A 72,089-nucleotide genomic window follows, 5' to 3' on the forward strand; every position below is an offset into this window, starting at 1 on the left:
CGCTAACAAAATATTGTGTGTCAGTTTAAGCACAGTCATGTATAATTGTTAAAAGGGGACGTTTCAAGGTAGGAAGTTAAGTATTGTCATTCTTCATTATGGTAATAAAAACTATTAATGCAATTTGTTTGAAATGTGTATAGCATTCCGAGAACGCAGCATCTTTTAGGCACCCTATAAGCAACGAGTAGGCTGGACTCCACACTTTTTTCTATTACGGGCCTCATGCCCTGTGGATACACGTTGTGTGTATTTAATGCAGTAGTTTCCATTGCCTCCTGCACATTCATGCCGTTGATAATTGCCGATTCTTCCGTCCTTAGGGGCAGTTTCCCACCCGAATCGCAAAACAACGCCTTGAAACTCGTCCGTTCCTCCGCCCTCTTTGATAAGGCCGTTAGCAGAATGAAAGTGACTTCTTATGTCGCAAACCTTAGGCCACCATTGCTAATGATTTTATTAAAAATTTTAGCAGTGTTAGTGGTCGCGAGCGGGGTCGAGGCTGTTTCGGTTATTAATCAAATACGCTACGACGATACGAACGATGCATAAATCAATTTTTTAGAGAGTATTGATTTAGAAGCGTACGACTTTGCACCACCAAGGGGCCATTGACCTTATAATAGTATGTGACATAAATTTGTACTTGACACGTCATACTGTCAGGGGGAAAAAGGGTTTTAACCGACAGTCAGTCAGACAGACGGATAAAGAATGAAAAAAATATTTTTACTTGTTGTATGATTACAAATGAACAGTTTTCAGATTTTTTCCTTTACTTTCACTGTGAAACCTTGCTTTTTGTGAAATTTCATGATTCTTACAACGAAAAGAATCCTATGAGTTTTGATGAGTGAGTTTTCGAGTATCAAAATATATGACACAAATGGCCGTATTTTTTGACTGAAATGACTGAGAAGCTTAAAATTTTTGCATCTCCAAGGGATCATAGACCTTAATATGTGACACAAATCTGAAATTGATCCATTTATACGTTCCGGAGCGAAAGGAATCTTAGCTGTCCGACATACAGACAGACAGACGGGCAGACAAAGAAATGGTTCAAATGGCTCTGAGCACTATGCGACTTAACTTCTGAGGTCATCAGTCGCCTAGAACTTAGAACTACTTAAACCTAACTAACCTAAGAATATCACACACATTCACGCCCGAGGCAGGATTCGAACCTGTGACCGTAGCGGTCGCGCGGCTCCAGACTGTAGCGCCTGGAACCGCTCGTCCACAGAGGCTGGCCGGGCAGACAACAAAACAATCTTATAAGGGTTCCGTTTCTATTAAGTGAGGCACGGAACCTTAAAATTCATAAAAAAGAGAAACTCCGCAACAAATAGTTACTTAGTTGGAAATGTGTGGTGACAGGAATTAAGGAAAAAGGGATTTAAATTTTAATTGGTATTGCGAAGTATGTTGCTCTTATTAGAGTCTCATATTGTCACACTGGAAGTGGAATGTCACTTTGGCGTGTCCTTTAGTCCTCGGTATATGTTTAAGGAATCTTTAACCCCAGTACTTTAATGTTCATCTTATGGATGATGCATATCCTTTTCTTGTAGATTTGCCACTGTCGATGAGCAGCTACCGGCTGTTCTCCAACCTACTAAACCAATCAGTACACGTGTTACCTTTGACTGGATGTCTCCTGGTTGTTCGGTGTGTAAATCATAAAATGTGGTAATCTTCCTTTTCTGGTTGTCAAAGTTAATTGAAAAGCAGGTGGCTTCTTGTGTCAACGTTCGCATCGAAAACCAACTCATAGGACCTGTATTTACAAGATACCAGTTGTCATCACTCATCTCAAGGTAACGGTGTACCACGGGCACCCATTCACAGTAGACGTACCATATTAGATCATGAGCGTTTTCGCGAAGAGCTTAAGCGTCTTAACTATGTAGAAGGAGATTTAGAGTGTCATTCGCTCAGCAGGTATTAAACACCGTGGGAAGTCAGTAGATATGGAGCAGTGGTTTCCCTGCGTTTATAACTGAAGCTCGGCAGGATCTTGAAGAAACAACTGAAGGTATTTTTCGTCTTGCGGCGTAAGTGCAAACATTGCTGTGTTCTGTAAAAGACGTCCTCGGCCAGAGGAGACAATGAAATACGATATCCGGTGACAACGCAGTAAGCCATAAACTCGCTAACAATGCCGCAGTCTGAAAGACACATTCTATAAACATCAAATCAAGTACCTCCGGGCACTCGCGCTGTAGCTCAGTCATTAAGGAATAACCATGCAGAGGGTTTGAACTCTAACAGCCCGTTCTGTCTTTAGAAGCAGAGAATGAAAAATATTCATCAAAAACAAAAAAATCTCCCCCTAGTCACACACAGGTCCGCCCCGATAGCTGAGTGGTCAGCGAGGCGGTCTGTCACACCATGGGGCCCGGGTCCGATTCCCAGCGATTTTCTCCGCTCAGGGACTGGGTGTTGTGTTGTCCTGATTCTCATTTCATCATCATCAGTGGAAGGCAACGGGACACCACCACTGGAATCGCTTCCCTAGACGCTAATGCGGTGGACCTCTCTAACGAGGATTCCCCCATGACAAGACCTGCCGTAAGGCAAAACACAACGTTTTTAGTTACACACGAATAAAGCGAACAGCTTCAGCGTCAAAACTCTGTGCATGTCCTACGACAATATCCGAAGTAACGCCCGAGAGCGAGTAGATAATTATCACGTAGGAAAAGCCCCAAGCAGCACAAAGGAAATTATGGTATTCCTAAGTTACGTTACTGAAGTAGGTTAAACTTCCTCACATAATGCTGCTAAGTGTAAATTGCACATCTGAGTGCGTAGTGCTCATTGTGTCATTAAATGCAATCTCTCGTTACTTTAACACAGTTTATCTTAATTGGTGAAATCCTGTTTGAAAGTAGATTACCTCTTGTCAATAACAAAGCAAAGTAACGGAACTGCAAATTTTCATGGAAAGTTGGTATAAGTAAATTTACGGACACCGCGCCATTCTACCGGGTGCTACCATGTTTGCCCTTGAACTTGATTTCAGATATCTGTTTTTGTAGTATTCGGGACAACGTTGTCTGTTCTGATTGGCTTTTATATTGTATGAGGAACGATGGCAATAACAGAAAAACCTCGAGTCCATTTTTAAACGTAATAAATATTCTTTAAAATTTGTTTATGATGATAGAATCGGCATATATGCAAACGAGAGTAGAAACTAGGACTAAGAATTAGCAACTTCTAATAAGAGAGGGAGATGCACAGATTATCAAGTACTTGAGGTGATAGGCAGGGGGGATTAAGATGATTGTTACTTCGAAACAGAAGCATCACCGTTGTGGTCAATAGTGAACTGATGTTTTGTAAGAGGAACAGCAGTTTGTTGACGATAGTTATTGGGAATCAGCGCCAGACACTGGGTGTACAGACCTGTGAATATTAATCAGCGCCAGTCCACTGAAGTAACTGAATATCAAATACGTACCGAAGGAAGCTGAAGCAGGAGAGTCTCACAGATCCGCGTAGATGTGGAACAAGTACGAATCTGAACAAGCTGCGGAGTGCAGCGAAGAAACGAGTCGCTCAACATACATGATGGAGCAAAGAAAATAATTAGTTAATAGCTAATTCGAGAAATGTGAAAGAATATTCCTAAGCATAAGAAGCTATTTCTGTTTCTTGATGAAACATTGTTACAGTTTATACTAGTCCATAAATTAGTAGGATGAATATGATACTACTTTTCCTGCACGTGGTTTTCTTTCTTTTGGTGTGCCTCCTGGTTTTCTTACTAAGTTTCCAATAGGAGCTTAGCATGACAAAATAATAGTAATTATTATGCCTTTCACTAACATTACTGCAGCTTGTGCTGACATCATGAGTTTAATCAGTCTGTCTGATTTCATGTTGTTGTTTTAAAATGCGCTATTTAGAAACAATAAATGTTACTAACATAAATTAGAATTTTACTCACGATAAATTTTCACGGCATCAGTATTTTACCAAAATATGTTTAAGAACCACCTCATCATGTTGTTATGTTCTGCATTAAAATAGATATCTTGAACGTACCTCACAGGACATAATACAGCCTGTCTTCTACAATAGTAGAGTGTTTTTTCTTTTTCTTTGATCGGCGGTCAAAATATGAAGAAGTCTACTAGTATCGAACATAGATCTTAATTTGAGGAAGAAATCTTGAGTACAATATTGTATGGTAGTGATACATGGACTGGGGAAATCGCAACAGAGGGGAATCGAAGCTTCTGAGTTTTGAAATGTGGTGCTGCAGACGAATGTTGAAAATTAGATAGACAAGGTAAGGAATGAGGAGGTTCTCCGCAGAAAATAGTATATGGAAAACACTAACAGCAATACGACGCAGCATGATAGGACACCTGTTAAGACGCCAGAGATTAACTTTCATGGCACTGGAGGGATCTGTAGAGGCTAAAACAGTAGAGGAAGACAGCGATTGAAATAAATCCAACAAATAATTGAGGACCTAAAAAAGAAACTTGCAGGAGTTGGTTCTGAAGGAAATACTCGAACACAGTAACTTCCTTGATTATCCGATTCACATGCATACAAACAGACAGTTATCCACTCTTTCTCAGAGTTAACAAATATTGTTTAAAACTGCTTTCTTATAGTGCATATACATCCCATACAAATTCTGAAATGTAATCTGCTTTCAGCGAATTTACAGTTACCCAGATCCACAACATAGAATTCCATCGAAGTAAAGCCTACAATGTTAATGCCGGCATTGAAGTTTGTATAATAGATTTCTGTATTAAAGAATTAAAACTATGGATGCACAGTGCCTAATTTTGTAACTTATTTTCGGCCATGATTACCTGGAATGGGTGTACTTTCACTCAAGTCAACGATAAACTCGCATGAATTTAATTATCCGATCCCACATCAGTCAGTCTTGGTATTTAATCGGTCACTTTTCTCAACTCTGTTAGTGTTTCCTTTGTACAAAACCTGCACCAACTCTACGTTACTACGGCGTATATGTATTAACATGAGTGGCTTATCCAGGTGGTAGAAATGCTCTAACTTAATGTAATACCATATTTTGCCAAAATGGTGGGAGAGTGTGTCGAGTAACGTGAAAGACTGAAACACATTCTTCAGAAAGCTTATTATTATTTCTAAATTTGATTGTTGTAAGTTATTAGATGTTTTTGAAAAAATGTTGTTTCACTTCGGCAAGAGTAGCCTTGGGTGAACATCTTGTGTCGGGCGATATCGAAACATTGATGTCGAGATGCTCTCAGCAAAATGATGGTAAATATTCCGAGGTAAGGCACTTCAACAGTATAATTTAATGACGTCATTCCATACATTGCAAAAATGTTTATAACTATACACTGAAGATTAATAACCACAAAGCTGATGCAATAGTCCAGAAACACAACACATTAGAACACGTATTACTCTAACAGTTCTGCCATATGTGGCTTCAGCTCGTTCCTGAATTTGTCTCTATATGCAAAATGTTATCTTTATTTTGAACTTTTAACTCCTTTTGCAGTTTATCACCCTCTTTCACGATTTTCTTTGCTAAGAGTATAACTATAGTGTCACCCCATCTCCCCTATCTAGTTTTTATATTAAAGATCCACATTTCCTCTTTACAGCATGTTCCGATTACTCCTGTGCTTAATCATCTGAATTGCAAGTGGGGGTGAGGGGTATTTTGTGCCCACATTCCGAAAATATTGTAATCCAATCACGTATATTATATTTTGAAGCCGGCCGGTGTGGGCAAGCGGTTCTAGGCGCTTCAGTCTTGAACCGCACGACCGCTACGGTCGCAGGTTCGAATACTGCCTCGGGCATGGATATATGTGATGTCCTTAGGTTGGTTAGGTTTAATTAGTTCTAAGTTCTAGGGCACTGATGACCTCAGATGTTAAATCCCATAGTGCTCAGAGCCATTTGAACCATATATTTTGAAATTTTGAAAAAAATGTGTATTGCTTTTAGTGAATGTTTCATAATGCTTTAAACTTTTCAGTCAAGCTTGAAACGTAAATTTACGTCTCAGTAGTAGGTGTACTTTTCAGTGCGAACATAATATTCAATACTTTCAGATTTCCTAGCTTAACTACGACATTCAAACTTCTGACAGTCCATACCCCGTAGGACGCTATCATTTCTTTGTTTACTCTTTCTTTTTCTCATGTTTACCTACCACTTGGCAATCATCTCCCAGAGATCACAATGAGGGATTAATCTGGAATCTTTTGCCATTGGAGAGATCAACACGACACAATTATCAATACGGGCCACTCGTCCTGTGTATACACATTACATATCTAATGCAGTGGTTTTCAATTGCCTTCTCATTCCTCATGCCGTTGATCATTGCTGATTTTTCTACTTTAGGAGCAGTACCCTATCCCAGGAGGAAGAGAGTGCCCTCTGTCTACCTATGACAATACTAAATAATATTTGCCTCAATTGCATTAAGTTTTAATTTTTTAAGTAAAAGCGAAGAAAGTGATGCATTTTGCATTTTACATTTAATTTTTCTATGTACTCCTAGAGCTTAATTAACAAAAAATTGTGAAAATCACTTTATAAAAAATTAGTACAATTCATTCACGGCTTTAACATAAATATCATTTCTTCGTTTTCTCGAAATAGATAGGAAAATTTTATTTTACGAAGAAACATATTCTGTGGCAGTTGCCGTTATTATGCTACTGAATACCTCCTATTTAGTTTGAAATCACTTCAAATAATTTATCAACATAGTACACAGAATATATTCAAGAAGACGTTAAGACAGTTACGCTGCTGAAAAAACTTCTGTTCCTGCGGATACCAAATGTACACTTCCAGTTCCTTCTTTCCTTGTTTATTTTCGTTAATAATTAATTCCTTGTCCTTGAAGTATCTTTTTTTATTGGTTAAACTTTACAGAAACACATGTACAACCTAGAAAGTCATTGTACGATGTGATATCAAAAAATACGGTGAATAATTGTATTAGAAGCAAAATAATTAGCTTACATGGAATTTGATTTAATCTTTTTGAAATTACTGTCCTTGTATAGCAATGCACTTATCGCAACGTTGAATGTATGACTGGAAGCATTTCTGGAAGGCTACCTTTGAAGGGCGTTCAGTTGCTCGCAATGTCAGAAACGGTGGCAAAACGTTTTCCTTTAAGCGCGATATTAATTTTTGGGAAGAGTCAGAAGACGCACGGTGCTAAATATGATGAGATGGATGTCTACAGACAGGAATTCTTTTTCTGGCCAAAATCTAGAGAATCAAAAGCGAGGTCTGGCAGGGCGCTTCGTCGTAAAGAAGAAGAAAGAGATTGGCCGATTTTTCTGGTCTCTTTCTTCGTACATCGTTTCGCAAACGAGGCGGTGCGCTCTTGCAAAACTCGCCTTCTACAGTTGTTCACCTTGGAATGAACTCTGATCGCACTACGCCCTCTGTATCCAAAAAACAGAGTGAGTATGACTTTACTACTCGATTTTTACTGACGTGCTTTTTTAGAGGGAGGAGATTCAACCGTTTTCCATTGCGAACTCTGAACTTTCGTCTCAGGGTCACACCCATAGACCCGATTTTCATCTCAAGTTCCAGTTTTGGACATGAAGTCAGGACCTGACTGAAAACGATCGTTGAAAACTGGCACACAATATTCCATCTTTTCATCACTCAAAAGTTTGGGAACATATTGTGCGCTCACTCGTCTCATTTCCAAATAATCGGTTAAAATGCTTTGCACGAACCCTTATGAGACGCCAAATTTCTCGGTAAGCTCTCGAGTAGATTCGCCAATGTGAACTAACAATTTTTGCCACTTTTTGCTCGTTCTCTCCTGTTTTTGATGTTAATGGACGTCCCGAACGTTGCTCGTCTTCTACCAAATAATTTCTACTTTCAAATCTCTCATGCCATTTGTAAACGGGTTTCAGAGCTATAGCAGTATCGCCACACAAGAATTTCAACATCTCGTGAGTTTCGTTGCAATTTAAAACTCAACTTAATGTTTACGCGTTGTTCGAGAGCCGCGACACGCGTCAGACACGCTAACGCGATTTCACTCTAGTATCTTCGGACGTTGGCAGACAAGCCAGAACGTATTCCAACTTATCGCTGTCTGTCTGAACGGATCAGGATTTCGGACAAATCCACACAAATGGTTGCAGCGTCAGAAGATGCTGCTAAAAAAATTCACTCACAGTATTTTTTGATCACACCTCTCACTTCAGCAGAATGAATGATTTTAAGTTGAAAAAGGTAGCTCATGCGATAGAGCGCTTGCGTGTGAGACCCAGAGGTTATGGGTTTCAGTTCCGTTCCGACACATAGTTATAATCTCTCATGAAGATTTAAATCAGCACCTACTTCAATGCAAAGTGGAAATTTGATGTCCTAACGGAATGTAGCAGCCGTCTCTCGGCAGTGGTGTGGCCAGCCGAGGATTCCTACGCGCGCTCTGTATCTTCTCGGACCCACCGTAAGGTAGCTGGTGTGCTACGTTTTTGAGTGGTGTGGTCTGCTGCCGGAATGCTAATGGCGGGCAACCAGTAGCCGCGCCGCGGGCCACGCGCCGTTTTCTTCCCCACCCACAGCCCACACACACACACACACACACACACACACAGTCACTACGTTTTCATGAAGCACAACTTACGGCAGAGGAAATCGGAATTTCGGAAACCGTTTCTCATTACCGTGTTTAAATCTTAAGACGCAAAGTGGTTTTCCTAGCCAAGTCAAATGTCGGTTTTTCAACTGTTAATGGTTTTACTTAAATGACCTCTGGAAACCATATGTTCCGGTTTATGATTTAGTCAGCACAATGGCTGCTTCTCAGATGTGCTCAGTCTAATATTTCTACGTCCCCTTTACTGCACAACAAGCCACTCTGTCCAGATTCGGAGAATATTTTTAAAAACAGTACGTAACTTGACAATTCATACAAGCATTAGAGAGGGTTGTTCCCTTACTTGCGAATGGAAATAGATTGTGGAAGAGGAATTGTGGCAGCTGCACGGCATTTCCAGAACCGGTATTGAAGTGTTTGCATGACCAAACAGAAGAGGTATTGAGAAACTGGTCAACAAAATCTCTTCTTTGGGAGCCTCTTGTAAACGTAGTTCATATATCCAGATCTAAATATACGAGGTGCGACAATAAAGTAATGAAACTGATTTTCTTTGTAACATGTGGTAACCCTGCACGCTTCTGTAGGCACAATATCTTTGACCTTGGTCTATAAGCTGCTTCTAGTCCAAGCGGTACATCGATGCAGCTGCTCAGTCGTTAGTTGTGCTGTAATAAGTTAACACGTGTTTGTGTCTCTTGTCACGGAAATCGAACAGCATAATACTGTACAAAGATATGCCATTTCTTTTTATGTTAAATTGGGTATTATCACTGGTGACAAAAGTTGGTTTTTTCAGTAGGATCCAGAGACAAAACGCCAAAGTTCGCAATGGTGCTCAAAGGGATCACTCAGACCAAAAAATGTTCGCATGTCAAAGTCAAAAGTGAAATGCATGCTTGTGTGCTTCTTTGATTCCAAGGGAATTGTTCATAAAGAGTGGGTACTTCCTGGACAAACTGATAACCGATATTACTACAAAGAAATTTTAGAAAGACTTCGTAAAAGAGTTTTTCGTGTAGATGCCAGCATTGCAGATAATTGCATTCTCCTTCACGATAATGCGCCATCCCATACTGCTCAGTCAGCACAGCAATTTTTAACCTCAAAACAAATTTCAGTACTACCACAGACGCCTTATTCACCAGACATCGCTCCGTGCGACTTTTTTCAATTTCCTAGAGTTAAAACGGCGGTCAAGGGACACCATTCTCAAACAACACAGGAGGTGAAACTTCCTGGCAGATTACAACTGTGTGCCCGACCGAGACTCGAACTCGGGACCTTTGCCTTTCGCGGGCAAGTGCTCTACCATCTGAGCACGACTCACGCCCGGTACTCACAGCTTTACTTCTGCCAGTATCTCGTCCCCTACCTTCCAAACTTTGCAGAAGCTCTCCTGCGAACCTTGCAGAACTAGCACTCCTAAAAGAAAGGATATTGCGGAGACATGGCTTAGCCACAGCCTGGGGGATGATTCCAGAATGAGATTTTCACTCTGCAGCGGAGTGTGCGCTGATATGAAACTTCCTGGCAGATTAAAACTGTGTGCCCGACCGAGACTCAACTCGGGACCTTTGCCTTACGAGGGCAAGTGCTCTACCATCTGAGCTACCGAAGCACGACTCACGCCCGTTACTCACAGCTTTACTTGTGCCAGTATCTCGTCTCCTACCTTCCAAACTTTAAAGAAGCTCTCCTGCGAACCTTGCAGAACTAGCACTCCTGAAAGAAAGGATATTGCGGAGATATGGCTTAGCCACAGCCTGGGGGATGTTCCCAGAATGAGATTTTCACTCTGCAGCGTAGTATGCGCTGATATGAAACTTCCTGGCAGATTAAAACTGTGTGTCCGACCGAGACTCGAAATCGGGACCTTTGCCTTTCGCGGGCAAGTGCTCTACCATCTGAAGTACCGAATCACGACTCACGCCCGGTACTCACAGCTTTACTTGTGCCAGTATTTCGTCTCCTGCCTTCCAAACTTTACAGAAGCTCTTCTGCGAACCTTGCAGAACTAGCACTCCTGAAAGAAAGGATATTGCGGAGACATGGCTTAGATAAAGCCTGGGGGATGTTCCCAGAATGAGATTTTCACTCTGCAGCGTAGTATGCGCTGATATGAAACTTCCTGGCACTTTAAAACTGTGTGCCCGACCGAGACTCGAACTCGGGACCTTAGCCTTTTGCGGGCAAGTGCTGTACCATCATAGCTACCGAAGCACGACTCACGCCCGGTACTCACAGCTTTACTTGTGCCAGTATCTCGTCTCCTACCAGAGTGAAAATCTCATTCTGGAAACATCCCCCAGGCTGTATCGAAGCCATGTCTCCGCAGTATCCTTTCTTTCAGGAGTGCTAGTTCTGCAAGGTTCGCAGGAGAGCTTCTGTAAAGTTTGGAAGGTAGGAGACGAGATACTGGCAGAAGTAAAGCTGTGAGTACCGGGCGTGAGTCGTGCTTCGGTAGCTCAAATGGTAGAGCACTTGCCCGCGAAAGGCAATGGTCCCGAGTTCGGGTCTCGGTCGGGCACACAGTTTTAATCTGCCAGGAAGTTTCATATCAGCGCACACTCCGCTGCAGAGTGAATATCTCATTCTGGAAACACAGGAGGTCCATAAAGCAGTGAAGAGGGTCTTGGAGATAATTGCAGAAGATGAGTTCCAGAAATGTTACCATCAATGGCAGAAGAGCTGGAAAAAGTGTGTGCAATCAGAAGTGAAGTACTTTGAAGAAGACAACACTAAACTTGACTAAAATGATAAGCAACATTTTTTTTCACATCAGTCTCATTACTTTACTGTCGCACCTCGTATAGCCAGAATGCCAAAGTGGTTGGCCGGGAATACTTCCTACCAAAAACCGTTGAGTACATACTGGTATGTCTCAGGACTGCTTAGGTGCTACTGTAACTTTGAGACACTGATGTGTACGCAGTTTAGAAATGTGCCTTGCTTATTACAATATGTTTAGGTGTTGTAAGGTAATGCAAATTTTATGAAACTAATTTTAAAACTCTATAACGAGCATTAAGCGTAACGATCAAGACTACCGATAGGGAATCATGAAAGAACATTTTCATGGATTTCGAAATTTTGACTCTAAGTTCCACAAAATCCCTGCTTACGGAACCCATCTTTATAAGGTGTAACAGGTATAAACGCAGATATTTCTATTGGTGACTGAGGACATCATTACTTCATTATCTGCGTCATTTGTACACTAACAATTATAGCCATGACAAGTCATTTGTTTTTAGGTTAGTTACTACTTCCAAGTACATATGGGAAACAGCAAGACATTAATGTTTACTTTCCCCTCGGTGTCAGGTGCTGAAGTGTGGGTGCGTGGACACGATATGGTTACAGTGACGGGCGTAGCTCACTTAGTGATATAGTACGATCACGCAGAAAACAGCGTGTTTCCGGAAAGACTGTTTGATCTAGAGAAAAAAACGACAGACACACTGATGTGTCTCATATTAAGGTGCTGCCTATAAAAATATCTGCACTTATATCCGTTACACCATTACTGTCACATATTGCAGTGTGACATCCATTCATTTCACTGTCAGCATTTTGCCATTACATTGGTGGTCTGTTGGACTGTTGCAGAGTGCGCTAAGAAAGAACGCTCCAAATCCTGCTTGCCTTCCCAGGGCTGGCTGGCGTGTCCTTTTATGATGTAAGAAAGCCCTTCTGAAAATTTGTGGTGTAAGTCTGAACGCCCAAAAAAAAAAAAAAAGTGGCTCAAATGGCTCTGAGCACTATGGGACTTAACATATGAATTCATCAGTCCCCTAGAACTTAGAACCACTTAAACCTAACTAACCTAAGGACATCACACATACCCATGCCCGAGGCAGGATTCGAACCTGCGACCGTAGCAGCTGCACGGTTCCAGACTGAAGCGCCTAGAGCCGCTCGGCCACCGCGGCCGGCTGAACGCCCCACACCACTACAATTGTACTATTGCGTGTTGGGGAACGGCGCCAAGATGGGTACCTCGCCTTACCCTGCAAACAATCGAGTGCGACAATTTGGCTCCTCTGTGCTATTTCTTAGTGCCCGAGGCCACAGCACCAGCAGACCGGCGTGGTAATGTCGTCTCTGATTCCGTCCCAAAATTTCTTTCACCCAATGAGAAAACATTGTTTCGCCTAGCGCAGAGCGCGGAAGGACTGACCGATTGAAAATAACAAGGTCTGAGTCCAGTACCAACCTCGTGAGGGTAAAATGTACACTCTTTGTGCAGAGAGGAATAAGTTTTCTATCTTTTCCCCCAATTTTCCGAATTTTTGTGACTTTCCTGTACCATAGCGTTGGCAACGGTATAGAGTCAGCTCCACCTCCAGGTTTTTCTTAGAGGTTGGGCAGAAGGAAGGAAGTTTTCGCGGAGTCGGTGCCGGAATTCCGAGGAACGCGGTTGGTGATCGGGAGTTCAAAGCTCACGGCCATCTGTGGCTGTTTGCTGCACTCTGCTGACTTGGGGGAGTGGTAAGTTTCCGCATTTCGCGGTTGCACTATCCATAATCTGAGAAGTTCGCTTCTCTTCTGTCCTCAGTGTGCAACCTAAATGGTTGACTGAATTCCAGTTTGAATTTCGGTTCTTTAATCTTGCATCAGCGAGCTGACTAGACAAGGATGTCTTGATGCTACAGCCTCCACACATACTTCCATAGAGTTTTTCTCTCAATGTTAGTCTCACCCTTCTTTTATTAACCTAATTCGAAGTTACAATGATTTTATTTCAGTGTGCTCCAGATGCAGTATTCCTATCTGATAGTGACTGCGACTGGAGTTTGTTGAAATCTCCATAATGCTCTCGCGCCGACTCAGTGATCCCGTGACGGAAAGCACCACTATTCGTGGTCGCTTAACAACCTCTTACACTAATTCAACCTGCTGCGCGTCCCACACTGATGGGCAACACACAAGAATCTTCGAACAAGTTCTAAGTTTGTGTAGGCTACTTTAATCACGGATTAATCAAAATTCCTTAAGAATCTTTCTGTGAGTCAGGGTTCTGTTTTACTACAATTTCTTTTATGTAGTCCAGGGCCGGCAATGGTGTGCCATACGTCAGGTGGGGCGAGAGTGCGGGCGGCGGGTGGGCCAAGACTCCTGCTATATCGCCTCTTTTCCGTTCCTTACAATACTCAGTACAGCTCAACATTTCGTTTAGAAGTGTGGTATGGCATTTTTCGGTCGGCATAACTTTATTCAGTTCGGTAGAATCGTGGTATCAGCGCCGTTAACACTTCGTTATTTGTTTATGTTATGAAGGACATTCACAACGCCAATGGCTGTTTGGAGTTCGAGCTATCGTCTCAAGACTTTGAAAATAATGGAAATGACAGAGTAGAAGGATGAGAATTCTCAGTACACATTAAACAGCCCCGTAAGCGACGGGTACTGCAAATTTGCTAGGAAACGATGGTAAGGTACCATTCATAAGGAATTAAAAAAATTAGTTGACAGTGAAAGTGCAAAGAATTACAACGTTCGGCAGATGGGATTTATTGCTCAGTACATCAAGATGCACTTTGTGCTAAATTTGCAGGCCTGCAGCCCGTGAGGTTATGGGCTGTATGAGTAAAATTTCTCGTGTTGCACGCATTATCTATTGTGTGTTGCAACTGTTTTCGATGGAACTGTGACTTTATGTATTATTGCAAAGTTCTCTAGTTAAATCAAGGGGCAATCCTTGAACGATTTTTCTATTTAAAACTCGCTGTTATCGAGTTAAGAAGGAAAAAGGAGTGCAGAACGAAAATTAGAACATCCAGAATGCATTGTTGACCTCCTATTTTCAGTAGACTTGACTGCACACGCCCACAGAAAGACACTGCAAAGTGAGACGCTTGTTTCTGATTTGGTGGAGATGTTTTTAAATAGAAAGACATGTTTTGACAAACAGTCCAGTTCCCTAAGCTCACTGACGTTACAGGAAGCGTGAGGTTTGCAAATTTCATTTTGGGCTTAACTGGTTGCTCTGCTAGGTAATTCCCGTGTTAATGACAGATCCGTCACCTTAAAATTATCCACTGCTTCTACATTGCTTTCTTCAGGTAGAATTTCCACGTCTTCATAATGAGGTTGCAAAAGTGCTACAATATTTCGATCGAAACATTTCTGTGAAAGACCGTTTTTCGATTATGACCACATGGCAACTTGAGTACAAAAATATATGAACTTGCATTGCCTAAGTCTGTCCGTACGCCGACAGTTTGTACCAGACAAAAATTATGTCTTCAGCTCACCAAACTAATGACATACTTTGTGTGTGTGTGTGTGTGTGTGCGCCTGTGTGTGTGTGTGGTGTTGCTGAGAAACGTGAAATAAAAATCTAAGTCGACTACAGTGCGACTGCTCTGCCACCTAATTGGGGTTTCCCCCTCTCTCTCTTCCACTCAATCAGAAAGCGTGGCGTGATGGTGGGGGAAATGTGTAGCAAAGCTGAGTGCTGTGGCTCTCGTGCCAGGACATAACTCGCCGTCCGAAATTTTGGCCGCCCCTAATGTAGTTATTGCACTTTAAGTAGTCCCAGGTGGTTGGTCCTAGGTATTTCACGGTACTTACAGTGATATGTTAGCAACAATGTTATTCCACGTAGTATATTTCCTTGTCTAATTGTGCAATATGTTACATATATGTAAGTCTATGGTCAATTGCAGCGATTATGTATCATCTGCGGGCCTTCCTACCCTACACTGCTGTCTCCGGCCACTGCTACCTTCGTGGAGAGAATAGCACCATCTACAAGCTGCCTCATGAAGCTTGGGCACTATCCACTACATCATTTGTGTACCTTGTAAACAATATTGGTATCATCATACTTCCTAGAGGAATCCCTGAGATTACCTGTACAATTGTCGAATCTGTTCGTTAAAAGTAACGTATTGAGTTATATCTGCAAGGGAGTTGTAAGTCCAGTGAAAATCCAGCCCAACACTGTACGCTCGTGTATTGTTCACTAAACGACAGTGTGGATATATATGAGATGCCCTCCCGAAGTAAACTTGGGCAAGGAAGCCTTCGGCCCTGTGGATGACGTAGGCGAACAGGGAAAAGCAAGTTTCGCAAGATCTCTGTTTGTGGGATTGTTACTGACTCACACAGAGGAAGAATTTCGTTTGCCATAAAAGTCACAATATGCGACCGTAAAACAATTTCCATAGTTCTACAACAAACTGACATCCGCAACATAAGCCTACAGCCACAGTATATGGTCAAGAGTATCCGGACACCTGGCTGAAAATGACGTACTAGTTCGTGGCGCCATCCATCGGTAATGCTGGAATTCAGTATGTTGTTGGCCCACTGTTAGCCTTGATGACAGCTTCCACTCTCGCAGGCATACATTCAATCAGGTGCTGGAAGGTTTCTTTGGGAATGGCAGCCCATTCTTCACGCAGTGCTGCGCTGAAGAGTGGTATCGATATCGATCGGTTAGTCCTGGCACGAAGTCGGCGTTCCGAAACATCCCAAAGGTGTTCTATAGGATTCAGGTCAGGACTGTGCAGGCCAGTCAATTACAAAAAATGGTTCAAATGGCTCTGAGCACTATGCGACTTAACGTCTGAGGTCATCAGTCACCTAGAACTTAGAACTAATTAAACCTAACTAACCTAAGGACATCACACACATCCATGCCCGAGGCAGGATTCGAACATGCGACCGTAGCGGTCGCACGGCTCCGGACTGTAGCGCCTAGAACCGCACGGCCACTCCGGCCCGCAGTCCATTACGGGGATATTATTGTCGTGTAACCACTCCGCCACAGGCCGTGCATTAAGAACAGGTGCTCATCATGTTGAAAGGTGCAATCGATATCCCCGAATTGCTCTTCAACAATGGGAAGCAAAAAGGTGGTTAAAACATCAGTGTAGGCCTGTGCTGTGATCGTACCACTCAAAACAACAAGGGGTGCAAGCCCCTTCCACGAAAAACACGGCCATACCATAACACCACCGCCTCCGAATTTTGCTGTTGGCACTACATACGCTGGTAGATAACATTCGCCTGGCATTCGCCGTACCCGCACCCTGACATCTGATCGCCACATTGTGTACCATGATTCGTCACTCCACAAAACGTTTTTTCCACTGTTCAATCGTTCAATGTTTACGCTCCTTACACCAAGCGAGGTTTAGTTTGGCATATACCGGCGTGATGTGTGGCTTATGAGCAGCCGCTCGACCATGAAATCCAAGTTATCTCACCTCCCGCCAAACTGTCATAGTACTTGCAGTGGGTCCTGATGCAGTTTGGAGTTCCTGTGTGATGGTCTGGATGGATATCTGCCTATTACACAATACAGCCCTCTTCAAGTGTCGGCGGTCTCTGTCAGTCAACAGAAGCGTTCGACCTGTACGTTTTTGTGCTGTACGTGTCCCTTCACATTTCCAGTTCACTATCATATCTGAAGCACTGGACCAAGGGATGTTTAGGAGTGTGGAAATCTCGCTTACAGACGTATGACACAAGTGACACCCAATCACTTGACCACGTTCGAAGTCCGTGAATGGCGCGGGGCGCGTCATACTGCTCTCTCACGATGTCTAATGACTACTGAGGTCACTGATATGGAGTAACCTGACAGTATGTGGCAGCACAATGCACCTAATATGAAAAACGTATGTTTTTGGGAGTGTGCAGATAGTTCTGATCACATAGTGTACGTGCGTCTGTTCTATGAACACTCTTGAAGGTAGGTAATGCGCTTTCTTCCCGTCGCTGAGCACTTGTTTCACCCGTGACCTGCGATAAACTGCTGCTACAAGGAGAGCAAGATATTTCGTAGAATCTCATAGGTGTCTCATCCAGCCCAGATACTGCGAAGAGGCTGTAGTTGCTTTCCTATCCCGCGGTTGCTTAACTTAATATCTGCCACTTCGGTGTTAGTTGGATGATTGAAAGGAGCAACATTATCATCTTCCGCAGTGAAACAGTATCGGAAGACAGAATACAGTTTTTACGCCCTCTCTGTCATCTTCTGTTTCGGTTCCAGTAAGGTCAGTGAGACGTATATCACAATCAAGGAGGCTGTCGAACTACATGCCTTATTGGACAGCAGCGGCAAGACGAGGAAAAGTACACTGCCGCTCAAAAAATTGTTCAAATGTGTGTGAAATGTTATGGGAATTAACTGCTAAGATCATCAGTCCCTAAGCTTACACACTACTTAACCTAAATTATCCTAAGGAGAAACACACACACCAATGCCCGAGGGAGGATTCGAACCTCCGCCGGGACCAGCCGCACAGTCTATGACTGCAGCGCCTTAGACCGTCTATGACTGCAGCGCCTTAGACCGCTCGGCTAATCCCGCGCGGCTACACTGCCACGAAAATACGCTAACTTCCAGGGCAGGTAACTGCGGCGTTAGCGGCCACTAGGAAAAAAAATACCGCTGGTTGAACACCATGAATAAACACAAGGAATTCAATGATTAATAATAAGAAGTGGAGGACGGCTAATTAATTTGACCAACTTCAAACACTCCTCGTTGCTCTTCGTCTCAGCGACCCTGCGGGCAGCAACGCACGAACAAACGGCGTGATCTCAAATTAGTGGAGGTTTCACCGCTGGGTTAATGTTCACTCAACTCAAGCGTCCTGGGTCCGGTGGACAATGAGGTTGTGGCCCTCGCAACTAAAGGCACTTGATCCGGCAATGCCTGCGTGCAGCCAGCGGTCCCGGCTTGTCCTCACGCTGTCGGACCTCCCTACTGCTCCGTCACAACCGAACTCCTGACACAACCGACCCGGAAGACACTTGACGTCCTTCCAAAAATAGTACCATGGTACTAGACATCGATAAAGGCTGCTGCTGCCACTTGCCGACAGACAGTGCTAGCAAACGTAGTGGCGCCAGTAAACACAAGAAGGAAACGAGACGCCACTATCACTATTACACGATGCCAACCTACCAACGGCACCAACTCGAGCCGCACACGGCTCAGTCAGTGAGTGACTGGAAAGACAGTTTTCATCCCCTTACTGACTTTGCCCAAGAACAAAAATTCTTAGAGTTTTTTGTCAGTTCGTTTGCAAAATTTTTAATTGAAAATTAGTGCAGCACATCCTTGATAATCTCTTCATGGCCATTTTCACTTGTCGCAGCTTTTGTTTGTCATCTAGGCTTCGGCACCGGTTAAATTCCTGATGGAGCTCTCTTTGCTTGTGTATCAGCCATCCCTTAAACCATCACTCGGCACACACTTGCCTGTCGAATTCTGAATTTCCTCCCTTTTTACTGCATACATGCGTTTCTTGCTTGTTTCATACACTGAAGCTCCAAAGAAATAGGTATGCGTATTTAAATATACAGATAGGTAAGCCGGCCTCTGTGACCGAACGGTTCTAGGCGCTTCAGTCCAGAACTGCGCTGCTGCTACGGTTGCAGGTTCGAATCCTGTCTCGGGCATCGATGTGTGTGAGGTCCTTCGGTTAGTTAGGTTTAACTAGTTCTAAGTCTAGGGGACTTAAGACCTCAGATATTAATTCCCGTAGTGCTTAGAGCCATTTGAACAGATAGGTAAACAGGCAGAATACGGGGCTGCCGTCGGCAACGCCTATGTACGACAACAAGTGTTTAGCGCAGTCGTTAAATCAGTTACTGCTCCCACAATGGCAGGTTATCAAGATTTAAGAGAATTTGAACGTGGTGTTAAAGTCGGCGCACGAGCGATGGGACGTAGCATCTCCGAGGTAGCGATGAAGTGGGGATTTTCCCGCACGACCATTTCAAGAGTGTACCGTGAACATCAGGATCCGGTAAAACATCAAATCTCCGACATCCCTGCGGCCGGAAAAAGATCCTGCAAGAACGGTACCAACGACGAGTGAAGAGAATCGTTCAACGTGACACAGGTGCAACCCTTCCGCAAATTGCGGAAGATTTCAATTCTGGGCCATCAACAAGTGTCAGCATGGAACCATTCAACGAAACATCATCGAAGTCGACTTTAGGAGCCGAAGGACCACACTGTAACCTTGATGAGTGCACTACACAAAGCCTTACTCCTCGCCTGGACCCACCAACACCTGCGATCGACTCTTGATGACTGGAAACATGTCGTCTGGTCGGACGAGTTTCGTTTCAAATTGTATCGAGCGGATGGGCGTGGAGACAACCTCAAGAGTCCATCGACCCTACATGTCAGTAGGGGATTGTTCAAGCTGGTGGAGGCTCTGTAATGGTGTGAGGTGTGTGGAGTTGGAGCGATATGGGACCCCTGATACGTCTAGATACGACTCTGACAGGTCTCACGTACGTAAGCATCCTGCATGGTCACCTGCAACCATTCATGTCTATTATTCATTCCGACTGACTTTGGCAATTCCAGCCGGACAATGCGACGCCCCACACGTATGTAATTGCTATAGAGTGACTCCAGGGAATCTCTTTTGAGTTTAAACACTTCCGGTGGCCACTAAACTTCCCAGACATCATAATTATTGAGCAGATCTGGGACGCCTTGCAACGTGCTCTTCAGAAGAGATCTCCATCCCTCGTACTCTTACTGATTTGTGGAAAACCCTGCAGGTTTCGTGGTGTCAGTTACCTCCAACACTACTTCAGTCATTAGTCGAGTCCATGGCACGTTGTGTTGCGGCTCTTCTGCGTGCTCACAGGAGCCCTACACGATATTAGGCAGGTGTACCATTTTCTTTGACTCTTCGGTGTGTAAAGGATGTTTCTGCAGCAACTTCTGGATTTTGATAGTTTCAAGCTTAGCGAATAACAACAATAATTCTGTGAGTGTATATTTTAACTCTAGACTTGATGAGAAAAGAACCATATAATGATCATTGTTTTCACAGAGAATGAAGACAAAAATTTGTTACCATATATCTGCTTCTGTGCACTGGATACCTGCTTGAAATGACATGTCCATATCATGGTCTAAAAGGATCAAAGAATTAAAAATAAATGTCGCTATAAGAATTCCTGAATTTTCGGGATGTTTTTCGAATAGCATTATTAATGACGTTAGCGATTTTCTGCATTTATTCTATTTGCATATTGAGTAAGGGAGAAATTACTTTATGTGTATCGGTACTCGTCTAGCCAATTCTCATGATTTCTGCGCGAAGTATGCGATGGTGGCAGCAGAACTATCCGAAATTTTCTGAAACCGGTTCCATAAGTTTATCCAACAGGGCTTCACGAGAAGAAAATATCCTTTCTTCCGATAGTTCCCAGTGACGTACCTAGAGTTGCTACACTGCATTTTCATGTGGTCTAAGCAGACCTGTTGAGATCCTGGCAACGACTCTTTCAAGTCGCCTTTAGCCGTCATGCCCAACGCTTTAGCAGTAGTGTGGAACCAGTTGCTGTAGCGTCTTGAATGCGGTTTCTTTTACAGATGCAGTGGACTTTACCGGAACACTCCCACAAATACAGGTCTTCTATACTTCCCTACGGTTGACTACACAGGTTCGTCCAGTTTCATATCGCTTCTTGGTATTACACCTAAGTACTCATAAGATGTGGTGTGCTCCAGATTTTTACCACTAATCTTGTAATGAGACACTACCGATTTCTTTATCTTTGTTATAGGTATTATTTAGCATTTATCCACATTTAAAAACAACTGCCATTCACTATACCAAGAGGAAATTTAGTCGAAGTATTGCTGCATTTACATATGTAGTGGGAACTTCTGCCACTGAATTTATCAGGGTGATCAAATGTAGCGGGAAGAGGTAGAAGGCACCATATTAAGACTCGTCCGAGCTTTCCAAGTGATTTATTGTTTCCAACTACAGTGCCCCTGTTCCTCTGGATCTGCGTGACTGGGTCTCGCATTGCTGAAGACACCACTTCGCTGTCTGCGAAAAGGCTTGGCATGGAATGGCTGCCTCAGCGACCCATACACGAACTGTGGGTCGGCCTTGTACACCAATGGATTTGCAGCATCGTCAGGATGCCGGCAGTCGACTCAGTGGTCTTTGTCCCTGAAAACTCAGCGCCGCTCTGTGTGAGCTGCAGGCGGCCAGCTGCGTGTTTCTCTCCAGCATGGCTGAGATCGCGGCATCAACAAGTGCCTGCAGTCCGGCGTCCGAATGTGTTGGCCTCGTCTCAGGATGCCTCCGCATGTCTTGGAAGCCAGAACTACTGCCCGCGCTAGCGAGCCGTGGAGTGGTCTGCCGCTGGCTGCTTACGGATCCCGCGTTGATCAGAGAGGGTCGAACCAGCGACCCGCCGTAGACTGTAATGCTGGCGCCCCATCTCCTGCTGCGTGTAGCTGGTGGTGTGACACGCACCGCCATCCAGGAGAGCTACCACACATGAATGAATCCTGTTAGAAACCCGCACCTATTTATAAGTGGCTGTGCACCTCTGTTTTGCCACATGTGGCGCTTCGCGTCACGTACTCATAACACACTAGGTTGGCCAGTGGGCCCCTTCTGCCTTTGATTAGCGATATGCAAAACTGCTACACATAGTCTTTCAGCAATTTGATGGCCCTGTGGCCTTCTACTTCGCAACTGTTAGTACGTGTAACTCACTGCAATCTGGCCTGCACCTGGCTGTAACTTGTGCTCAGAATATTGCACAAAACTAACTTTCCCTACCCTAGACGGTGGTGCCGTTACAAACAGATCATGCAAACTACCAGACTTTCTCGTACACAGCAGCTGCGTCAGGGAACAATCTAATAGGGCTACTGGCTATTTGACAAAACGGAGGGAGATGGCGCAGTGGTATGAAACTGATATTCGACGGTAGATTTCTTTCTCCATTGTTCCCCAGTCAGAGATTCTGCTTCAATTACCTCTAATGAACACATTGTCGATGCGACATTAAATTCCAAACTCCATGCTGAGTGCTGTGAGACGTGTAGGAAGAGAGTCAGTGACGTTCTGGAACGTCCAGACAGGCATGTGGAGTAGTGACGACTCCAGTGTCTTGGCCAACCTGCGCTAAGTTTCTCGGTTGAGGATCCATAGCGTGAGCAGCCCAGTCGTGATGGTCCCACAGATTCTACACTCATGCTCATAAACTAAGGATAATGCCGATACATGGTGAAACAACGCTCTGGTGGGTGGTTTGTGGGTATAAATCACCTCAAGGTATGACCATGCGGTGCATTTGACCTGCAGTTGTTGCACGGTGGTGCTGGCAGCAGTCCACATACGCAGAGGTGTGTTGGTGCACGTCAGAGTACGGTGCAGCGAGTAAGTGTACAGACGTTTTCAGACGTGCTAATGGTGACTGTGTGTTGAAAATGGCTCAAAGAACACATATTGATGTCGTAATGAAGGGTAGAATACTAGGGCGACTGGAAGCTGGTCAAACACAGCAGGTCGTAGCACAGGCCATCCGTGTACCTCAAAGTGTGATCTCAAGATTATGGCAACGATACCAGCAGACAGAAAACGTGTCCAGGCGCTACAGTACGGGACGTCTACAGTGTACAACACCACACGAAGACCGATATCTCACCATCAGTGCCCGCATACGGCCACGGAGTACTGCAGGTAGCTTTGCTCGGGACATTACCGCAGCCACTGGAACAGTTGTCTCCAGACACACAGTCTACACACGACTGAACAGACATGGTTTATTCACCCGGAGACCTGCAAGGTGCATTCCACTGACCCCTAGTCACAGGAGAGCCCGTAAAGCTTGGTGTGAAGAACACAGTACATTGTCACTGGAACAGTGGTCCCAGGTTATGTTCACGAACGACTCCAGGTATAGTCTGAACAGTGATTCTTGCCGGGTTTTCACCTGGCGTGAACCAGGAACCAGATACCAACCCCTTAATGTCCTTGAAAGAGACCTGTATGGAGGTCGTGGTTTGACGGTGTGGGGTGGGATTATGATTGGTGCACATACACCCCTGCATGTCTTTGACTGAGGAACTGTAACCGGCCAGGTGTATCAGGACGTCATTTTGCACCAGTATGTCCGCCTTTTCAGGGGCGCAGTGGGTCCCTCCTTCCTCCTGATGGATGATAACGCACGGCCCCACCGAGCTGCCATCGTGGAGGAGTACCTTGAAACAGAAGATATGTGAATGGAGTGGCCTGCCTCTTCTCTAGACCTAAACCCCATCGAGCACGTCTGGGGTACTCTCGGTCGACGTATCGCTGTACGTCTTCAAACCCCTACGACTCTTCAGAAGCTCCAGCAGCCACTGGTGCAAGAATAGGAGGCTATACCCCAGCAGCTGCTCGTCCACCTGATCCAGAGTATGCCAACCCATTGTCGGGCTTCTGTACGTGTGCACGGTGCATATTGATGTCGCGGTACATGCGCAGGAATCAGTGGCGTTTTGTAGCACATGTGTTTCGGAACGATTTTCTCAACTTATCACCGATACCGTGGACTTACAGATCTGAGTCGTGTGTGTTCCCTACGTGCCAATGCTACTAGCGCCAGTTTTGTGAAGTGCCACGTTGTGTGGCACCACATTGAGCAATTATTCTTAATTTATGAGCATGAGGGTACATTGGGGTTTATATCTATGGAGTTTGATTACCAGGCGAGTACAGTAAATTCGTCCTGGTGCTCTCCGAACCACGCACGTACACTGCGAGCTGTGACATGTTACATTGTTCTGCTGGTAGATGCCATAGACCCTACGAAAAAAACCTGTGTCTAAGGGTAGACTTGGTCCCCTAGGATAAATGCATGCCAGTGTTGTTCCATTGAGCCTCCCAGAATGACGAAATTACCCAGGGAATACTATGAGAACATTCCCGATACTATAACCCTCCCTCCCTCCGGCTTGGACCCTTGCGATGATTGTTGCAGGGTGTTTGCTTTCAGACGTTACACTCCGTACTTGCCAACAGCCATCTGTCCGAAGGAGCATAAAACGTAATTCACCTGTAAACGCCACCAGTCACGACTGAGTGACTCTCCAGCTGCGATACTGGTGTGCCAATTCCATCTCAGTCACCGATGAACAGCAATCAACATGCGTGGATAAACCAGGTGCATGCTGCGCGGGCACATACGCAGCAGCGTTCGCTCAACGGCCTCTGTCTGAGGCACACTGTCGGTTCATCTGGTCGGGCAGTTGCTCAACAGTTCCACGTCTATTTAGCTGTACACATCTTCGCAGGTGTCTTCACCGCTGACATCCATGGCATGTGTTGCACCACAGTTGCCTCGGCACCGGTTTTGGATAGCGCCATTTTGCGATGCGTGGGCTACTTTAACCACGTTCGATGTGGCGCAGTGGTTATCATACTGGACCCGCATTCAGGAGCACGACGGTTCAGACCCATCTCCGGCCATTCTGATTTAGGTTTTCCATGATTTCTGTAAATCGTTTCAGGCAAATGCCGGGATGCTTCCTGAGCCGTGGCGCTCGTTACTGGTGTGCCAGTCTCTTGGATATCCATTATCGATAGTTCGATGTTTCTTATCTTTGCTTGCCTTGTTGTTTTCCGCATTCGCGGGGCGAGTGGCAGTTGACGTTTGCTCGGGCGACCTGCTGAGACGCCGCGAGGTACGAGGTGGGAAGCAACCACGTATATGTGGAGTTGGTTGTACGCGGTCTGCCGGTTCAGGATGGAGGATACGTGTGGGCTGCCTGCCTGTCTGCTCTCCTGATTTTGCTCGCCGTGCCTTGAGACCGCCTAGCTAAGCTTTCTGCCTGGTGTATCCTCTACGAGCCATATCGGACGTCCAGCAGTAGCAGCCTTGTGTTTCTTTTAAAGAAAAGGAGCAAATGTATAAGACTTTCGTAACCAGTTTTGGTGGCCTCTTAAGTGTGGCCTTAGCGTTTACACTGCCTTTGGGGAGAGCTAATTCTTTTACATTTAAATAGTTGGGGTTCTACATCTACATCTACATCTACATTGATACTCCGCAAGCCACCCAACGGTGTGTGGCGGAGGGCACTTTACGTGCCACTGTCATTACCTCCCTATCCTGTTCCAGTCGCGTATGGTTCGCGGGAAGAACGACTGTCTGAAAGCCTCCGTACGCGCTCTAATCTCTCTAATTTTACATTCGTGATCTCCTCGGGAGGTATAAGTAGGGGGAAGCAATATATTCGATACCTCATCCAGAAACGCACCCTCTCGAAACCTGGCGAGCAAGCTACACCGCGATGCAGAGCGCCTCTCTTGCAGAGTCTGCCACTTGAGTTTATTAAACATCTCCGTAACGCTATCACGGTTACCAAATAACCCGGTGACAAAACGCGCCGCTCTTCTTTGGATCTTCTCTATCTCCTCCGTCAACCCGACCTGGTACGGATCCCACACTGATGAGCAATACTCAAGTATAGGTCGAACGAGTGTTTTGTAAGCCACCTCCTTTGTTGATGGACTACATTTTCTAAGCACTCTCCCAATGAATCTCAACCTGGTACCCGCCTTACCAACAATTAATTTTATATGATCATTCCACTTCAAATCGTTCCGTACGCACACTCCCAGATATTTTACAGAAGTAACTGTTACCAGTGTTTGTCCCGCTATCATATAATCATACAATAAAGGATCCTTCTTTCTATGTATTCGCAATACATTACATTTGTCTATGTTAAGGGTCAGTTGCCACTCCCTGCACCAAGTGCCTATCCGCTGCAGATCTTCCTGTATTTCGCTACAATTTTCTAATGCAGCAACTTCTCTGTATACTACAGCATCATCCGCGAAAAGCCGCATGGAACTTCCGACACTATCTACTAGGTCATTTATATATATTGTGAAAAGCAATGGTCCCATAACACTCCCCTGTGGCACGCCAGAGGCCACTTTAACGTCTGTAGACGTCTCTCCATTGATAACAACATGCTGTGTTCTGTTTGCTAAAAACTCTTCAATCCAGCCACACAGCTGGTCTGATATTCCGTAGGCTCTTACTTTGTTTATCAGACGACAGTGCGGAACTGTATCGAACGCCTTCCGGAAGTCAAGAAAAATAGCATCTACCTGGGAGCCTGTATCTAATATTTTCTGGGTCTCATGAACAAATAAGGCGAGTTGGGTCTCACACGATCGCTGTTTCCGGAATCCATGTTGATTCCTACATAGTAGATTCTGGGTTTCCAGAAATGACATGATACGCGAGCAAAAAACATGTTCTAAAATTCTACAAGAGATCGACGTAAGAGATATAGGTCTATAGTTTTGCGCATCTGCTCGACGACCCTTCTTGAAGACTGGTACTATCTGTGCTCTTTTCCAATCATTTGGAACCCTCCGTTCCTCTAGAGACTTGCGGTACACGGCTGTTAGAAGGGGGGCAAGTTCTTTCGCGTACTCAGTGTAGAATCGAATTGGTATCCCGTCAGGTCCAGTGGACTTTCCTCTATTGAGTGATTCCAGTTGCTTTTCTATTCCTTGGACACTTATTTCGATGTCAGCCATTTTTTCGTTTGTGCGAGGATTTAGAGAAGGAACTGCAGTGCGGTCTTCCTCTGTGAAACAGCTTTGGAAAAAGGTGTTTAGTATTTCAGCTTTACGCGTGTCATCCTCTGTTTCAATGCCATCATCATCCCGTAGTGTCTGGATATGCTGTTTCGAGCCACTTACTGATTTAACGTAAGACCAGAACTTCCTAGGATTTTCTGTCAAGTCGGTACATAGAATTTTACTTTCGAATTCAATGAACGCTTCACGCATAGCCCTCCTTACGCTAACTTTGACATCGTTTAGCTTCTGTTTGTCTGAGAGGTTTTGGCTGCGTTTAAACTTGGAGTGGAGCTCTCTTTGCTTTCGCAGTAGTTTCCTAACTTTGTTGTTGTACCACGGTGGATTTTTCCCGTCCCTCACAGTTTTACTCGGCACGTACCTGTCTAAAACGCATTTTACGATTGCCTTGAACTTTTTCCATAAACACTCAACATTATCAGTGTCGGAACAGAAATTTTCGTTTTGATCTGTTAGGTAGTCTGAAATCTGCCTTCTATTACTCTTGCTAAACAGATAAACCTTCCTCCCTTTTTTTATATTCCTATTAACTTCCATATTCAGGGATGCTGCAATGGCCTTATGATCACTGATTCCCTGTTCTGTACATACAGAGTCGAAAAGTTCGGGTCTGTTTGTTATCAGTAGGTCCAAGATGTTATCTCCACGAGTCGGTTCTCTGTTTAATTGCTCGAGGTAATTTTCGGATAGTGCACTCAGTATAATGTCACTCGATGCTCTGTCCCTACCACCCGTCCTAAACATCTGAGTGTCCCAGTCTATATCTGGTAAATTGAAATCTCCACCTAAGACTATAACATGCTGAGAAAATTTATGTGAAATGTATTCCAAATTTTCTCTCAGTTGTTCTGCCACTAATGCTGCTGAGTCGGGAGGTCGGTAAAAGGAGCCAATTATTAACCTAGTTCGGTTGTTTAGTGTAACCTCCACCCATAATAATTCACAGGAACTATCCACTTCTACTTCACTACAGGATAAACTACTACTAACAGCGACGAACACTCCACCACCGGTTGCATGCAATCTATCCTTTCTAAACACCGTCTGTACCTTTGTAAAAATTTCGGCAGAATTTATCTCAGGCTTAAGCCAGCTTTCTGTACCTATAACGATTTCAGCTTCGGTGCTTTCTATCAGCGCTTGAAGTTCCGGTACTTTGCCAACACAGCTTCGACAGTTGACAATTACAATACCGATTGCTGCTTGGTCCCCGCATGTCCTTACTTTGCCCCGCACCCGTTGAGGCTGTTGCCCTTTCTGTACTTGCCCAAGGCCATCTAACCTAAAAAACCGCCCAGCCCACGCCACACAACCCCTGCTACCCGTGTAGCCGCTTGTTGCGTGTAGTGGACTCCTGACCTATCCAGCGGAACCCGAAACCCCACCACCCTATGGCGCAAGTCGAGGAATCTGCAGCCCACACGGTCGCAGAACCGTCTCAGCCTCTGATTCAGACCCTCCACTCGGCTCTGTACCAAAGGTCCGCAGTCAGTCCTGTCGACGATGCTGCAGATGGTGAGCTCTGCTTTCATCCCGCTAGCGAGACTGGCAGTCTTCACCAAATCAGATAGCCGCCGGAAGCCAGAGAGGATTTCCTCCGATCCATAGCGACACACATCATTGGTGCCGACATGAGCGACCACCTGCAGATGGGTGCACCCTGTACCCTTCATGGCATCCGGAAGGACCCTTTCCACATCTGGAATGACTCCCCCCGGTATGCACACGGAGTGCACATTGGTTTTCTTCCCCTCTCTTGCTGCCATTTCCCTAAGGGGCCCCATTACGCGCCTGACGTTGGAGCTCCCAACTACCAGTAAGCCCACCCTCTGCGACTGCCTGGATCTTGCAGACTGAGGGGCAACCTCTGGAACAGGACAAGCAGCCATGTCAGGCCGAAGATCAGTATCAGCCTGAGACAGAGCCTGAAACCGGTTCGTCAGACAAACTGGAGAGGCTTTCCGTTCAGCCCTCCGGAATGTCTTTCGCCCCCTGCCACACCTTGAAACGACCTCCCACTCTACCACAGGTGAGGGATCAGCCTCAATGCGGGCAGTATCCCGGGCAACCACAGCCGTAGTCCGATCAGGGGATGCGTGGGACGAGCTGGCCGTCCCCGACAAACCCCCATCCGGACCCCCACAGTGATGCCCATTGGCAACAGCCTCAAGCTGTGTGACCGAAGCCAACACTGCCTGAAGCTGGGAGCGAAGGGATGCCAACTCAGCCTGCATCCGAACACAGCAGTTGCAGTCCCTATCCATGCTAAAAACTGTTCTGCAAAGAACGTCTGAACTAATCTACAGAGAGCGCAAACAAATCGACAAAATTTAAACGGTTATTAAAATACAAGATTGCCTAGTAAATTCAGTAATGCTGCTACTTGCGCACTGCTGACACTATTCAGGTACTAAAACGCGATGCTACAACTCTCAAATACTATAATACGCCCGAAATTTATGAATTAAACAATGCAAGTACCACAAACACGCAAAGAAATTAAGAATTAAACTATGTAACAAATGAGTCCTTTATAATATTTTGGGGGTTTTATTTGAATTTTCTCTTTGGGGTTCCTTGCTTGTGCTTGGTTAAATGTTTACTTGTATAGCGGGAAGTGACTCCTGGTTAAAACTCGGAGAAGGTGTTTGATATTACTGGCCGGCCGCTGTGGTCGTGCGGTTCTAGGCGCTTCAGTCCGCAACCGCGGGACTGCTATGGTCGCAGGTTCGAATCCTGCCTCGGACATGGGTGTGTGTGATGTCCTTAGGTTAGGTAGGTTTAAGTAGTTCTAAGTTCTAGGGGACTGATGACCTCGGAAGTTAAGTCCCATAGTGCTCAGAGCCATTTGAACCATTTTGATGTTACTGCCGCCTCCGGCATTCGTCTTTTCAATTAAGTGTTGTCATCCCTTCGAGCGACCTGGTGTCACTCCTCGTTAATTAATGCTGGTTTATGTGTAATTAATTTTGAATTGGCCATTTGAATTAATATTTTGGAGCCCAGTACAGCACTAAGGCAACCTCATTGTATAACACCTTGTGGCCCGGTCTAGTACCTTAATTTTCAGTGGTTTTACTAATGTGCTCCCTTCAAAATCTTGTCTTGTATAAGTTTGCCCCGTTTGTGTCTGGAAACACAGAGATGAGCTTTAGTGTGACTTCAGTGTTAGTCAGTTAATGGAATCTTCATTTTGGCTTGGCTTCCACTGAAGAGTTTGAGTGGAGGGTAGTGTGTTTGATTTGTTATTCATTTAATTACTGTAAGTTTGTTTATTTAATGGGGGGCAAGACATTTAAAGACTGTTGGTATTAACTCCCTTAGTTGCTGGGTGTTGCTAATTCGTTCCAAATGGCCTACTACTTATTCAATGGAAAGGCTGTTGATTAGTTGGTTACTGTGAGTACAAATTCACGCTATTTATTTGTTGCCGAAATTGTTTAAGTGTCTGTGTCGTGATTCAATCACTACCTACGTTTTTGAGCTAAATTGATATAAACCTTACATTGCCTCCTTAAAATTTGTTGCCAGCAGAAACCCATAAGAGAACTAAGTTTTGTCACTGCTTATGTTAACCTTTTCTGGGAGCAATATTTCATGCAGTTAAATTTTGTCTTAAAATGTGTATTTCTCTGATGTAATAAACGAGTGATAAAAGAAAAAAAGCAAAGGGGCCTGGTCCTTCCTATTGTGTCCTGTTTGTAACACGTATCACTTCCTTTGAAAGGGCACGGCCGATTTCCTTCCCTAATCCGAGCTTGTGCTCCGTCTGTAATGACCTCCTTGTCGACGGGACGTTAATTATCTCCCCCTCATCTTCCTTTTAACCACGGCGGCAGGCGAACAGTTTACAAACTTATCTGTTTCGGAAATTCATCCACCTTTAGCCCGAAACCCTATGATCATGCCCTTTCGGATGTGAGATAATTCGCTCCGTTTTCGCGTTACAACAATGACTGCACTGTTTCTGTTGCCGCCCGCCAGCCCCCTCCCCCTCCCCCTCCTGGCTAGTGAAGCTACCGGCCGTCTGTGAGTGGTTACTGGTTGACGTCGAGTACAGGCAGGTGTCACATTAATGTGACAGGATCATGTATATTACGCGCCTATCCATACAGCTTACACCTATTATTCTGAAAATTTGAAACATCTTGCATCATTTTACTTTGATGAACTCTATCACTGGCTTGACAAATCCTTTGGAGCTGTCTCGAAGTATTTTGACTCTTGCTTCGAGTACCCCATTCTTTCTGAGTCCTGGTTGCCAAGGTCGTCAATGATTTTAGAAATTTCGAAGCAATGCTATCTATGAATTCTGCCTTATTTTATCACAAGTCTTCCAACTCTATAACTGTAATACTCGATCACTATGTCTTCCATTTCGACTTCCATCTCTTCTTCTACCATGTCAGTAGGTAGTTAGATTAAGATAATGCATGGTAGGATTGCATATTTAGGGGATGTCGATTTATGTACATGAGATGCTGACGCAGGTAACACGAGGGTACAGAAATTAGCTGAATTAAATTCTGGATTTTTCCGTAAGTGTTAGAAGTGCGGTGGTTTCTGTACACTCGTTGCCTATAAATGAGAAAGCGTATCCTAAATAGATTTTATTATAGAGATTATAATGTTAAAATATCACAGAAATGTGTCGTGTGTGTGCATGGCATTCGGTAGTTCATATATTTGTTTCGTATTTTGTTGTTTATTTGAGGTACCTTTTGGGCGGCGTGCGACAGCTGGAAATCGTCGTCAGGTGTAGAATCGTCGCAGTAGGTGCTGCATGGATCTATTAACATCGCATGGGCTACCAAGGAGGACATCGCAGTCGCCAATTAAGATAATGTCAATAATGTGCGATGTTATTGTTCTACATTTAGTGAGACATAGGGGCAAATGTACGGCTCTCAATAAAGCTAGGCTCATAAAAGTCCTAGGGACGAGCCGTACACCATCTACTTTACGCCTTATTAGCAGAATAATTTACCTAAAGCTGATCCTGCCGTCGAATAATTGAGGGCAGCGAAGCTATGCGAATTACAAGTTAATGATCATACGAACAGGGAAACATTTACAATAAATATAGCCGCCGCTGCAGATTTAACTTTACGAACAAATGGCTGCCGGCCGCGGTGGCCGAGCGGTTCTAGGCGCTTCAATCAGGAACCGCAAGACCGCTACAGTCGCAGGTTCGAATCCTGCGTCGGGCATGGATGTGTGTGATGTCCTTAGGTTAGCTAGGTTTAAGTAGTTCTAAGTTATAGAGGACTGATGACCTCAGATGTTAAGTCCCATAGTGCTTACAGCCATTTGAACCAACAGATGGTTTATTGACTAAGGTCCAAACTCCTACATTATGGTGGTCCTACAAGCAGTTTCATATGTGAAAAAAGTGAATTAGTGAAATATATCGAACAGCCCTTGCAATATCTGGTGTGACAAAAAGAACGACAAAATCTCCATTGAGATCAAGTCACGACGTGCACTCAGTACATGAGTTCCTTAATCCGCATTCTTAGATGCACGTAACCAAGACGCGATAAACAACGAAGTGTGACTATTCTTTTTCTTCTTCTTATTTTTCCTTCCATCCGAAAGCCTGTTTACTTCATTAACCCTCATCTATTCTGAGGTTGTCACTCCATTTTTTCATTGGACGGCCAATATTTCCTTTACCAGCTGGTGATTTATTTCTTACGATTTTCACACGCTTCCTTTCATCCATCCTGTCTGTGTTCGTTTCATTCATGCTTTCTCTTATGTACCCAATCGTTAATGAAGTTCACTTTAAATCCTTTTCTAATGCTTTCACTTCCTCTCTCTGTGTCTTCCCTGCAATCCTTTGCAGAACTTTCATTTCGTTGGTTTCCAAAAACCTCTTTGTTTTTGATGTTTCCGGTCTTGTCTGAGGCATATATGTTAATTGGTCTCACTACTGTTCTCTATATTCTTTTCTATATTCTTCCCTTTGCATCTTGTCTTATATGCTTGTTTTCCCTATAATATCATTTAAACATCTTACCACTTTGTTTGCTTTCGCTACTTGTTCTCTTTCTTTTCCACATATCCGTTTCTGGACAGTTCAGTCTCAAGATAGTTAAATGTCATTACATAATGAATACTTCTTCTGCCTATTTCCAATTGACAATTACCTGGTTCCACAGATGTGGTCAAAAATTTTGTTTTTTGAGTGGATATTACCACATTTATATTTTTGATTTTCACGTTAAATATATGCAAAAGTTTCTGCAAGCTATCTTCACCTTTTACTAGCACAACTGCACAGCCAACATAACAATTGATTTTTATTTCATCGTCCTACATTCTGTATCTGCTACCAGTCAATATCTCATTTCCTCCATGACTATATTAAAAGTAGCTGGCTCAAAGGGTCATTTTGTCTGACACCACTATTAACTGCTATGCAGCTAGTTAGCCAGGAACCCATTTTCACCTGAGTGTAGTTGTTGGGGAAAATGTCTTCAACCGTTTTTATAAGGTTCGAAGGTATCCCCCGATTTCACAGCAGGTTTAAAACATCTGTTAACTGAATCATGTTGGAAGCGCCTGTAAATCAATGCAACAAAGACAAGTTGGTCTGTTGCATCAAGACTTCTCTACAACCTGGATAATACTGCATCTGTGCATGACCTACCCGATGTAAAACCATACTGCTCCTCTGCAAGGATTGTAATGCTTTCTGTTCCCGATTATTTTTGTTATGCGTTTAAGAACATAGAATCTTTAGCCCTCTGTAACAGTGTGTGTCCTTGTTATGTCCTTTATTATACATGAGAATTTTAATACAAATTCTCCAAACATTTGGAGTTTTATTACCAGTTGTAGCATTGTTAACCAGCTTGGTTGATCCTTGAGTTGGTGGCTGTCCTCCATACTTCAGTAATTCATTGGGAATCCTGTCTTTCCCTATTGACTTACTATTTTTAACAGACTCAGAGCTTCTTCTACTTCTTCGCGTGAAACAGTTATATCATCATTTACTTGTATACGGACCTCTGACCTCTCTTCGTTTTCTGGTGATTTTTTTCCCTTTTTACAACTCTATTAAATATTTAATATTTACTAAAAGTGAACGACATATTTTATGTAGTTCACTTTCAAAACTTTATTAAATTCTTTTCTCCGCTGTCGTATTATTCTCCGTATTTGTTTCTGCAACCCATCGAAATCATATTCTAAATTTTTACAACAGATTTCGCAGTTTTCCTGTTCAAAACGCTTCATTAGTAAATGTCTCATTACGAGTTATTTGTAATCTTCATAACACTCTTGTGTTCTGAGTATTTTATACATCACTTTTTAAAATATTTCCTCGACATCTTTGCGAAACCACGGTGTTCTGTTTGTTTTCGTCTTTCGTTTCATAACTCTTGTACCTAGTGCTTCTTGAGCTGCAACTTCAATATTTTCTTCGATTTTCTCCCATATCTGATCTATGCTATCCTCTGAGTTAAAGTATTTCTCTTTTATTATTTCTACTAATCGCTACTGACATAAGGGTTTTGTGGATTCATTTCATAATGACGTACATAATAAGCATCACGACACTTCAGCCAATGAAAACTGTAGCACCTTTCCACAAAGTTACACACTTCGTACAACACTGTGACGTATATGTGAATGGACCAGTATTCTTATATTAATTATTCTGTAACTGAAATAAATATTCAAATTGACAGGGTATGTCACGACATGACTGTTTATACCAGTTCTTATCATTTTGAACTGAATATTTCATTAAAATATTTGTGGTTCTAACGAACCTTTGTTCATATTATAACGAGCACTGATCAATAAATCGATTCACTAAGAACTACATACTGTTCCAATTTATCAGTGTATTTGTAGTGACCCGTAGAGTTCGACACCCTTAGACATATAAGCATAATATTGTAGAAAACAAAAACAACGATGGCTATTGTGCAATGCCATTACCGACCGTACGGTTTATCGTGTATCACAAAATTATTCATCACTAGCAAGTGTAAACATTAGTGGTGGAGTCAATGATTTAGTTGTAAATATGTTTATGATTTGGTTTAGTTGTAAATATGTTTATGATTTCAGCTGGCATTTTTATGCGACGTATAACAACTTGTTGAGTGTGAGTGAGTAGTATGTCTTTCGTTATCCATCCGTATGCTTTAGGGTCGAACTACCTACAGTCACAGAGTAACATATCTCTGTCTGTGCAACAGTCTATCGCGGCTGTCCTGCGGCCGCTTGCAATAGCCCCGCCGGTAAACCTGGTCTCTCGCTAATCTTGTAGTCCGTTGGCCCTTACATATCTGTTTAGTGGAAACCATTTCCAGATACCTAAACTTCTGTTCTTGTCAAGCTCAAAACTAACTTACGTTCCACTTCAACCTCTGGATTCTCCAAAGACTCGTTAACTTCGATAACCTGTTACAAATTCTATCAATTTAGTCCTTTATTTTAGTCCGTCAAGATAGGTTGCTGTAGACGTATTATACACAGGTACTACAGATACGTTCTGTGTATTTAAAAGCATTTTCTCCCGCGAGTTTTTAAAGCAAACCCTTATTTTTTTCTCTTAGATGCTCCGAAAACGACCAGAAAAGAAAATGTACAATAAGTGGAGTTTAACAGCATTAAATGAGTCAATAAAGATTGTAATGAATGGAGATTTGAGTCTTCGAGCTTCATCAGAATTATGCGGCATTCCCTTCAGCACTCTGCATGGTAAAGTAAAAATTAAAAAAGAAAATGCAAGCTGGATTACCTCCAACTGTAGAAAACAGAATTGGTCATACAACGATACTCAATTCTGAAATGGAAGATGGTCAGGTCCAGAGAGCTTTATTTCTAGAACAGTGAGGTTTGGATCTGTCGCCAGTCCAGTTAAGAAGAGCTGCATTGCGGTTACCTGAGAAAAATAGTTTGAAACATCTATGGAATTTAGAAAGCAAGGTTGCTGGAATAGATTGGTTTATAGTATTTATTAAGTATTATTTATTAAGTTTACAGTATTTATTAAGAAACACGCTAACCTTATGCTGCAGAAACTGAGGGTTTTTCACGAGCCAGAGCTGAAGACTTAAACAAAGCGAAAATAAGTAAATATTTCCAGAATTTGGAAGAAACGTTAAAGGAATATAATTTGCTTGCTAGACTAGAGCGTATTTATAATGTAGACTAGTCCGGTTTTCCTCCTAACAACAGACGCCCAAAAGCAGTTAGTCCTAAAGATAAGGAAGTTGCACCTTCAGCGTCATTCGAGGCTCCTGTTTCTTCAGCCCCGGCAATCAAACTACTACCAGCATTCCGGGCGAAGAACGCGAATCTTTAAAAGATGTGACTGAAGAGCACGGCAAATCCATAACACTAGCATCCAGTACCATTCCTCAGCATGATGATTTCAAGCATATTTTGCCAACTCCTGAGAAAGAGGTCTCCTGTTGGAAAAGGAAAACACAGACACCAATTCGACTCACTCAGGTGAAAACCTGGAAAATCTCCGAAGCAAGAGAAATCCTGTAACATGCAACGAAGAAAGAAATAAACAAATGCAACAAGAACAATAAACAAAAATGTAGGTCTGTGAATAATGATGAAATAAGTATTAAAAGCTTCAAATCATCAGCAAAAATGAGAATAATTGTGAATTTTGCTTCTTGAATCACCACAGTGCGGAATCATTGGCAAATTGTGACAGGATTTTCTGAAAAAAATGTAATGTTTGGTAATATAAAGTTTGCGTCGGTGCCCGAGGGAGAAAGTGCTTTTTATGTGGAAGATGTCAATGATCAGAATTGTACCAAGGAGCGATCACAATTGTACTTAGTGTGGTACATTTTCGAACAGTTTTACTCAATTCTGTAACCTTTACTTGTGTTTAAACCAACACTCGTAATGGTGTCATATTTGTGTTACATGTTCATTAAACATCACACAACAAGTGCCATAATTTAAACTATTTCTTTCATCAGTAGTTTCCAGTTACAATAGCATTTGTCCGAAATGATCGAAATTGTACCACCTTACCCTACAGATGTTCCTGGTTTATAAAGAATAAAGGGTGAAAGGGTGGAGCAATGCATGGCACAGGGAGCGGTAAGGTACTTGGCCCCAAATCGTAAAACTTTTACAGGACAAAAAAAAAATTTATTTACTAGAGGTGTACACAAAAGAAATTTGTCACAGTTGGAAAGATGTGCTTCAAATAAACTTTAACACCAGTTAATACAAATACATTGCAAGCAAGGCTCAGCTGAGCTTATGACATTTAAAGGAAGTGAGACAAAGACTCATCAGTCCACTTTCTGCACTTACGAAAGCAGTCTTCAAGGAAATAACACGATTTAAAAGGAAAACATTGAAATATTAAAAATCAAAGTCAGTTCACCATTAGCAGCGTTAACAAATAGAATAAAACTTCAATGATTAAAAGCATTAACAGAATTATAAACTTCTTCTCTGTTGTACGGCCGCTAATTGAGTACATCAGTCGAGGCCGGCTTCCTACAGACGACCATGTTCTTTACAAATTACAAAGGTTACTCGTGCTAATTGGCAAATTTACCAAAACATAAATATGTGTGATTACATAATGGACTACATCCAATCAGTGGATCATGAAGCATGATGATTCGTACTGAAAACAATTACAGGGTAAACAATACTCGACAACGCACTAGGCATCATTTCGTAATACACAGTGACGGAAAAAAAATTAACAATTAATGTAATGAATTTTTGGGAATACATTTGTCTAGGTAACATACACGACTGGCCATTAAAATAGCTCAACCACGAAGATGACGTGCTATAGACGCGAAATTTAACCGACTGGAAGAAGATGCTGTGATATGCAAATGAGTAGCTTTTCAGAGTATTCACACAAGGTTGACGCCGGTGGCGACACCTACAACGTGCTGACATGAGGAAAGTTTCCAACCGATTTCTCATCCACAAACAGCAGTTTACCGGCGTTGCCTGGTGAAACGTTGTTGTGATGCCTCGTGTAAGGAGGAGAAATGCGTACCATCACGTTTCCGACTTTGATAAAGGTCGGATTGTAGCCTATCACGATTGCGGTTTATCGTATCGCGACATTGCTGCTCGCGTTGGTCGAGATCCAATGACTGTTAGCAGAATATGGAATCGGTGGGTTCAGGAGCGAAATACGAAACGCCGTGCTGGATCCCAACGGCCTCGTATCACTAGCAGTCGAGACGACAGGCATCTTATCCGCATAGCTGTAACGGATCGTGCAGCCACGTCTCGATCCCTGAGTAAACAGATGGGGACGTCTGCAAGACAACAGCCATCTGCACGAACAGTTCGACGACGTTTGCAGCAGCATGGACTATCAGCTCGGAGACCTTGGCTACGGTTACCCTTGACGCTGCATCACAGACAGGAGCGCCTGCGATGGTGTACTCAACGACCAACCTCGGTGCACGAATGGCAAAACGTCATTTTTTCGGATGAATCCAGGTTCTGTTTACAGCATCATGATGGTCGCATCCGTGTTTGGCGACATCGTGTTGAACGCACATTGGAAGCGTGTTTTCGTCATCGCCATACTGGCTTCTCACCTGGCGTGATGGTATGGGGTGCCATTGGTTACAGTCTCCGTCACCTCTTGTTCTCATTGATGGCACTATGAACAGTGGACGTTACATTTCAGATGTGTTACGACCCGTGGCTCTACCCTTCATTGGATCCCTGCGAAACCCTACATTTCAGCAGGAGTATGCACCACCGCATGTTGCAGGTCCTGTAGGGCCTTTCTGGATACAGAAAAGTTCGACTGCTGCCCTGGCCAGCACATTCTCCAGATCTCTCACCAATTGAAAGCGTATGGTCAATGGTGGCCGAGCAACTGGCTCGTCACAATACGCCAGTCATTACTCTTGATGAATTGTGGTATCGTGTTGAAGCTGCATGGGCAGCTGTACCTGTACACGGCACCCAAGCTCTGTTTGACTCAATGCCCAGGCGTAACAAGGCCTTTATTACGGCCGGAGGTGGTTGTTCTGGGTACTGATTTCTCAGGATCTATGCACCCAATTTGCATGAATATGTAATCACATGTCAGTTCTAGTATAATATATTTGTCCAATGAATACCCGTTTATCATCTGCATTTTTTCTTGGTGTAGCAATTTTAATTGCCAGTAGTGTATTTAAGTGATTAACTTTGTAAGATAACAGGTTAATATAAGTGCGAGAGAAATCGTTGGAAATGTGAAATTCTGTTACATTAATAACCGGTGTAGCCGCTCGAATATTGAATGCAAGCATGTAAACGTGCGTGCATTATGTTGTACACGTGCATCCCCGATGCACTTGGTCGGTCGGTAGAGGGACGGTTATCGCTGGTTGTCGATGACGCTGGAGTTGTCATCCGATAATATTCCACAATTGCACGACTGGAGACAGATCTGTGATCTAGCAGGCCAAGGCAACATGTTGACACCCTGTAGAATACGTTGGGTTACAACAACGGTGTGTGAACGAGCGTCATCCTGTTGGAAAGCACCTAATCGAATATTGTTCATGAATGGCAGCACAAAAGGTCGAAGCATTAGACTGACGTACAGATCCGCAGTCTGGGCGCATGGGATAATCTCGACAGCGCTCCTGCCTCATACGAAACTGCACCCCGAGGCACAACTCCAGGTGTAAATCCAGTGTGTCTGCGACGCACACAGGTTGCTTGCAGGCCCTCAACTGACCTGCTCCTAAGCAACACACGCCCATCACTGGCACCAAGGCGGAATCAGTTTTCATCAGAAAAAACAGACCTTCGCCCCGTCCTCCAATGAGCTCTCGCTGGGCACTACACAAATGTCACATGGCTGTGGTTTTTGATCGATGGAATGCACGCTACAGGGCATCTAGCTCGCAGCTGTCCTTGAAGTACCTGAATGTAATGCTTCTTTGTGACCTGTGGTGCCGGCTGCCGATGAAATTGCTGCTGCAGGTGCAGTACGGTGCGTCAGTGCCATGCGCCGAACACGATGGTTTTCCCTTTCGATAGCGGCACTTGGTCGCCCGTGGTGGTGGTGGTGGTGGTGGTGCGTATGGGCGCACGACAGGAAGGTCTTCAGCGCCCGCTCAGTAACACATTCAGACGAGTGTCAAGAAAATACTCAGAACAGTAAGATAAAACAGACCGTAAAACACAGGTAACAAGCTTGGAAAAATAAGTGCCTACCCACACCGAAGCGTGGGACGAAGCAAGCCGTCAGCAGTAAAACATGGACAACACAGGAAGAAAGTGGTAGAGGGAGCTAAAACCATATTGCAGATGGAAGTGTGTGGCTGACCGCAAGGGAAAGAAAGGAGGAGCCAGCCACTTTGCAATACACTAAAACCTCCAGCCTAAAAGTTTAGGACAGAGTCCAGACACATCACAAAACTTTAAAACCCTAGGCACACACGGAGGAAGAAAGGCTGGCGGTGACGGACAATAAACTGCGGTTGGTGAAGTCAACAACTCGGCCGTGGCGTTCCTCCTGCCGGTTGGTCAGGCGGGGAGAAGTGACCCTCACGCGTCTTTGGATTGGGCACTGTCCTCTCACGCATAGCTTTCTATTACGGCGGGAGGATCCCCCGGTTTGTGATGCTTGTGGTGTGCACATCTCTGTCCGGCACATTTTAACAGACTGCATTTTATACCGTGATGCAAGGGCCGAAGCACAAGTTGATGGGGATCTGCCCTGTGGTCGTCCGGAGCACTGTCATTTGGCGATTATGCATTCTCATGACCACCACTGCCAGCAATCATGTGCAGTGGCTACATTCCTGCCAAGTCTTTCTACGATATCGCAGAAGGAACATACAGACTCTAATAGTCCTATTACACGACCTCGTTCAAACTGAGGTGTTGATGACGGCGTCTTTATTGCATTAAAGGCAACATCAACTCACCACGTCCAGTCTCGAAGATAACTAACGCTCACGATCGTTACAGCGCGTATTTAAAGTAAACCTGATTTGCATTGTCACAGTGGCGCTAATGGCACAGAATCCAAGACATCATCTTTCAGATGTAGAGACACGCGGACCAACTGTCGTTTATGTCGCTCAATTCCTTCTTGGCGGTGGAACGTTTTTCTGTCAGTCTACATTCCAGTAGAAAAGTTCAGGTAACACCAGAGAGGACCTGGCGCGTGGCCGCAAATTTAATTTGATATGTTTCTGGGAAAGTAATCAAATACAAGTTGGTCTCACCAATGAATAACCCCCTATAAAACACGTTGGTAACCTATAACACTGTTACCCTTAATTTATTTCGTAAAACTGCGGCCGGGGACCTAACAATTTCTCTCCAATAACAAGACAATTGGTACGGGCTTAATGAATGAAGCCTCACAAGATTAAATGCAGGAGAGTTGGTTAGATGGAATTCTAGTGCATATTCAGCCATATTTGACTCTGTAACCCGCATCCAAGTTTTAACGGCCATCCGGTGGTTATCTGCCCTCCATTGTGACCTACCACACACAGAGGCGGTTACTCCTCACGGTACGCCACACTCCACCACACACGGATGTGTAAACAATGGGTGTGGTCCGTCCGCCGTGTCGCACACCTCTTCACCTCTCAGGCGCCATCAACATAGGCCGCGTACCGAGCGAAACGTCACTCCTGTACGTGCGTCAAGGGCTAAATTTCCCTAACCCTAAGCTGCCCCTATCGGGACACGCGAAACCTATCACCCAACAAATGACAAGGTCTCTGGCTGTGTTTGAAACTTATAGATACAAGCCGATGCGCGGCTCAAAGGTAATATGTAGAACTGTTGTGGTATATGTATGGGAGACGGGTAGAGCGATACGTAAAGTGAGATAAGGTGCTTGGAGTTCAAGGACTTATAAGCTGCAATGAGTGGTAAAATACAGGAAATATAAACGTGAAAAAAAATGTTCAAATGTGTGTGATATCTTATGGGACTTAACTGCTAAGGTCATCAGTCCCTAAGCTTACACACTACTTAACCTAAATTATCCTAAGGACAAACACACACACACCCATGCCCGAGGGAGGACTCGAACCTCCGCCGGGACCAGCCGCACAGTCCATGACTGCATGTAAAGGTGAAAGAAAGGAATACTTTTGCCCTGAATTTTTATATCGCCTGAAGCCTTCTTTATTTCCATCAGTACCACTTTCACACATAGATTGAACATTAGGGTCGAACGACTACATCCTTGTCTTACAATCTTTCTAATCTGAGCACATATTTCTTGGTCTTTTATTATTTTTTCGTTTAGGTTCTCGTACGTTATCTGTAGTAGCCATCTTTCTTTTTCATTAATTTTTCTGAGAATTTTGCAAGATATTACATAGCCGAATGATTTTTCTAATAAGGAGAAGTCACGATGTTCGGATCACAGTCTACTTTACACTTTGTATACCATTAGGCTATTAGGACAACATAATGTCCAAGTAGTAAGGCGTACTACATAAGCAGTTTCGACAAAATTATAAGAAAAGTTTTCCGCATCGAATATGTACCGGTGCGTTACCGCTGTCGATTCGAAATGGTGGCGGTCAAGTGGTTAGCGTTCAAGCTCCACAACTACTAGGTCGAGTCCCGTTCAAAGCTTTTTATGCATATATTTTTCCAACACTGGTCGTATTATTTGATACATACGATATTTGAAAGATAGTATGATGAAAACACAATTATATGCACAAACATTTATTGAGTTTGCAATGTTATTCGGCTGTTTATTAATTGTATTATTACAGCTATTGTTACATTTATAAATATCGACAAGTAAACGACGAAACGTATAAACCTTTCCTGAAAATGTATGCCTGTCGTGATTTGCGATTAAGGTCTTTTTCCTGAAGAAGAATTTCGCAGTGCACGAACGCATCTATTAACTAACGATGATATTCATGATCTGCAGCAATCGAAGGGTCGAGGGTCACATCCATTTCTGCTATAAAGATGTATATTTTGTGATTTTCAAACAATTGGCACGTATGCTGCGTAGTCTCGAAAGCCCATCCTACGTTTATTTATTTGTACACTGCCTTTATATTCAGGCCCATTGTAATTTATAGTGTTATTCGATAAAGTTCTTCACGCCTTTATTTATCGATGTTTGATTTGGTGTTTCGAAATCTGCCACTCTTCCTTGAAACCTGTGCCCGCAGGTCAAAGCGCCCAAGCGAAAAGCACTTCCAGGTACGTAGCAGACTGCAGGTATTACGGATTTCTCCGATCACGACATGCATAAATTTTCTGGAAAACTTTGTGTGCTTGGTCGTTTACTTGTCGATAATTACAAATATAAAATCTGTTGTGATAATAAAAATCAGCAAACAGCGAAATACCATTCGAATTCAATTTAAGTTCATGCAGATACACGTGCATTTTTTCATTACATTACCTATCAGATGTCATTTACTCGAAATGTGACCAGTGTTGCAAAAATACGCATTAAACAAAATAATAATAAAACGGGCAAGACTAGACCAGCGACCTAGCGATTACGAAGCTTGAACTCTTAATCACTTTTTTTTCGCCATTGTGCAGGGGCCATGCTGTTCTTCCCTCAATTTGAGTATACATACCGCCAAAGCGGTTACTAACCACCTGACCACAGCCATATCGTGCTTAGTGCTGCAACGTCCTGTTACATATTCGGCATGTAAAACTTCTCGATTTTCTCGAAATTGACTAAATATACGCCTTGCTACTTGCACATTAAGTTTCCCTAACGGACTACTGAAGGTGTAAATACTTTGAAGTACATCCGTGATTCAAGTGTCGTTGCCTCCCCTCGTAAGTTAACAAATTCTATAAACGTGAGTTGTTATTTATGTCTTTCTTCCCTTGTCAAGTGCAACGTCAGTATTGTCGCCCTGATGCGTTTACCTTTCCTAAAGCCGAACTGTACACTGCACCCTTTAACAGAATATTGTAAATGAGCATTTTGTGGGGGTGTCATTCGCCTTACAAGCGAATTTAATTTGTTCGCTACCTAGAGTTTTTATGATTTTTCCTACTTTGTTAACGTGTTACTAACTCAGTGGCTTTACCATGCCCATTAATATCACCATGATGAGACTGTTTTCCGGTAGTAGACATCTGTAACACAATACTGCCGCAGATCGCGACTCTGATATGGGCGGTCACATCACCTGCCGTTGTTACTACGTGAACTAAGTTGGTTCAAATGGCTTTGAGCACTATGGGACTTAACTTCTGAGGTCATCAGCCCCTAGAACATAAAACTACTTAAACCTAACTAACCTAAGGACATCACACACATCCATGCTCGAGGCAGGACTCGAACCTGCGACCGTAGCGGTCGCGCGGTTCCAGATTGTAGCGCCTAGAACCGCTCGGCCACTTCGGCCGGTCGTGAACTAAGTGTGTTATCCACAATCACTGTAATCATTTTATTATTTGCATACGTGGTAATAGCTTAGGATGTCATCAGCAGCGTAGGTTGTATCGCGTAACATACTTTTTTTGAAAAGAGAGAAAAAATTTTCCGTTAATTTGGAATGAAAATGTTTGACTGAAGAAAATCTCTTTTACGTTCATTAAAATCCACGACTAAATTTTCTCTGGGTGCTATGGCCAGAAATATCATGCGTATTCCAACGTGAAGACATCCGTCTTACTCACGATGGATAAAAAAATTATCTTTCTTAAATGGTACGCGATAAGCACATTTAATATAATGTTGAAACAATTACTGTTTTCTGTGAGGCTTGGCGCTCCAGTATAGCCTATGTACAATGGCAGCGTACACAGTTAAAATAATTCCTTTCAATAAAACTGTACCTCTGGCCTAAATTGAAATGGAAATTATTATGAGACGCCGTTTTACATTTACTGAGATTAAATCCTTTCAATATTTTCAGAATTAAAAAGCTATGAAGAAATTTTTAGCAATTTTAACAGTAATGGCATAGCTTCAACAATGAAATTACAAATGCCAAGGGCAACATTTAATTGTTACGTAATTAACTACATAAAGGGGACAGGGAAGGTACTTTCTGGCTACTAACAAAAACACATACTGCATTAAATACTGACATATATATTTAGCAGAAATTCTAAATACACTACACATAGTAGAAATAATTCTTTACAGACCGTAATCTAAATGCGACATCAGAACCAACCAGGCACGGAAGACAAAGAAGAAGAAGACAGAGAAGACAATGAAATATTTTCTTATATACTACTATACAGATATAATAGTAATTACAATTCTCTGAGCACGTATAACTTCTCCATTGTAGTCACCTATCGTTAATGTAATTTACATTACTTTTATCAAGAAGCGATGCTATAGTTGCTATCCAAATGAAACAAAGCAAGCCCATCTTGTAACTTTACTTCTGCATATTTCTATAGTTCTTACAATTTTAATAATTCTACGATTATGTCTCCAGACTTTTATAAATTAAAAAATAGTGTCATACAGTAGTTTACAGTGAATCAGTTTTGGAAATAGCACGAAGTGGTAAATCAGCTTCTACAAAGGCGCACTTGTGCAAGTAAACGTAATAAGGGTAATTTTAGCTTCTGTTATAATAATTATTTTACAATAAATTTAGAAATGGTGTGTAGGAATCTTTTATTTACACGTAACAGGAATCGTGCTGCAATTGAAACACATGAATAATTTTAAGTACGAAGTACGTGAATACACTAGCGCCACGTGTCGGTCCAAATTGTCAGTTTTCCGTCCAGTAACGGTCGCCAACTGCAAGTCTAGCGGTGCCTTGGCTTCAGTGGAGTACACACTAGTGTGTGGTACGGAACACAAGCATCTTGCGAATTACGCTGTATATTGCGATTTTAACACTGACTTGCCGATGCTTCGGTCTTCTCGTCCCTCATACGCCTAGCAACGTTTTAGAAAGAGTATTTGTACAACTGGTATAGGAGACAAATAAGACCTTTTATCGAGGTATGTTGTAACATGGTTTTGCTGTTATAATACACCTGCTAATATACTTAATATTATCTCCTTATAATTTCACATTTTATGAATGCATTCACAGGCCTAAAGATGATAGCCTTGCTTATCGCAGTCGGTAGTCGACAACAAAGGTTGTTCACAAGCGATCTCGACTAAGAAGTTCACCTTCTCTCAAGCATTTAGCCCTAGTGGTGTACACCTTTCAAACTATTACTCGAATTGTACACGAAGGTCACATCGACCCATAAGTATTGTTGGAAAAAATGTCAGAACATAGAATAATTTATAATGAAAGTGAACTACCACGTTCTAAAGCCATTTTATTTCACCTCTGTCATGTACTTTTTCAGTCAATATTCGTATTAATGCTTCCAACATTCGAGAAAAGTAAAAACCGTCATTGACACTCTTCAGTGAAGAAATTTGAAAAGGGTCCAGATCTGAAGACTTAATTTGCAATTTCATTACATGAAAATTCTTGTCACTTAATGAAATGCACATATTACACGAATATTTTGAGGTGTTCTCAATTATTCATAAATCCTTTATTTATTACTTCCACATTCTTGGAATATGGACTACAACGTCATCGATACCCGGCAGGCATGTTCTATTAGGGACAGCTATGTTCCAACAATGACCATTCTTACCGTGCACGACTGTATTTTTGCCATCGCTCTCTGTAGATTCGGCAGACTGATCAGTTTCGCCATTGTCCATAACTGTTGCAGGAACATGAGCTTCAGAATCTCATTACGAAAGTCGTTACGTCACTTTCACGACTAAGTAATTCTTTAAAAAGTAGGAGTAATCCACTAAATTACAGGCCCATATCGTTAACGACGATATGCAGCAAGATTTTAGAACATATATTGTGTTCGAACATTATGAATTACCTCGAACGAAACGGTCTATTGACAAACAGTCAACATGGGTTTAGAAAACATCGTTCCTGTGAAACACAACTAGCTCTTCATCCACATGAAGTGCTGAGTGCTATTGACAAGGGATTTCAGATCGATTCCGTATACCTGGATTTCCGGAAGGCTTTTGACACAGTACCACACAAGCGGCTCGTAGTAAAATTGCGTGCTCATGGAATATCATCTCAGTTATGTGACTGAATTTGCGATTTCCTATCAGAGAGGTCGCAGTTCGTAGTAACTGACGGAAAGCCATCGAGTAAAACAGAAGCGATTTCACGCGCTCCCCAAGGTAGTGTTATAGGCCCTTTGTTGTTCCTTACCTATATAAACGATTTGGGAGACATTCTGAGCTGCCGCCTTCGGTTGTTTTCAGATGACGCTGTCGTTTATCGACTAATAAAGTCATCAGAAGATCAAATCAAACTGAAAAACGATTTAGAAAAAGTATCTGAATGCTACTAAATGTGGCAGTTGACGCTAAATAACGAAAAGTGTGAGGTTATGCACATGAGTGCTAAAAGGATCTCGTTAAACTTCGGTTCACGATAAATCAGTCTAATGTAAAAGTCGTAAATTCAGCTAAACACCTAGGTATTACAGTTACGAACAACTTAAATTGGAAAGAACACATAGAAAATGTTGTGGGGAAGGCTAACCAAAGACTGCGTTTTATTGGCAGGCACTCAGAAAATGTAACAAATCTACTAAGGAGACTGCCTACACTACGCTTGTCCGTCTCTTTTAAAATACTGCTGCGCGGTGTGGGATCCTTACCAGGTAGGACTGAAGGAGTACATCGAAAAAGTTCAAAGAAAGGCAGCACGTTTTGTACTGTCGCGAAATATGGGAGAGAGTGTCACAGAAATGATACAGGATTTGGGCTGGAAATCATTCAAAGAAAGACGTTTTTCGTTGCGACGGAATCTTCTCACGAAATTCCAATCACCAACTTTCACCTCCGAATGCGAAAATATTTTGTTGACACCGGCCTACATAGGGCAGAACGATCACCTCGATAAAATAAGGGAAATCAGAGCTCGTACGGAAAGATATAGGTGTTCATTATTTCCACGCGCTATACGAGATTGGAATAATAGAGAATTGTGAAGGTGGTTCGATGAACCCGCTGCCAGGCACTTAAATGTGATTTTAAGAGTATCCATGTAGATGTAGGTGTAAAACGTCTTCTCGTATATCAGCTGCCGTTACTAAAATGTCATTCCTACGTCCCATTTTTACATAAATGAACGTCGCACACGGCGTCACAACTGTTACACAAATGTACGCAAGGCTCACAGTGACCCTTCAAAAGATATTTCTGTCATCTTCAATAAAATTCTTCAGGGTATCAGACCGCGTCATCATAATTTTAAAATGCGCCAACGTTTCGGCCAGCGTTGCAGCTAGCCTTCATCAGGGCCTTAACGTAAGGCGCATTTTAAAATTATGACGATGCGGTCTGATACCCTGAAGAATTTTATTGAAGATGACAACGGCCGCGGAAGCCTACGCTTACATATTTCTGTCAAATTAATTTTAAACAATAGTGTCTTCAAATTTGAAAGCCTGTCCTACACTAGGTCTCACTCAGTGCTAAATTTACGTAAGTGGCAGCGGGATGTGTATGTGCAGTGGAACATGCACAATAACAAACAAAAAAATTCAGGATCAGAGTGACGCTGGTGTACACTTCAAGGTTAATACTGATCACCACTTACCACTCAAGATGAGTGATCCAACTTCTGAGCAAGGCAGTAGCACAAATGATAGGTATGAAGCGAACTGAACACGGTTCAACGCGTTCAATGAATGACATCTCATCCCATGAGTGAATCCCGTGCCTTCGATGTGTTGTCCATCTCTAACAATTTCGTCGTCAGTGGTACGTTGAACCCAAATATTACCTCACCTCCTTCCTTCTGCTGCTATGAACCAGCCTCGAGGCCTAGTGAGACACCGTGGGCAGTAAGGTTGAGTTCAGCAACGCTCGGCTACCTGTGGCAACCTACCACATCATGAAGCACATGCGCGTCATGCTCGCGGCAGATGTCCTTCCTCCGTAGAGCCTCTGTGATGCGGTCAGCGCACGCGGTCGGGCGTACCCTTCCGATAACTCACGCCGCCATTATTATAATGAGCGGACTCCGCCCGATGCCCTAATGGCGGACACGGGGTGCTCACCGCAACGCGATACGCCTGCATCTAATCCGAGGCCACCGTATTTCACGCTAATATCTGCCGTAATTTCTTATTCATATAAGCCACGAATTAGTTTTGATGTATTCACAGCGCAATTAAGCAATAAATAACTCCGGGTGCATGCGTCGTAAACAAGAATTTACTGGGCGTTCCTCGGGTAGGCCGAGAGCACCAGATGGATCCGTCAACTGCGCGAGTCCTGGGTTCGCTTGCTACCTCCGCCCAACGCCCACGCACTTGCACGCTTGCCACCCCATAATATAAGGCTAATCGATGAGGATGGAACTTGGCGCGCACCTGGGTATACCTCAAGATACACCTGCGCCTACCTGTCCTGCCGCATAGGATTAAAAAGTGGCTTCTTTACGAATTGAGACACGTTTTCTTGACGCAAAACACCTGCGGTAATTTTGCACCATTACTCACAATTAATATTTGCAAATACATTTTTCTGTACAATGTGTGAATTTCCTATAGATAAGTCGGAACTAATTTAGTGCTTGTGCACTTGTTAAATAAATGATGATAAAGGTGATGAGTTCTATTTTATCTTGGGCTCTCTGACCTCTCAGTAACAGCAGACGTGGCTCAAGTGAACCATTCTTCTTTAAAAAAAATTTAAGATCCGCATATTTCGTCTTGTTTCTTACCTATTTTCTCCAAAAAAATGGTTCAAATGGCTCTGAGCACTATGGGACTCAACTGCTGAGGTCATTAGTCCCCTAGAACTTAGAACTAGTTAAACCTAACTAACCTAAGGACACCACAAACATCCATGCCCGAGGCAGGATTCGAACCTGCGACCGTAGCGGTCTTGCGGTTCCAGACTGCAGCGCCTTTAACCGCACGGCCGGCCGGCATATTTTCTCCATTCAGGCGACTGTACTCTGAGAGCGTTGTTGCTGTTCCTCAGTGGAATGGTTATGGGTTCGAGGCTGCTGACTCACAACTAGGCTTGGGATAACTTTAAAGAAAATACATGAAAGGTAGTCCCACATATTTCGTCGTTTGATGTTTCAATGAATACATTATATTGCGTAACAATAACATTATAATTACAACTTAAAAAAAACTCTTTTTACAAGACTCCCAACGCTCACAATGTTTAAATAACTTCAACAGATTCAAATTTTAATAGTTTATACCATTAAAAGCAGGGCTTGAAACAGGAAGCATACAATTCCCAAATCAAAGAAGAAGTCACACTAACTAGAAGTGGCCAAGCAGGTTTTCCAATCTTGGGTAACATGTTACACAAGTGCATAACGCCCATCCAAAATGCAGAAAGGAAAGCCGTTAACAATGTACAAGCCTTAATAAAAATCCCTTAAGCAATAAAATACACAAACCCCCAAAATACAGGCAAAGCTGGAAAGGCATACAATTTAAATGTGACTCCAACTGGTATACATCAACAGAAACATTGCTAATTACCCTTAAACAAATGTAAAATTGCCCAAAATGCAAACTAAGCTGGGAGGACATGCGATGCAAATGTGACTCACAACTGGTATACATCAGCAGACACGTTGACAATGACCCTTAATAAAAATACATTTGCTCGAAACACAAGATAAGTTGGGAGGACATGTTATTTAAATGTGACTCCAACTGGTACACACCAGCAAAAACGTTGACAATAACCGTTAATAAAAAAATACAGCTGTCCAAACATTCTAGGTAAGCTGCGAACTACAGCAGACGGCTATCAGAGCCGAGCAGGCAAGTTTCATAGTGAGTGAAGTTAGCTAGTGACTGTCGACCAAAGAAAAGGTTCAACAGTTCATGTTGATAAGTAAAGGGCCTTAAAATTTAACGTTTTCAGAAGTGGCAATAAGGGTGCAAGGTTAAATGAGTAGTTAAAGAGCAGGTATAGAGAGAAGAAACTTTGGGCTAGCAGAACACGCTTCAAACCCCATCAGCTTACTGAATTCACCAAATAGGTCAGACTACTGGTTCCAGAACAATCTGCAACGCTCTGCGGTGACACACATCAAACGATCAACTTAACTGGAGTGACCACGACGGAGCCAGTAGAAGCACCAGATTGCCGGCCAACCCAGAAGTCGAGCGATGACGGATGTGCCGCTGCGGCAGAAAGCAAACGCGTCTCTGGTCCGAGCCCAGGGAAAAGGAACGCGTCGCCCTCTGCCAGAGCTACCCTTCCAACACACATCAGAAGGAAACATTAATCTGTGCAAATAAGGTTGCAGACGAGATTACCTAAGATGTGGAAATTCTCGAATTATCGCGGAAGCGACTACACATACAGACTACAAGCTTAACACTCCGTAAAATTAACCGATGCAATAATTAAGGCATACTCACCTACAAACGGTGCTTTGCTTCAGGCACAGATTATGTTACAGATTTTATTTAGTAGATTCAGTTTATAACAGAGAATACTCGCATACTTACATGAAATAAGGCCTGGAACACAAACTGCGATCAGCTACACTGACCGATGATCATACACACAGTCACTCGTAGGCCCGATAATATAACAGGTTCAATTCCACATTAACGCAGATGTGGCCTTGCAATGACAGGTACCCAAAATATAGGAAAGCGTATTTAACTCCTCTCAGGTGTGAAGTTGCCGTGGCTTGCAGGATTCCAGCCAGAGGTGTTATTGCCTCCAATCAGTACAGGCGGTCGTTGAGGTGCTGTAAAATATAAGCTTGCAGGGTAGTCCGTGAACTTGCTCATCAGGTTGCTCTTTGCGAAACTCGGCGCTACCAATCCTTAAGCCAGCCGGCAAGGCTTGCCTCCGACCGATTTAACCACTCGCGGCTTCTCGCGATCCATACTGGACAGCCAGAGTCCCCCAAAAGCCACAACTTGCCAGCCACGTACCCTCCAGCTAACTGACTGTATCAGACCCCGCCAAACCAAGAACACACGCCTCGACCAAAGACCCCAGCTCGCGACATACGACCAGATCGATGTCGGCAACCCAAGTAGTTTCTAGCGTCAATGCAATGCCATACCGGCAAGATTAAAATTGCCAGGTCTCAGAGGCCCTTCTCCGACTTTGTTGTGAATTTTGAGGCGTCCCGCGAAGATCGATACCTCATGCCACCTACCTGGATTCCAAGGACTGTCCCAAGAGCGTCGGCCGCTAGGGGGCGCGCGTAAAGTGCGCCGAGCTCTCTTAGCGTGATTGCAGACAGCGGAGGTGGCCAGTCTGTACTATGCTTGAAGATCGCAATAACCCTTCTGCTCTACTGAGGAAATGCGAGAAAGGGAGCGGCGAGCTCTCGGACATCTCGGGCACACGTGCAGTCTACATGTCACCTGCACGCCTCTGCATCGTAAGCTGTCCATGTCGCAGTCACGGCCGGGAACGAGGAGGTAGTCCAGCGCTGGCAGAAGCTGCCACATTCGAAGGACCTACTCACATCCGCACAATACTTGACGAGAAAACAGTATCATGAGAACTCCGCCGTCGGCAGCTATTAAGGCCGGCACATGGACTATCCCAGCCAGTACTTCCAGCTATGAGAGACTCCCCCGGCCAACGGGCAGGTGCTAACCAACTCGTCGTCCACTGGTGAGTGCTACCCACCTCATCGTCTCAGGACACTCTCGAAGACTATTGGAGGAACCGACGCCACTGTTTTCAGCTTTCATCATTCTTTCCTCTGTGGATTTAGACTGCTTTAAGGCTAGAATTTTCTGTGCCTGTGTTGGACCGAATCAGGATGCTATTCTCGGAAAGCGGAATATTTTCCATGCATCTACATTTTTCTACGAAACTCCTAGGTCTATTAGTATACTATTCGATCAAAAGTATCCGAACACCCCCAAAAACATACGTTTTTTATATTAGGTGCATTGTGCTGCCACCTACTGTCAGTTACGCCATATCAGCGACCTCTGTAGTCATTAGACATCGTGAGAGAGCAGAATGGGGCGTTCCGCGGAACTCACGGACTTCGAACGTGGTCAGGTGATTGGATGCCACTTGTGTCATACCTCTGTACGCGAGATTTCCACACTCCTAAACATCTGTAGGTCCACTGTTGCCGATGTGATAGTGAAGTGGAAACGTGGAGGGGCACGTACAGCACAAAAGCGTACAGGCCGAACTCGTCTGTTGACTGATAGAGACCGCCGACAGATGAAAACGGTGGTAATGTGCAATAGGCAGATATCTATCCAGACCATCATACAGGAATTCCAAACTTGCTCTGGATCCACTGCAAGTACTACGACTGTTAGGTGGGGGGGGGGGGGGGGGTGAGAAAACTTGGATTTCATGGTCGAGCGGCTGCTCATAAGCCACACATCACGCTAGTAAATGCCAAACGACGCCTCGCTTGATGTAAGGAGCGTAAACATTGGACGATTGAACAGTGGAAAAACGTCGTATGGAGTAACGAATTACGGTACACAATGTGGCGAGCCGATGGCAGGGTGTGGGTATGGCGAATGCCCGGTGAACCTCATCTGCCAGCGTATGTAGTGCCAACAGCAAAATTCGGAGGCTGTCGTGTTACGGTGTGGTCGTGTTTTTCTTGTGTTGGGCTTGCTCCCTTGTTGTTTTGCGTGGCACTATCACAGCACAGGCCTACATTGACGTTTTGAGCACCTTCTTGCTTCCCACTGCTGAAGAGCATTCCGGGTATGGCGATTGCATCTTTCGACAGGCTCGAGCAACGGCCCGTTACGGAGTGGTTACACAACAATAACATCTCTTAATGGACTGGCCTGCACAGAGTCCTGACCTTAATCCTGTACAACAAATTTGGGATTTTTTGGAACGCCGAATTTGTGTCAGGCCTCACCGACTGACATCGATACCTTTCCTCAGTGCAGCACTCAGTGAAGAATGGGCTGCCGTTCCACAAGAAACCTTCCAGCACCTGATTGAAAGTATGCCTGTGAGTGTGGAAGCTGTCATCATGGATAAGAGTGGGCCAAAGCTATATTGAATTCTAGCATTACCTACGGAAGGCGCCACTAACTTGTATGTCAGTTTCAGCCAGGTGTCCGGATACTTTTGACCTCATAGTGTATATACTAGAAACACTCATGTGACTTTTAGATAACAACTCTGTTAAGGCTCTGTACGAGAACCTCATAAGGCGCTGAATTTTGTGCTTTTTGTTCTTACATCGAAGGAGGCACATTTTTTATCAGTAAACTTGTTGAGACTTGATCACTGTCTTCCCTTAGTCCCCGTGAGGGCCACTTCACCCTTAGCAGGCGAGCTAGCAAGTCTTACGGCTGCGACAAAGGACATGCTGCCTAAGTGGTTGTTGGAGTGTGGTCGACCGCACCTGCGCCTCGGAGTACATAGGATCAACTGCGCCCGTCAGCCGAGGAACGGACTGGGGTCGCGTGCAGAGCAGCCCATGGAGAAGGGAGCCGTCGACCGTCGAAGGACGGTCACATCACCCGTGCAGGTGTGCGACAACCGGGAAGGTACCTGACGTAAGGCTGTAACGGGTGAGCGCGTCTTTGAGCAGGTATGTAACAGCGGTTGCTCAGCTGCGTTGTGCGAACTGGAATGAAATGAGCACTGCCAGGCATCTAGTTTGGCGGGTATGTTGTGTTTTATTTGTTTGCCATTTAACGTGCTGTTCAGTGCTGTGGTAATTTGAAATGCTCAGAAATTCGATGTCTTGATCATCAGTACGCCTCAGTCTCTCGTGGTGTATATTTACTTACCAGTTTCAAAACATTTACTAAGGAGTTTCAACCTTATACTCTGTATTTAATACGTTTTTGGAGGTTATTTAAATCGTTATCGTGTGCCAAATGTTAACTGAACTTTCTCATGTAGTCTTTTCGTGCTAAGTACGCTTTGCTTATCGCTGAGTAGATCTCCTTCATTTGAACTGTATATTTGACTCCATCTTGCATTTTACTGAACTGTTATTGTGCCTTCGTTGAATTGTGATGGGGAGGGCGTTTCCATCCTATTTTGACGCCCGACTACCATTTGGATAAGACTATATGATGTGGTTTTGGGAAAGTTTTATATCTTATTCTATGTTGTTATTTTAACGCTAGACGTACGCTTTAACTATTGGAAACTGATCTTCGTTTCTGAATTGTTTGATCTGTAAGCTTGAGAACTGCCCGGTGTATTCGCACCTTTTGTATGTGTTTCAGAAGTATGTTTCAGAAGTACTAGCTGCCTGCAGCACTCAACCAATGTGGGTGGCATTGCGTCCAGACTAGCGGGCAACGCCAGGGTTTGAGTGCTGTCTCCCGATGTGTGGCTAGAGAACTGGCAGACTGCATCTCATCGAGTCACCTGCTTTGCTTACTGTATTGTTGCAATTCTTATATTTTTTTATTAATGTATTGCATGGTGTTTTTATTGCAAATGATTCTGATTTTCCCATTGCCCTGTGATTCCAATTTCCAAGCAACCACAAACGGCTGGCCACGCGTCAAATTTTTAATGTTTTATGCCTGTATACATATAGTACTGCCCGCAAAATATACGTCATAATTAGTGTTGAGCACATTTCGCACATTACTTCCACCTTTCATTCTACCGCATAGTATTTCGGTGGGAGTGGAGATTGTATAAATAGTGGATGGCTCTTAATCAACTGCGATTTAATTTTATTAAAGTTTGACCATACATAAATACACAGAGCGTATCCATGATGTAAAACAAAGCAGGAGTTCGAGCTAAACTTTCAAAATGACATGACACTTGATAAAGCAATGTAAAAATTCAGGGAAACACGCTCTCGCCCCAAAATAGTAACAAAGACTTTAAGAGGGCACAAAAGAATATACAATCAGAAAATCTTAACCTACTCTACATTTATCATGCAATATAACTATTTTGCACAAGTGAGATTAACTTTACATAAGGGGGCAATCAATATAAGTTACAACATACACTACTCAACATGTAAGGACATACCACTATGACCAACATGTTTACCAAACACGGACACACAACTGAGAACACACACGATCTGCAGTTGCACAATCCTCAAACATACATACGTTACCAGGACACATAGGAAGGCAATTTGAATCATTAACAAAAGCTTATCACTAAAAAGCCTCAGATAATTCTGTACTTTATAATATCCGTGCCCCACAGGGCCTCACCATGTTTCACCAAAATACAACACAGTTGCACAACTCACTGCTTCTCAAATTTAAGGCCCAATAGCCTGCTCGTCGTTTCATCAGTTCAAAATCTTGGTACTAGACTACTGACGCTGTCACCAGCGACACAAAGGCCACCACAAGAGAATGGCATAATTCACTTTTATGCACAGCCTTTCTGTCGTTGTAACAAAACCTTTCTTCCGCAGTCGCATTCTGGTTCTCAGCTGGCATTAGATCTGGACGGTAAACGCCGTCTGTTGCTCCAGCCAAAATCCAGTGTTGACGGCCCACAACCCCACTGTCCTGCGGCCTCCGCGCTATCAGCTTGCAGATGGTGTTGTTGAGCTTCTTCAAAGATGTGTTTTCTTTGTTCAGAGGATTCCAGCTCTGCCCGATTTATCCGTTCACATCAAATTGTGTTCACCGCGGCGCATACAGCCAGCCATTCCAATGCAAAAAAATTCGGCTAGCGCATCAACAATGACTCCGCCTCCCCCCCCCCCCCCCCCCCTGTCTCGAAGCTTGACCATACACAGTCGTCTTAAATACAACAAAAAGTTGTGTCTAGGGTTGTAATCCTATTTGTCCGTCGCTGACATGGATGACCGCAAACCTTCTTTCCTTCCCGTCTGGGCCAGCTGTGCAGTGACTGGAGTACATGTAAAGCTTACTGGGACAGGATAAATGCTAGCTACAATGAAGTCGATAATTCGATTGTAATATTGGAATTTTAATTTGATATCCCCCACAATTGACAAAATTTACAAAAAAAAAGTGAATTTCTTTGTCCACCCACATATTCCTGAGAATGGCACATTAACAATTTGTACTTAGGCGCCTTATTACCGGCAGCTGTTTGATAAATGCTCGGCACCTCGCAAGGATAACTACCAGATCAAGGTTATTAGGTACGTTATTGGAAGTGGTTAGGCGTTGGTGAAAATCTCGCTTCTGAGCACACAAAGAGCTCTAACAGCAGAACTCTGCACGGAACACGCGTTGGTGCAGTGCTGCGATACAGACCGTACATCTCCCTTCGAAGACGATGGCCAAGACGCCATCTCCAAGTCCGTACCGCTCGATGGGTGAAGGCGAAGTCGTCTCTCTCCACAATTCTTCCGTCTCACATGCGTACGAAAACGCGGCGGATGAATACCCCTTTCGGCCAATGTCGAACGCTCTATCATCGCCGAAATTCCTCCAACGGCATTTCTGAGATCTACCCAATGATCGAGTAGGTCATATCGCCCCTAAGCAAACGAAATTCCCGTCTTCGCCACGTGTTGCCCAGCACAGGTGGTTCCGGATGCCGGGCTATCCCCAAAAGCGCCGTATTGTCCCGCGTTTCCGGTGACCGCTACCTGCCGCCCACGGCGACCCGGCGAGCTACGGCCAGCTGCAGACTTTATACTCCACAATTCTCAACTTCCGACACTCTTCACCAATGCTTTAAGTTAGTGACTTAATCATGCAGACATGCAGGGAATACTGCTCGAGACGGCCTCATATTTATCAATATTCAATAGGGTCATGATCTGATGCCCTTGCCAGTCGCTTTATTATTAATACTAATGTTGGTAAGCTAACGTTTAAGTGCCCATGTCCTGGCACATTACAGGGTTTGCGACCATATTGATACTTACAAAAATTATAATCGATGCTGATAGGTCGTTAACAGTCACGAAATATTACTTCAACTTCTTTATTGCATTACACGTTTCGGGCGTTTTCCGTCATCAGAAGATCAAAATAAAAATTTGATGAAAATTTTTAGACGTAAAGATTGTCACACATAAAAATCCATAAGATAGTATTGCCAAATGACGAACATCAGAGTACCGATAATGGATTTTTATGTGTGACAATGTTTGTATCTAAACCTTTTCATCAACTTTGTATTTTGATCTGATGATGCGCTACGCCCAAAATGCGTAATGCAATAAAGTACTTCACTAACATCTTGTGACTGTTTTTGGTGACCTATCAGTACTGGTTATAAATTTTATGATATAAACAAATCCTACCCCCCCTCCCCCCCCCCCCCCCCCTGAACCATGGACCTTGCCGTTGGTGGGGAGGCTTGCGTGCCTCAGCGATACAGATGGCCGTACCGTAGGTGCAACCACAACGGAGGGGTATCTGTTGAGAGGCCAGACAAACATGTGGTTCCTGAAGAGGGGCAGCAGCCTTTTCAGTAGTTGCAGGGGCAACAGTCTGGATGATTGACTGATCTGGCATTGTAACATTAACCAAAACGGCCTTGCTGTGCTGGTACTGCGAACGGCTGAAAGCAAGGGGAAACTACAGCCGTAATTTTTCCCGAGGACATGCAGCTTTACTGTATGATTAAAAGATGATACGTTCTCTTGGGTAAAATATTCCGGAGGTAAAATAGTCCCCCATTCGGATCTCCGGGCGGGGACTACTCAAGAGGACGTCGTTATCAGGAGAAAGAAAACTGGCATTCTACGGATCGGAGCGTGGAATGTCAGATCCCTTAATCGGGCTGGTAGGTTAGAAAATTTAAAAAGGGAAATGGATAGGTTAAAGTTAGATATAGTGGGAATTAGTGAAGTTCGGTGGCAGGAGGAACAAGACTTTTGGTCAGGTGATTACAGGGTTATAAATACAAAATCAAATAGGGGTAATGCAGGAGTAGGTTTAATAATGAATAAAAAAATAGAAGTGCGGGTTAGCTACTACAAACAGCATAGTGAACGCATTATTGTGGCCAAGATAGACACAAAGCCCATGCCTACTACAGTAGTACAAGTTTATATGCCAACTAGCTCTGCAGATGATGAAGAAATTGATGAAATGTATGACGAGATAAAAGAAATTATTCAGGTAGTGAAGGGAGACGAAAATTTAATAGTCATGGGTGACTGGAATTCGTCAGTATGAAAAGGGAGAGAAGGAAACATAGTAGGTAAATAGGGATTGCGGGGAAGAAATGAAAGAGGAAGCCGCCTTGTAGAATTTTGCACAGAGTATAACTTAATCATAGCTAACACTTGGTTCAAGAATCATGAAAGAAGGTTGTATACCTGGAAGAATCCTGGAGATACTAAAAGGTATCAGATAGATTATATAATGGTAACACAGAGATTTAGGAACCACGTTTTAAATTGTAAGACATTTCCAGGGGCAGATGTGGATTCTGACCACAATCTATTGGTTATGAACTGCAGATTGAAACTGAAGAAACTGCAAAAAGGCGGGAATTTAAGGAGATGGGACCTGGATAAACTGAAAGAACCAGAGGTTGTACAGAGTTTCAGGGAGAGCATAAGGGAACAATTGACAGGAATGGGGGAAAGAAATACAGTAGAAGAAGAATGGGTAACTCTGAGGGATGTAGTAGTGAAGGCAGCAGAGGGTCAAGTAGGTAAAAAGACAAGGGCTAATAGAAATCCTTGGGTAACAGAAGAAATATTGAATTTAATTGATGAAAGGAGAAAATATAAAAATGCAATAAATGAAGCAAAAAGGAGTACATAGTCTCAAAAATGAGATCGACAGAAAGTGCAAAATGGCTAAGCAGGGATGGCTAGAGGACAAATGTAAGGATGTAGAGGCTTGTCTCACTAGGGGTAAGATAGATACTGCCTACAGGAAAATTAAAGAGACCTTTGGAGAGAAGAGAACCACTTGTATGAATATCAAGAGCTCAGATGGCAACCCAGTTCTAAGCAAAGAAGGGAAGGCAGAAAGGTGGTAGGAGTATAAAGAGGGTTTATACAAGGGCGATGTACTTGAGGACAATATTATGGAAATGGAAGAGGCTGTAGATGAAGATGAAATGGGAGATAAGATACTGCGTGAAGAGTTTGACAGAGCACTGAAAGACCTGAGTCGAAACAAGGCCCCGGGAGTAGACAACATTCCATTAGAACTACTGATGGCCTTGGGAGAGCCAGGCATAACAAAACTCTACCATCTGGTGAGCAAGATGTATGAGACAGGCGAAATAGCCACAGACTTCAAGAAGAATATAATAATTCCAATCTCAAAGAAAGCAGGTGTTGACAAATGTGAAAATTACCGAACTATCAGTTTAATAAGTCACAGCTGCAAAATACTAACGCGAATTCTTTACAGACGAATGGAAAAACTGGTAGAAGCGGACCTCGGGGAAGATCAGTTTGGATTCCGTAGAAATGTTGGAACACGTGAGGCAATACTAACCTTACGACTTATCTTACAAGAAAGATTAAGAAAAGGCAAACCTACGTTTCTAGCATTTGTAGACTTAGAGAAAGCTTTTGACAACGTTTACTGGAATACTTTCAAATTCTGAAGATGGCAGGGGTAAAATATAGGGAGCGAAAGGCTATTTACAATTTGTACAGAAACCAGATGGCAGTTATAAGAGTCGAGGGGCATGAAAGGGAAGCAGTGGTTGGGAAAGGAGTGAGACAGGGTTGTAGCCTCTTTCCGATGTTATTCAATCTGTATATTGAGCAAGCATTAAAGGAAACAAAAGAAAAATTCGGAGTAGGTATTAAAATCCATGGAGAAGAAATAAAAACTTTGAGGTTCGCCGATGACATTGTAATTCTGTCAGAGACAGCAAAGGACTTGGAAGAGCAGTTGAACGGAATGGATAGTGTCTTGAAAGGAGGATATAAGATGAACATCAACAAAAGCAAAACGAGGATAATGGAATGTAGTCAAATTAAATCGGGTGATGCTGAGGGGATTAGATTAGGAACTGAGACACTTAAAGTAGTAAAGGAGTTTTGCTATTTAGGGAGTAAAATAACTGATGATGGTCGAAGTAGAGAGGATATAAAATGTAGACTGGCAATGGCAAGGAAAGCGTTTCTGAAGAAGAGAAATTTGTTAACATCGAGTATAGATTTAAGTGTCAGGAAGTCGTTTCTGAAAGTATTTGTATGGAGTGTAGCCATGTATGGAAGTGAAACGTGGACGATAACCAGTTTGGACAAGAAGAGAATAGAGGCTTTCGAAATGTGGTGCTACAGAAGAATGCTGAAGATAAGGTGGGTAGATCACGTAACTAATGAGGAGGTATTGAATAGGATTGGGGAGAAGAGACGTTTGTGGCACAACTTGTCTAGAAGAAGGGATCGGTTGGTAGGACATGTTTTGAGGCATCAAGGGATCACAAATTTAGCATTGGAGGGCAGTGTGGAGGGTAAAAATCGTAGAGGGAGACCAAGAGATGAATACACTAAGCAGATTCAGAAGGATGTAGGTTGCAGTAGGTACTGGGAGATGAAGAAGCTTGCATAGGATAGAGTAGCATGGAGAGCTGCATCAAACCGGTCTCAGGACTGAAGACCCACAACAACAAAACAAATCCTTGTCAGCTACTGTGCACAAACCGCCGTTGCCTCCAAGTTCAAGTTACCGACCCAGTTCCGTATTTCCAACCCTTTTTACTAACCCACACCGACGCAGCTGACCTGTATTTTCCAGCTTGCTGATACCCATGACCTCAGTAGCAAGCGGAATGCACGACCTGCACTACCGGAACTGCTGTGCGATGAAGGAACTGAAGCATGGCGTGAAATGGCTTGTTCACGGCTCCATTTTACCAGTGTTCTGCTACACGTCATTCAGAGTTTTCGAGTTTCTTCTTTCACATATTTCTTACAGCCTATGCTTCAGTTAGGTGCAGTAGTGTCCTTCACAGTATTCATGTCAGTATTCAACACTCCTGCAGAACTTTTGTGGACTAAGTATTCAGCTGCTTCAATCTTCTGCCAGCAATCCCTTTTGAAAAGGACATATAACCTTACTTGTACCATTCATATAAGATGTTATTCATATTTATTTTATTTTTTGTTCTTCTGCGTGGAGTCTGGCTGTCGATGGCAGGTCAAATAATATCTACCTATTGAACGAATAAGAAGAGATATATGTCAAACATAAAGTGGTTTCTCGAACAGAATGACCTCCTTCATGCCAATCAGCATGAATTCAGAAAACATCGGTCATGCACAAATGACAAGCCTTTTTTTCATATAACGTCCTGACAGTCATGGAGCAACACATTAGTCTAGTAGATGCAGTATTTCATACATTTCGAAAAGCGTTTAACTCAGTGCAACGCGAACGCTTTTGAACGAAAGTACAATCATAGAGGGCATCGAATGAAATTTGTGAATGGATTGAAGTTTTATTGGTAGAGAGGACACAGCATGTTATCTTGAATAGAGAGTCATCGACCGAAGTAGAAATAGCTTTGAGTGTGCTCGAGGATAGTGCGCTGGGACCCTTGTCGTTCATGTTGTATGTTGCTGACTCCTGCGGATAATAGTAATCCCAGACTCATTGTATGTGATTCAGTTATATTTAAAGAAGCGTTATCCAAAAAAGCTACATAAACACGAATTCAAACACTGGTAAGACTTAATGCGATGCAACTTGCTTTAAATTTTCAGAAATGTAGAGTTGTGCAATCCACAATATGCAAAAAAGTTGTTGGACCTATAGACGACATAGGCGTGGGCAAGAAGACCGTCCTGGTGGTTTTCCTGCGCAAATATCAGTCTGAAAATTACACATGACTACAGGAGCTGAACATTATACAGTACAATCTCCAATAAGCATTCTAAGGGGTAAAAATGACGCACAATGAAGGAATTTTACGAATGGAACGGAAATCAGTAGATGTGATGTACATGTAAAGACAATGATAACAATTTCAGAAAAACTGGATGATTTATTCAAGTGAAAGAGTCACAAATTGAGTAAGTCTATACGGATTTGGTCCATCTCTGGCCCTTATGCAAGCAGTTGTTCGGCTTTGCATTGACAGATAGGGCTTATAGATGCCCTCTGAAGGAAATCATGCCAAATTCTGTCTAGTTGGACCCAGATTTGATTTGAGGGCCTTGTCCATAATGCTCCAAACTTTCTCAGTTGGGGCAAGATCCACAGACATTTCTTGCCAAGGTAGGGTTTAGCAGATTTCTGTAAACTGCATTTAACAATAATTTTTTTACAAAGTGGTGACCAGTTTCGGTAGCTTAACTACCATCTTCAGATCATATTTAATACTAAAAACGCACTAGCAGTATACAACACTGTTGCTTGATCCACAACATTCTCGTTTTAAATCCTCGGGTAAAATCAGTTACGTACAGCCACGCTATCTGTAACATCAATTGAAACAAAAGTCCTGTTTCAATAGGTGTCACAGATATTTGTTTCAAATGCTGTCACATTGTACAACATGCTGTTGTATATAGCAGATTTTACCCGATGAGTTGAAGTAAGAATGTTATGGATGATGGAAGGATGGAACAGTATTGTACACTGCTTGTGTTTTGTAATAGAACGTGTGATCTGAAAATGGTAGTTAAGCTACCAGAACTGGTCATCAGCTTATAAGAAAAAATGTTAACTGCAGTAGAGACAATATAAAAAATTCTGGAAAATTTTGAAAAGTTTTTAGAAGGCTTTTAAAATTTTTATAATTTTATATTTGATTATCTGCTTACAATCGCTTTCTCCTCTTCTGAAAATGTGAGATATATTCGCTATAAAATAACTTTAATGTATCTCCACATCTTTTCACAGTCTCAAAATTGTGCTGCAAGTGGAGGATGAAGTAGTGGCAGAATAAATTATTGGTTGCACGAAGGATCTCAATAGCACCTAATTGCATATCGGCCTGAAATACATGGGCTCAGGTTGTGCAGTAGTTCGTGGAGTCGACGACAGCTCTCAGCGTGGAAATCTGGCGGCAGAGGTTCGTGAAGATCGAATGACTTCTGATCGAATGTTGATTAAAAGGAGACCTTGCACTGCCACGTATTTCATCTCTTACTACAGATTGGCTGGGCTTCGAATCTAATGAACGCCGGTAGATAAAAATGTTCTTGCCTCTAGCTGGCTGATCAATAATTTAAGTCCTACCGTCCTATACGGAAAAAAGTCGCTTCATTCTCTTTTCATCTCTCTATGTGATCAATGAAACGGGTCCCCATTGTCACCATACAAATTCTCTCTTTAAGTTGTATTTTATCTACGTTAGCCAGTGGTGGTGGTTTGTGTTTGCATGAACATTTCTTTTTTGCAGAGTTAATACTTTCAGTGATGTTCCCAAAACCGCGGGACTGCAATCTGTCTACTAGATGTTTATCTCTGACATTCAGTGCTTTCTGGAGAAAGCTATTTAGGCACAATAGTTACTTCCACTAAAAGGCGAACTCTGTATTCCACTCACAGGTTGTAAGATGTTTTCGTCGGAGGTTGGCACCACAGCAGATACTGTGTCCCTCCAAAACTAAGCTGGACATCCCAGCACGGCACAATAAAAGCATGGCCTATAGCCGGTTGCCTATTGATCCTCGGCCCTCCCGCGGCAGGGTTTCTGCGAATTGGCTCCAGGGATGGCGAAAAACTTTACTGTTCTTGGGCATCCATGTTTATTTTCTACCACTCAGAGTGCTTTCAACGTTCTCTCACTCCTACAAGGCATGCAAACCCGAATCAAGGGTAAAAGAGAGTAAGGTTGTATTTGTCAGTTACCGATGACCACTGGTATCATTATTTATAATGTTTCTCAGGGTCAATTAAATATTCTAGTCGAATGGGTCTTTCATTTGTATTTGGATACGTTACGTGGCTTTTACCGGAAAAACGGTGGCATAACAATGTAACTTAGTTCTGATTGTTAGAAGGCTTTAGCTTTGAAATGCGGGAGGACAATGAGCCAAATACCCGTCAAGCGATCTGAGTTTAGATTTTTCCATGATTTCCCTAAATCATTCGATGCAAATACCAGAATGATTCCTTTGAGAAGAGCACGGCCTGTTTTCTTGCCCCTCCTTTTCCCATCCTACCTTGTGTTTCGTCTCTAACGACCGTACTGTCGAGAGGGCGTCAACTACTGTTGCCCTCCCCTCCCCTCTCTTTGCCATTTCGTCTATGTACAACCGGCCTAAATTACATTGTACAAGAGGACTAAAGGAGCACTGTTTCGAAACCTCGTAATTCTTACCCTTTGCGACGCATAATCCAGAAATTTGGCTCAGAGTTGTGAACCACCTTCCTCTATAATGGTGTAAAAACGTGGCTCCCTGCGACGTTACCCTCGGGATCATCGACGCTTCTAACAGCAAGGTGTCGACAAATACGAAAAAAAAAAAATGCCACAGCTCAGAAGTTCATTTGAGCTTAAAGGTGGGTTAATGATGTCTCATTGCCACCGAATGTAACACAATTCTGCCCAGTGCCAACCAGAGTGCAACACACGATGGGGTGTCATCAACCGCCTCTTACCCACATTTCACCCCTCTTTGCTCGCCTGCTCGCCACTGTGATGGAGTTCATAACCTAAACACCTAACGTTGAAATCATGTTTTTTCTTATGGGTGACTGAGGTAAACCGTTTAGATGTACCGCAGCTCAGAATCAACACGAAAATACCTCTCAGCAGGTGGCATAAAGAGGTCGATGAAATGACACCTTCCCTTGGGGTGTTAATTACCTCACAATTACCTTACCACGAGCAACAGGACGACGTTCGTCGCTCCTGCAATTCTCCTGGGGCATCAACCCTACTCTGACAACGTGGGCTGCAACCACTCTGAAACTGATCTGACCACTTTAGAGTGTAGAGCGACCGCAATTTTTGCTCTGGAAAAAAGGGTGAAACCACTAGGGTTGTTTAAAACCAATCTGCAACAGCCTCAGTGCCACTCAAGCACCATAGTTTAGCGCCTTAAAAACAACCTGTCAGCCTCATGGCTTGAGGGTTAGGCAACCCCTTCGACACCATTGAAGTGCATTTTGCCCAAAATCAGGGGCTAGAACCGCTGCGAGAGTAAACTGATGATGTTTCCGATAGGCACATTTTTAAAGCGCTCATCAAAGGTGCGTCGGTGACACTCGGTGTGTTGCCGAACTAAGAGGGGGATGGCATTAGATGGGCCATTTGCTATTTTATTCATGCACATGATAATGTAACATTATAACTCTCTGCAACAACTACGTTAATCTGGAATTAGAGAGCATTAGACCATAGATACTACACGGATGTTCCCTGCCAAAATTCTAGTTGATGATGCGTGCTTTGTGTCTGTTCGGCTTAATTTTGACCTGTCTGTGATCGCCGTCCCATCTGTAGTAGAAAGAGAATTGTGACTAAGATTTTGCACGCGGAAATAGTTGAATGGCATGGCATTAATCGTAAATCATCTGCCGGTGTTTAGGTGCATGAGTCCAGCCAGTGCTTAGACGTGATGCTTAATGTCCTCGAGATTGGCCGTCTGTCATCGCACAACTCAAAAACACTTAATGCCTTCTGTTTTCAAGTTAGGGGTGTTGGGATACAGGAAGTGGTAGTGGTGTCAAATACAGTGCTTTAGCACATCTCGCACCCACGAGTAGCATTTTACATTTGACCACGATGGTAAATTAATTAAACTGTCAAACATGGCTGTACAATGCCATGTTCGATGTGCAAGTCCAACAACGACGATGTGAAGGTTTCCAATCAGCGTCCCTAAAGACCTTCCGAGCCAGTTTCCAAGTACTGCCCAATGAAGCACAACAGTGAATAAACTGTGGCACTGCACAGTAACGAGAACTGATGCTTTATCCCACGGCCAAGTGAAAAACGACTTAGGCAGTTTTTCGGCTAAGCACTTGGTGAAGGCAACGACTGCTTGCTATTCTCCATTCTTTAACTAACATATTACTATCAGGTGTGAGTATAAAAAAAATGGTTCAAATGGCTCTCAGCACTATAGGACTTAACATCTGAGGTCATCAGTCCCCTAGAACTTAGAACTACTTAAACCTAACTAACCTAAGGACATCACAAACATCCATGCCCGATGCAGGATCCGAACCTGCGACCATAGAAGAAGCACGGTTCCGGACTGAAGCGCTAGGCCACAGCGGCCGGCAGGCCCTCCCAGTAATGTGGCGTAGGGCAGTCGCACTGACCGGAGATTATGCTGAAAAATAGACTTCTGTAGCTATAAGAGTGTGGAATGATATCGTTTATTGGAATCTAGAACAAAATCCTCTTGTCTTGAGAAGGAAAAAAAAAGTGTTACATGACTTACTGAACCTTTTCACATTCCGATGCATGTTCCTTCTCACACACAACCAACATTCAAATACCATTTCTGGATGAGAAACTCGCTGCGTAATGGTGTTAATGCTATCTAAACTGTACAGTATTAATCATCTAAATATTTTGGAACGTAGTACCCTTTATGATAATTTGACTTCCCTTGTGTGATGACTTTGTGGTGTTGCAGGTTTAGACTAATGGTCGTCACTTTAATGCAGATCATAGCATGGTGCTATCGATGGGTTTACATTGGCTCTGGGCTTGATAATGTAAGTTAGTAGGACCAACAAATAATATGGGATAGTACGACCGCTGTCATCGCAACTGGTTCAGTAGCTTTGTTATGTAGCAATCCGTACCGTTGATTCTGAGCAGTTTCTAGTTTTGACAAAGCTAGCTAGGTGTCGACCACTGTGAATGCCCGTACATATGGGTCAAAACTGTCTCCACTGTCTGGAAGGGCAGTGTAGCCGTTATTTATCAAACTGTTGGCTGTGTTAGAGGAGCTTCACCAGAGACCTCTGTCTTCATGTATGTTGGAGTTCATCTGAGCAGATGACATTGATTGAAAAGCTCTGTCTGTACTCAAAACTGATGTTTCCGCAACTGACTCATTTATGTAACACATTTGGTGATACTCAGCATTCGTTGGAGGTTGCAAAAACTGTTCACGGTACTAAGAGCTTTAGTGACTGTTGGTAATGGGTAGCCATTATCCTAGGAACTGAAAACTGTCTTCAGCATATTATTAATTTTTGTCACTAACGAGCATTTGCTACTGCCTCACACAAATGCGAAAAATTTTAATTCACGCTCTTATCTTTATCTAGAAATAATATTCTTAAAGCATGTTTACGGCTTTATACAAATGCAGTCTAAGTGTGTGTTACGACTCTAATTGTGTTGCAGATAACACATCGGTGATAAACAACTTGACTTACGTCTTGATGTTGAATTGTGAATTATTTGATTAATAATCAAATTGTCAGTTTGTGGCAGCCATGAATAATTTTCCGGAGTTCACTGTTACCGATTCTTCTTAAGTGACACTTTTCTTTCTAAAGAGACCAGTTTACAAAAGTCATTAAGTCAAAGGGACATCATTTAGTGCAACAGACAAGTGATTTCGCAAAATGCCAAGCCACATTACAGCGACACTGGATCTGTATCGCTCCAAAGTGATAGCACAAGTTAATACTCTACAAATTTTCAGCTGATCTTCGAGGCCCGATGAACTCAGTAACACGGAAATCACAAAATTCATGTGAAGCATGTATCAATAGATATTAATCCATGCGTCATACTGGCTGCTCCTTCAATTTTGTGTAGAAATGGAGAGGGAAAAGCTTCACTTGTTTTCCAGAAAAACAGCATAACGCTTATGAACATTTAACATTTAACAAGGGATTTTGTGGAAGGTGTGAATAATTTTTCGGTGTCTCTGGCATACCGACGGTGCCAAAGTCACAAGCAAAACAAAGCGCTTAATGTAATTTCAGGCATTAGGAGACTTCAACGATCGGTAGGAAAGAGAACGAGAGTTCACCATCCGGGTAGCTCACGCTTAAATATAAATCTAACCTCATTCCCTTTACCCGTCATGGGCTCGCTTAAGACGATGAGGAGCCATTACACCAGTCAGACGTGGAGCGTCATTAATACTGCTAGTCCTTCACCAGATTAATTACTCCGATCCATTAGTACACTGTCAGCGATCCATCACGACCTGAATTAATCGCCCCAGAGCCTCGCTAAATGTTACTACTGTTGTACAAAGGCTTGTACTAAATACAAATAAATTTAGCTTCCCAGTGCCAAGCCGTAGACAAAGGTCCTGATATCTATATCAAGCGAGGTAGTAGCGGGGTCACGTGGTAAACGTATCGTCGCTGCGGGAGGCTAAAGTTACATATTTATATACGTATAGATTTTTCTAAATAATGCTTTGCTTATACTCCATCGGCCTTCAACCATCGCCTTAGTATCCACAGTCTAGCTCGGAAGAACTGTAGTGCAGGTACCGATCAATTCTACTGGAATATGTCGCATAAGAAATTTTCGAATTTGTCGGAACTGAAACGACATGCAGTCTATACCTAGGTGGCACAATTGTTAAATCACTGGAGTCGCATTCTAGTGGGACACAGTTTATATCCCTGTCCGTCCATGTTCATCTATGTCTTATGCAGTTCCCCTAAAACGCTTAAGGGTGGATGTAGGAGAAAATATACGGGTACATATAAGCTAATACAACTTTTACTATTTGAGAGGTAATTGAACAAAATTTTTCACTTATTGTCATTATATTATTGACTATAATCTGGTCTTGTTTCATGTTTTTGTCAAGTAATTTGATAATGACGTTGCTGGAAACTGTTAAGAACACATTATATAACCTGAGAAACTTTTTCTCAATGATAACTTGACTTGTAATTTTCAAAACGCGGTAGGTTATTCTTAGTAATCAGCAAAACAAATCTGCATACCAGTTTCTTAATGTCAGTCTTGGAACTCTCGCAACAGTTATTTAAATTTATGTGTATGACACGTAGCAACTTTTATTTCCCCAAAATTTAAATAAGTAATACAGTAATGCATTTTGAAAAATTGTGTACCACAGGAAGATATGGTATAGTATGTAACAATTCTGTAGAAAATTTCACTTTCTTATTTGCAATCGTTTAGCAGAAAAATTTTCTTGTACACTAAAATATAAAAGTTGCCGCGAATGAAGAAAAACGGTTTTCGTAGCATTTATGCCAGTAACGAGTACTTTAACGTTTGCGACGGCCACACGTTTGGATGTTTTGTTCTTCATGTAGCTCTTTTCTTCCAGTCTGGTTCTCCTCACATGCTCTTTTGACAATATCCTTGCCTGACATTTTAGAACTAGCAATAAGCACATGATCAGTCTCCTTCAATATCGTTCCAGTGAAGCAACCTGCAACAGATATTAGTCTCATAATGGTCTGATTCCAGTGTTTCGAGTGTTACCATCTCTGAACACCAGACAAGCATCATATGTGGATATTTTAACAATAGTAGATGAGTGAAATATTTCTTTGGGTGTCTGTTCTAAATGAAGTTATTAAAGCTTTCTTTCGGGTTTTGTGTTCCCCATCATGTGTGCATTTCTTTAATACATAGTAAATGGGTTCACAGATTTTATTCACATGTCTTCTCTGATGGCAGAAGTAATAAAACGTCGCAAGCAAGAGCGTAATTGTGTAGAAAACGGGGTGTAATGCTGTTCATTGATTGAAATAAGAAGGCTATTACATCACAAGTAGTACGAATTAAACTCTGAAAATTGAAGAAAATATTTTTAAAAAGCTAATTTTGTCGATAATTGACATATCGAGAACGGTGGGTGTAATACTATAAGTCTGTAGTATAAGGTTTGTAAATGAAACAGAACCAGCAACAAGTATTGTTTAACAAGATTTATTTTATTTTTTTACATATACGTCCACAATAGTCTCTAATATGCTGAATGTTTAGGATCACACATACAAATACTATATGTATATAGATAACACCAAACAATGTTCACAGTAAATAAGCACAATAAAATACGTTTGCTATTATAATGAGAAATATAAGTTCGTACATTGAATCTGTGGTTGCATTTTACATTATAAACAACAAAATTTTAATACCTCACACTACGAACATAATTTAGAGCTGAATTTAACAGTAAAGGCATAACATTTAAGGTACTATGACTCTCGTGTACTATTGGAATATTACATTGGTTTAAATGATGAAAAGACCTCTCGAACATTATCCAGGTAGTGGGTGTTGGATGGCTCTGTTGATTCAGAATGAGATCAGGAAAAATGTTCTCATGTATATGAATTCCAATTTTCCGTAAAAAATTCATTGCGCCTCCTTTATCTGTAAGGTGTAACTCATGTGGAGATTATTTTATTTATTGTCTACTGTGTGTTTTTTACTGCAAGAGATGTGGCAAGGGCTGATTTGATTAAGTTGTTTTCTATATGTGCCACAAGACTGCTCCCCCTTGCGAGTCTATCATTTTGTTTATAGACTAGATTATTAAAAATGAAATAATGAGACAATAGAAGTTAGAGGATCTATATTAACTCATACATTTCAGGTAGTCAACCCGTTTTACGATATATGCAGAAAACCTGAGGATCTTGTTGCCAGTTACGACAAATTTGAAACCACTTATAAAATTAAGAAAACATAACTGACCATATAGAACGTATCGAAGACATAAACATACCACCACCAGCGAGATTTGCCTTAGTATATACTGTTAGTTTTATACTAATATCCCAGTAGAAGAAACTTCTAGCATAATAACAAAATAACCCCCTAAAACTCAAGAAGCTCAGCCTACCTGAAATATGAGTTAACAGAGATTCTCAGGATTGTACTCTCTCATAATTATTTCTCTTTTAACAATAAATTCTATATAGAAAATGCTGGACTTGCAGTGGGGAGCAAACGCTAGACTGCTAGCTGTTATCCACAGTAAACATCTAGAAGATGTAGAGCATCTTCTCATCCAAAAACGAAATCAGCGGTAAAATTATTTACTGTAAGAGAGGCGTAGACTCCACTCAACCTCTTGTTTCACGGTAACAATATCAAAGTTGACGTCCTAGTCGAAGATCTGAGCAAATTACACACTATCAGATTCACTGTCGAATATGAAATAAACAGTAGCGTTAACTTCCTGGGTCTTACTACATCCCACTTAAATAACAAACATCAGTTTGACATATTTCGTCATACAACAACTACGGATGTTACCATCAGCAACACATCCTGC

The sequence above is a fragment of the Schistocerca serialis genome, chromosome 8, assembly GCF_023864345.2.
Source record: "Schistocerca serialis cubense isolate TAMUIC-IGC-003099 chromosome 8, iqSchSeri2.2, whole genome shotgun sequence".
NCBI lineage: Eukaryota > Metazoa > Arthropoda > Insecta > Orthoptera > Acrididae > Schistocerca > Schistocerca serialis.